This window comes from Leiobunum rupestre, chromosome 11 (genome assembly GCF_980474605.1).
Source record: "Leiobunum rupestre chromosome 11, qqLeiRupe1.1.hap1, whole genome shotgun sequence".
Taxonomy (NCBI): domain Eukaryota; kingdom Metazoa; phylum Arthropoda; class Arachnida; order Opiliones; family Sclerosomatidae; genus Leiobunum; species Leiobunum rupestre.
Genome location: NC_143394.1, coordinates 3,061,868 through 3,133,956, shown reverse-complemented (window position 1 = coordinate 3,133,956; position 72,089 = coordinate 3,061,868). Strand labels below are relative to the sequence as shown.

The window sequence follows — 72,089 nt, the reverse complement described above, 5'->3', positions numbered from 1 at the left end:
CTCCAGGAAGTATGAATTTCCATGTTTACGTTGGATCAGTTTGACATTTTAGCCACTAGGGGAGAGTAGTGCTAATTACGTTAAACACAAGTCCTAGTGCGTGTTGGCGGACGATTTTTAGATTTTTTTCTACTCTTTTTAAAGTTTTATCGTGTTCCGTTGAGGCGGAAGAGGGATCTACTTGAGTTGGCGCTTCGGGGTGTCAACACCACCAGCAACAACATCATCTAAAATAATACTATCTTCCCCCTCTCTATGTGGGGATAAAAAAAGCTGAATCTTTTTGATTTTTTGTTTTTGCATAAATCTAAAATTAAGTTACATGATTGTGTGTGGAGTTACCTGAAATTCATATCATATCAAAACGATAAGTGTTCCTTTCGTGAAAAAATATGCAACTTAAAACCAAATTATAACGCGTCTGCGGCGGCACGGCTTATGGCGCGTGTTCACGCAATAGTTTAAAGTCCACCAATAATGTTTGGTTATTATATAAATGACTCTCAGTAAAAATATAAAACGAAGAAGTAAGGGAACCGCAACCACAATGTGAAACTGTAACCCGGCCACCTGTTTTAGGCATTAAAAATCGTTAGATGACTTGGGCCTTAGTTGGTGCCTTGGGTATTAGCCTAGCTTATTATTACCTGTATTATTACTAATGAAGATTCGTTTTATAAGAAATGTCATGCAAAAACAAAATCTCAAGAAATAAGGCACAGTTTTCACGTTCTTCGTACACGTTGAATTGTGATGAGCTTAATCTCGCTTACAACATTTGTCTGAAATTACAGATATCTGCTGCCTTAATATTGCGAATATCTTCAGTCTTAAATTACTGATATATCTTAGTTTACATGTTTCTTTACTATTTTTAACTGGCTGAAACTTACGATATTCTTCTTTAAATCAGGGTCGAAGAAATTGGTCTTCAAAGAGGGATTTAGGTTTAACACATCGTGGATCAGAACTCCAGCAGTCGCACCACCGAAACGGGCCAAATTTGACACAGTGTCCGTTAAACTCCAGACATAACCGAGTACTTGTAGTTGAAGAAAGAAGAGCAAGTTGAGCAACAGCGTACAGCGAAGGAAAACCATCCTACCAGACATCATTTAACTATAACTGAGCGATAACTTGTGTAGAAGTGATAACCTTCTTCTTTCAAAAATAATGTGTAAAGGCTCGTTTTTGATGTGGGTGTCACTCTGACAAGCGCTTAGAATGTTATCAAGGAGTATAGGTATACTTCTTGATGTTATAAAGCATTTTCATTTCAAGCTCTGCCTATTTATCGGTGACCTACCAGCAACCAATTGAAATTTTTTTAAAGATCAATATTACCTAATTTCGCCTATTGTTACTAGGTTAATAACTAATAAATAATCAACTAGGCTTATATCCAAGGCACAACCTTAGGCACAAGTCAGCGAGCGACGTGTAATAGTATATTACGAAATTGGAACTCAATATAACTGAACGCTATTTATCTAAACCTGAAGACCCATACAATGAAGTACATGTAGGTGCATTTCAGTATCAACAGTTTGTTAGAGAAATAGCCGACTTAAAGAGCTGAACATAAAAGTGCGCCAAGTTAGGCGATACAATATTTGCAAATGTTTGTGTTGAAGAAAAAAAAACAATGAAGATATTTTTCGTAACAAAGTCTTAACTTTCCGTTATCTTTTAAGAGATAAGACTACCCCTATATAAAACAAGCTCACGTATAGCTGTTATCGCCATTCAACAGTACTAGTCTGCTCTTACTAGTCAGTTTTCTATTGTACTACCATCGTTTCATTAATTGTAATGTATATATATTTTAACCAAGTTGTATATAAACCGTTCATTACTTTTAACTGGGGTCACTGTATTTAATTCAGTATCTGCGCTCTGCTCAGTGTTGCTGTTAAAAACTTCAACAGGTTATGGGCCCAGCACGCTCCCACTGCGCCACTCTGATGCCGATGATCCACTGACGGTCGCTTCTCAACTGGTTCCTGCTGCCTGGTCCACCGAATCCTGACGATGGACAGTCTCCTGCGCCAAGACATAGACAGACTGTCTGGTCGCGAGAACTGGCGTAGTTGGAAAAGACAAGTCAGCGATGTCCTGATAATCCGAAATGTCTACGGTATTATCACAGGCGATTGGACAGAACCGATCAGATCCACGTCGACAGAAGTGCGTTTCCGGCTGCCTTTAAGAAAAATCAAGTAGCGGTCAGCATAACCCGTACGGTCATTTGGTCAGCGTTATCCCGAAAAGTCCAGAACATGATTGCCGATTGCGAGATGCCCTAAGAGATGTGGGATAAGCTTCTCGAGATTTTCGAACAGAAGGCATCGAACCGGCTCCGGAAGCTTCTCGCTCAGTTAATGCGAGCCACAAAGTCATCTGACGTTGATATGGCAACACACATCGCCCAATTGCGTTCACTGTGGGCTGACATTCTGACCACCGCTAAAAGAGAGGAGGATTGCTTGCATGTTCGAGTCCTTGCCACATGATGAATACCAAGAGTTCAGTATGCTGTGGGACACACTGCCGGACGAAAAGCAAACTGTCGCTGAGCTTGAGCGCCTTCTAATTGGTCGCGCAACCCGAGACGACAACGCTTATCCGGGCTAATAGCTCGTCGAGAAGGCAACGATAACTGCGGACGGGCAACGAACCGAAATCCTCGGAAGCAACGGCCGAGATGCTACAACTATAATCAGCCAGGTCATTTGTCAAAAGATTGCAAGAAGCTCAGGAAATCTGCCAGAGGCAGCTGTAACACCACAGAGGTCAATAGTAGTGACTGTTACTTCGCAGCAAATGGTTTGATGGTTGTGTCATCCATAGAAAGCCGCTGGTACTTTGACACGGGAGCAACACAGCATGTTACGAATGATGCGACCAAGTTTATCAACTTCCAACCCTTCGATAGCCCAGCTACGCTTAGAGTTCTTAAATTACGGTAATTTAATAAATAAGTGTTGCGGTAAATTACCGTAATTTTCTTTTTTTTTAAAGGTTTTTTTTACAATTAAAACAAGAAATACAAAGAAGAAACCGTTTGTTGCTCAAAATATTTCTGAATAACTAGGTCTACTTTCTTTTTTTTAACAATTTTACCAAATAAAACTTTATTTACTTATTTAAATGATATGAAATTATAGAAAGAATGCTATATTCTTTCGCTAGACTACTTCGAAGTAACGCTAAACCAACGCAGATGCTCAGAATAACCACGGCCAACTTTGATCATGCGGTGTTCCCGCTACAGCGGCCCACACATTCGTCTAAATTCCGCGAGCAAGGATTTTCCCCCTATGAACTGTACTTTAATGTGTAGGATTTCAGCGCCACGCTCGGTTTTTATATTGACTTCAATGTAAAAACTATTCTAAAAATAATAATCCGCTAGGGGCGTTCACGTCGTACACATCTTTTGCTCATAGGTTAACACAGAAACGTCAAAGAATGAGATGGCTGCTGTAGCGCGAGAGATCAAAGTTGGCCGTGAGAATAAAACTAACATTTTAGCAGACGACAGATGAATCATGAATGTGATTTTTCTTAAACAGGGCTAGACATAAGTATTCTTCCTATTAAACGTATCAAACTATTCTAACACGGCCTTCGACTTCTAGGAAATTCGCAACCAAAACGAATCTAGGTGTTTGCTGGCCGGGAGTAGTGGCTCACTCCTGTAATCCCAGGCGTCCGGGAGGCAGAGTTTGTGGAAGGCCGTGTGAGGACGACCACTAATCCCCCAACGGGTGGTTGTCATACTTCCGCCACGGGTGTCCCAACCCTATCCCCAAGTATCCCCCCGTTGGCGTGGCCGTAACTCATATCTCGCACCTGATTAATCAAATGGACGAGCGGACTGTATTGTCCCACCCGTCACAATGGGTCATAACGAGCTTCTAAAAAAAAAAGTGTTTGCTGGAGTGAAATTACATTATTAAACGATGCAAAAATACCAGGGTAATTACCATTTTCGTAATTTACCTGAGAAAATTGTAAATTACTGTTACCAGGGTAATTTGCCGCGTAAATTACCAGGGTAAATTACCGATTCGTATCTCTAGCTACGCTGCAAGTTGGAAACAAGGCAAACATGACAGCAGATGCAGACGGAGAAGGGGACATCAGAATACGTTACAAAGTTGGCCATACCGTTCACTGCGAAATTATCCATGACGTCTGGCATATTGGCGACTTTGCATGTATTGTCTTCTCACTACAGGCTGCCATGAAGCGTAATCAGAAGCTGGAGATTCTAGCATCATCAACTACCTGTGGCAAGCGTCAACTATGGCTCCCTGGGAAAGTCGAATCTCTTTACCGCTTGTAATCACGGTAGACCAGCCTCCCGTACAAAAATATGTCTATAGAAAACCCACGTTTTATCTCCGTAGCTTTTCCTTGGTTTCAATAGGAAACAAACACTTTTGCACTGGTAAATATAGTTAAATTTCTATAGAATTTACCGAATGTTTTTTGTTTGTAAATAGAAAATTTTCAATTTTAAATAGTGGCATTTCTATAGAATGGGCTGATTTGTGTTTTAGAAAACACCAATTTTTTACTGTTAATTATAGTAGAAAATCTATAGAATTTACCGAATGTCATTTCAGAAAACATTATAACCCATCGAAAGATGTTCTTAACAATATCGTAGAACACTAAAAATTTTTATTGGTTGTTTTTAAAGAAAAACTGTATAGAATATCTATAGTATAACTTTATTAGAGTTCTTATAGCTTTATTTAAATAATTAAATTGGATAATTGGAGTGTGTTAGAGAATTCTTTGAATATTTTAATATCCTTTTACGAAAACTCTTAGCAGCTTGCAGAGGAGCTCAGACTTGGGGTAGATGCCACAACAAATAACATCCAAGCGAACCTAATTAAGAGTATTTAGAACACTGATACTACACTTTGGTCTTAACCAAAAGGCCGAGAAGCTAACGTTGAGTTCGAGATATAAATATTCATAACAAATGATTCAATTTATGCAAACGGTAAAATGCAAAATAAATCAAAAATTACGACAGATGTGGCGAACCGTGGCATCCACATTTCAAGAAGATCCAAAGTCTATTAGTAATCGAAACGGTTTCAAATATTAAATTAAATTTCACTTTGAAAAACCGGAAACCAAGACTTTCAGTTAAGACGAAAGACCGGAGACTTGTTACCAAAACAAAGTGGAAATTATATATCAGAAACCGTCAGAAGATGATCTTCCTGGCGACCAGATTTTCCGGCAGAGACCTGCAGAACAGAAATTCCATGGGAGACCAGGAGACGAGACCTACCGACGTAGACCTAGTGGCCAGACCTTCCGACGGAGATCTGAATACCCGGAGATAAGATCTTTCGGCAAAGACCTGGAGAGTAGCTCTTCCGGCGGTGATTTGGAGACCCAAGTGACCCAATCTTCCGACGGAGACCTTGAGACTTAGATATTATATCTTTCGGTAGAGACCGAAAACTTGTATTCAAAGACTATTTATACGCTATAACACTGTGCATAGTCAATTAAATGCACCTTATTTCTGATACACGACAAGCTGCTTAATTACGTAAAGTTGAGGGTATTTTCTTGAAAAGCATCACACTGTCTGCAACATAATAAGTCCCAGGTCTTTGCTATTAATTATCGTTTCTTCCGTTTGTTGTGATACATGTAAATAGGCTACCCGGTTACTTATGCTGTTTTCTAAAAAAAACAATTGGTAAATCGTGTAGAAATTCCACTAAATTTACAAATGAATAATTGTTGTTTAAAAAAACGGCCAATTCTACGGAAATTCCACTATATACCAGTGAAAAACTGGTGTTTTAACAACAAAAAACACAATAAATTCTATAGAAATTGACTAAAATTACCAGTGAAGTTTTTTCAAAACATTTGGTAAATCTATATAAATAACTTTAATAAAAGGTTCAGAAATTAACTCAAGTATCGAAATAAAATCTACTAAAAAGCCAAAGATAAACCATTAAAATAACCTAGGAAAAGTATTAAAAACCAAGGAAAACTATAGAGATAAAACTCGGGTTTTCAATAGACATATTTTTGTAAGGGCTTGATGGGATAGCTCGAAAACCTATAGAGTACTTTGGGAATATCTATAGACATTTGAAGTTTTTAAAACCATAAACATTTCCCAAAAAAAAGTAAGTGGTATTTTCTTCGGAAATTGTATAGATAAAGATATTCCTATGGTGTCCCATAGCCTTTCTATAAACCTCTATTTATTTCTATAGATATTCTATACACGATTTTTGAACGGGCTACAACTCGAGTCTACCTGGCCGCCGATCCAAAGAATGACAAGAAAGCTGATCTCCAAGTATGGCATGAACGCTTGGGTCACCAAGACAAACGCCATGTTGCTGCTACGCTGAAAAAGCTCGGATACGAGGTCACCGATCTGAGAACGGACACGCTATGCGAGGGCTGCGTTTATGGGAAGATGACTCGTCACAGTTTCGGTACCCGTACTGATAGGGCCACGCGACCTGGAGAAAAAGTACATTCCGATCTCTGGGGGCCATCACCGACGCCATCGCTGGGTGGAAAGCACTATTACCTCCTCTTCAAAGACGAGTATTCCAGTTTACGAATGACGTATCTCCTGTCGAAGAAATCAGAAGTGGTCCACTATCTCAACGAGTTTCTCGCGTTCTGCAAGAATTACGACCATACCGTCCGAGAATTGATCACTGATAACGGGACCGAATATGTCAACGACGAATTCCGCCGTATTACTACTCAAGAGGCTGGTCTAACTCATCAAACGTCAATGCCGTACACTCCGGAGCAGAATGGCGTCGCTGAAAGAGAAAACCGGATGATCATGGAATCCGTAAGAGCCATGCTCCATTTCAGAATTGATCTGCCGCCGAATCTCTGGGCCGAAGCTGTCAATACGACCATCTACATTATCAACCAATCAGCACCGACCGACTCCTATTGCTGGGAAGACTCCACTTGAGCAATAGTCTGGGAAACCTGCCCAGTTAAATTAACAATATTTCATTGAATAGTAAATATTAACAATATCATGGAGTTTTCCCTATAGCGTACATATAGAACAATGTTGGTTATATTTTTCACATATACCAGCTTCCAAAGAAATTGAACGCATTTCTTGTTAAAACATGATATCAACATATGTAGAGGATCATAATCACTATCTATGAAATAATTCGTGTGAAATTCACCTAAATATTTGACATTTTTTTATTTATTTGTTGTACTCTACAGCGTATAAAAAGTCAACGTGTTGATAAAATTCTATTTCCATGATGAAATATTCCAGGAAAGGACACACGAAGAACAGAATCAATGGAAGCTGAACCACCGTTTTAATTTTGTACTAACTAAATATTTTCCTTTCGCTGCCACTGTAAACTGATGTCGTTAATAAGCCCCCCTCCCTTAAAAGGCCGTCATGAAATTATTTACGTCACAGATCATGGGAAAAGCACTATTTGATGCAAATACTCACGTGACCATTAAGTCTTTATGTCGTCGCCAACTTAAATTTGAAATGCAAAATTGCACAGCAACGCATCTATACAGTGTTACGGATAAGAGTACCGAAACTTTTCAATTATATTTTAAGGGTCCCTACGAGTTTAAAATGACAAGTGAGCCCTGGTCCTAAATAGCTTTGTTTCAGAGTTATGAGCTTTCAAAAATCAGCCTAAAAACATGGAAATCAGCGCAAATGTGAGACCTTTATGCTTCCTTGACCCTAGTTGTTTTCAAAAATTAATCGGCTTTTTATTAGCGATAAAGTGACTAACTGATTGTCTAATATCAAAAGATCATTAAGAGTTGATCAGAAGTATGCACCGCCAGATTTTGAACTTCTTATTAGTTAGAGAATGAGAGGAATAAATCCGCGCACGAGAACGGAGAATAGGCTAAAGGGATTAATTGAGGGTATTAAGAAAACAATAAAAAGAGCACGCGTGGACGGATGACACGGTAAAGGGATTGCGGAGTTGAATAATATGGTAAATGGATTAGCGTTTGAGGATAATATGGCAAAAGGGTTAATAGAGTAGATTGAGTAAAAGACATTTTTAAATAAGCACTTAGCGTCCTATATTATAACTAAACAATAGTGTAAATGGATAAAGTACAGTTTGGAACCAAAATCAGTTTTGAAGATGTCTCGTGAAAAATAAATGGTTTTATATCTTTTCGCGTTCCATTTTAAATTGTTTAATCGTGTCAATTTTAGTTATTAACGCGCTTTTCTAGTCCCATGTCCGATCAAATGTCGGTTTAAATTTTTCTAGATATCTCTTGGATTACGTAATTTTTTTTCGGATTTTCAAATGCTTCAATTCCTTAATTTTTGACTGGATATCTTGAACTCATTTCGGAATTCTTGGTATCTTGTTGAATTCCAGGATTTTGTGATTGAGGAAGAATTATTTGGAATTTAAAATAATTGAAATCCATGTCGGATTTTGAAGATTTCAGATTATAAATCTGATTTCTTGTAAAATGTACGGGATTTCTTCAAATGTGCATCCAGTTGGTCTTATTACACCGATATTTATCCCTACAGGTTTCATAACGCTTGTGGTATCCAATATTGATTTTTAACGAGATTCTCTTTCTATTTGGATTTACTACTCTTTCTATTCCGGACGTAACAGTTAAGTAATTCTAGTCGCATCTATATTAAATTAAATACCGTCTGGCCTAATATTTATAATGTAAATAATAGTATTATTATTTAAAACGTATATAATAATATTATTATTTATGGAAACAACGATGAAGTGCTTCTGATTTGCGGAAGGCGATTCAGCGGAAGATATTGCGAGTGATTCAGTTGATTATGTAGCACGGAATTTCCGGGATTGTAAACCCTGCTCTTGTCGTATACCGTGCAGGAGTAAATCGATTAATTATCGAACTTCATTCGTTCCATCTTCCTTTCCTATTTGACCTTCCCGTTTAATTCACTATCTGCGGTCCATCGTTTTCTGGGATTGCATTTTAATGGTAATTCCTAATTCTCCAAGGAAAGGAATTGCGTCTCGGTACCCTCTGTCTACAATGAAGATATCGTCCTCTTCAATCCAATCTCTTATTTCTGATAAGTCTTTATTGAACTCATTGCAAAGTAAACTTGCATCGTTATTCTTCGAATCCGAAAAATAAGGTCCTTGAACCTCAAGTATATATCCGTCTGGAGCAACGATCAAAACAGGCTTTATCAGATAGCGACCCTTGTGTACGCAATACGATTCCCGCAAATCCCTAAAGTTGCAACATTTTGGAATATTACTGACTCTACAGCCTAACACGATTGCATAACCTAACTTGACAATACTTGACCCGTACATTGGACACTCTAACCGGACACGAATTAAAGACTCTACAGCTTAACACGATTGCATAACCTTACTTGACAATACTTGACCCGTACATTGGACACTCTAACCGGACACGAATTACCGACTCTACAGCTTAACACGATTGCATAAAAAACTTTTTTGAATTTTGATTCGTCACATCCGTTTAAAGTTAAACTAGGAGTCTTAAAATCATTTAAAAACAAAATAGAATTAATATCAGATACACCCATCAAAGACCAAAATAATATTAGAGACCAATTTATAAATAGTGGGTATCCAAAATATTTGATAGACACAATTTTCGAAACGAACTTGGTTAGAAATGAGTCTCAGAAGCAAAAGATTGAAAATGTAATTGCTTTACCGTATATAGAAGGCATTAGTGAGAAAATGAGTAGACAGTTAAAAAATATAACATTAATTTGGTACATAAAACTGCAAACACATTAAAAACTCACGTAGTAAAAAATAAACCTAAAGTAGAAGAATTAAAGAAGACCGGAATAATTTACAAAATAAAATGTAGTTGTAAAAAATCATATATTGGGCAATCAAAAAGGACACTTAAAATTAGAAGGGGGGAGCACCAAATGATGGTTAAAAAGTTAGATAAAAAAAAACGGCCTAGCGGACCATATACTAAGAAATGGAAAACATGAAATTAATTGGGACTCGGCCAAAGTTTTAATTCAAGAACCAAATTGGAATAAGAGAGTTTTTAAAGAAGCTGTGTATATCAAAAAAATAGGACATTTGAATTTAGACAAGGGTGTAATAGACGTAAAAGGGTGGGGAGATTTTGAGATTAGATAATGAAAGCATTATGGTCTAAAGGGGTTCGTTGGTTGTATTCATTACTTGATATTGTTGTTTTTTCATTGTTGTTTTTTAATCGTTGTTTATTATTAATTTTAAAAAAATGTAAATATTATTGAAAATTGTAACTAATCAATTGTAAGACGCGGCTGAAGAAGGACCTCGGTCCGAAAGCTCCCGAGTGATTTTAAATGAAAATAACCATGAAACGATTGCATAACCTAACTTGACAATACTTGACCTGTACATTGGACACTCTAAACGGACACGAATTACCGACTCTACAGCTTAACACGATTGCATAACCTTACTTCACCTGACAACATTGAGAGACCATTATTTAACATAATTTGATTCTGTATCATTTAATTTTCTAAGCAATGACAAATAGAAATCGGGGCGCTTGTTTTATTTTTATTTATTTATTTTTTTAAATAATTTATTGATAAAGAGAGTTTAAATACAAGAAAATCAAGAAAAATATTGCATCGCCCCTATATGCCACATAAGCCCATTGGTATGTGCGTGGCAGGGGACTCTCACTTACTACGTTTGAGGGGAATATTAATGGGTACAATTTATGACATCACCAATAAAACAAAGAAAAAATATAACAAAAATAAGGGAGAAAATGTTACACAAATTTAGATATCCATAATCTGAAATCACGTGGAATATTTGTTTCTTATATATATATATATATTATATATATATTCATAGAGTTTTTAATGTACTTATTCAAATTATTATATAATAGAGGACCTAAGTAATTAAAGTGTCTTTGTACAATATCTTTATACATTCTAGAAACCATGACATTTTTGTTAGTCATGGCTCGAGTTGTACAAGGATTTACAATAATTAATTTATCCCTATTTATATAGGTTTACAGTAGAATACGTTTAGCATATAACTGTTTAACTGAAAATACGTTCATGTTATGATATAAAATAACCAGTGGCGTAGCCAGGGGGGGGCACAGGGGACACATGCTCCCCCGAAACGTATGGTCGTACGTACAAATATTTTTATTTTTTTCCTTTTTTTTTCAATGGTGTGCCCCCCCCCCCCCCCGAAACAAAATCCTGGCTACGCTACTGAAATTAACCCGATGTTCACAATATTTAAACTTTAAGAAAAGTCTTATTATTTTCCTCTGGATAATTTCCAATGGTTCTATATAAATCTTGTTCCTCCTCAGGCGATAATACCGTAATCAAGAATAGATTGAACTAACGCGAAATAAACAATTCTAAGCCAATGCAAAGGGAGAAAGTTGCGAATCAAAAAGAATTTATAGATACATGAACGTAATTTTTTTAACATTGTATCAATATGATACTTCCATTTTAGTTTACTATCTACAGTAATACCAAGATATTTAATTGATTCTACTCTCTCAATTTCCATACAGTAAACATTACAAATAATTTCATCCTCTAAATGATCGTGTATTTTAATTTTATAGTTATTCTGATTCTCAAAAATCCTGCTTGAGAAGCAAATAAATTTGGTTTTGTCTGCATTAAGGGTCAATAATCGATTATTGAAGGCAGTATGAATTTTGTTAATTGCCCTCTGAGACAAACTAAAGACTTCATCCCAAGTTTCCGCGCAACATAAAATAAGTGTATCATCCGCAAATGACACAAGGCGTCCTTCAATATTGAGATTGCATAATTCATTAACATAAATTAAGAATAAAATTGGACCTAATATGGTTCCCTGAGGAATACCAAAGGTCAATGTGCATGGGTCACTATAAGTCTTATTTATTTTAACTATGGTAGAACGTTTATCTAAGTAACTTTTAAACCAATTTAACACGAGACGTCTTATACCAATTTTTTATAATTTCTTTATCAAGATTATATGAGACACCGTGTCAAATGCTTTTTTGAGGTCTAAACACATACCGATTATTTTTTTATTATTATCTACTAAATTATATAAGTCTTTAACCACTTCTAATAATGCATCACATGTGCTTAAGCCTTTACGAAAACCAAACTGATTTTTAGATAAAATATTTTGAGTCTCAAGAAATGTAGTTAATTGCTTTTTTATGAACTTTTCGAAAATTTTAGCGATATTACTAATTAACGAGATTGGTCTGTAATTTTCAAGCATGTCTTTTTTACCAGTCTTATGGATGGGAATAATTATCGCTTTTTGAAGGCAATCCGGAAATATTCCAGTTGTGATTGGTAAATTAATAAGGTAAGAAATCGGATCTGCAAACACTTTTTGACATATTTTTAAGCTCTTTATACTTATATCATCTAAACCATTAGAATTTGTATTTTTTTGAGTATTTATAATAGATTTAACATCACTGTGAATACAAGGCATCTTAAAAATACTAGGTATATTTTCAATTATAGAGTTTTCGTTCATTTGCGCGTTATTATTATAACTCTTATCTAAAATTTTCTTAGCAAGAGTAGGGCCGACTGAAGAAAAATATTTATTAAATATATTTGCAACCTCTTTAGGGTTTTCTTTAGTCGAAATTAATCTATCACCATTCTTTATACTATCAATAGAATTTTTTTTCGTTTCTGCTTGTTGTGGCCATATTTATTGTCTGCCAAATGAGTTTCGGATCATTTTTACTATCTTTAATTTTATTTTTAAAATAATTATATTTCACTGTTTTAATGAGTGGAATTTATTTTATTCCGATGTACACTAAATTTATTTTTTAAATCAACATTGAATGGTTCTTTTTAAAGTTTTTCAGCCATAGTATCTCTGTTGCGTATAGCTGTGATTAGTCCCTTTGTTATCCATGGTTTCAATTTAATAGACTTATGAGATATATTCCTTTTATAAATTTTGGAAGATGATTCGATATGATTTTTAAATGTAACTATGAAATTATCTATAGCGGTGTTTAAATTATTTTCTTGAAAAACTCCTGCCCAATTTCCATTTTTTATATTTGTGAATAGTAAATTACAGTCTAGGAATGAAATTTCTTGATTCTTCGGTATCTCTATATTGTACATGCCAAAGGCAGAGATACCAGCAATAATAGGGTAATTGTCAGTCAAGTTCGAATCACATATATTAATTTTAATTTCCTTATTGTCTCTTTTTTTATAAAAAGATGGTCAATACAAGTACTTGTATTTATTGTAACTCTTATTGGGATATTTATACACCTTATAAAACCATTTTCGTTCATAAAAGTTAGATAATCTTTATTCGTAATATCTTCTGATAATAAGTCTATGTTCAAATCGCCGATCCAGATTGAATTATAATTTCTAATTATAGCTGGTAATTTTTCGCTTAGGTCATTAATAAAGTGAGTAACATTATTACTTGGGGAACGATAAATAGTAATTAATCTATACAATTGGTTATTTGGTAAGGTTAGGTCCAGGGTCAACGAGGTAGCTTCAAAGAAGATAATATTTTATTATATAATACAAGCGTTTCTATTTAAATAGGTTTGAGTTTGTAATACCTGGTATCCTTCTAATAAAAATTGATTTATGTTAACAATATTAAATGTTTCGGTTAGTATAATAATGTCTAAATCAAATTGTAAATTTTCTAAAAAAATTATTAACTCATCAAAAATTTTATTCAAGCTACGAATGTTCAAATGTAATATTAAAAAAGTTTCAGAGCTTTTTAATCTTATCTCCTCTAGGGTACTATTATTGATATTAAATGTTGATGAAAAAATATCCATATTATTAATAGTTTTTATCATAACAAAAAAATTACTATGTAGTATAACTAATAAGGTTATTTAATTAATTTTATTTCTTCTAGGGTACGAATTCTTATCGGTGGGGCGTTATCTATTTTTCTCACTGAAATTTTTCCATCATGAACCCAAATATATTTGAAATTTAATGCTTTAGCCGCCTGTTTAGTTTCATACAGTATTTTTTTATTTAAGGGGGTTAAATGTTCATTTGCCAATATTTTAACATTTTTGAAAGTTTTATTTAAATCGTTAGCCATTAGAGTTTTTGTAGTTTTAATACCTTTAAGCCATAAGTCACGTATTTTCTTCGATACATATACAATTCTGATAGTTTGGGATGGATTTACATTTCTGTTTACTCTATATACCATAATGATGTCATTTGGGTCAAATGTTAAGCCTACTTTTTTGCAATTTCACTTAAAATAAGTAGTAGATCTTCATTTTTGGTAAAATCAATGCCTACAATCTCAAGGTTATGTTGTAGGTTTTCTTGTTTAATTTCATTTATCGTAATCACTTGTTCATTAACTTTTAAGGCTAGATTTTTATTATCAATCTGTAGTTGTTCATTTTCTTTTTTAAGCTTATCTAATTTATTTGACATTGCACTTAGCTGTTTTGAAAAATCGTCTTCTTTGCTGAACAAAATGATACAGCTTGCTCTATATCGTCTATCTTTTGTATTTTCTTTTCGATTTCCGGGATTTTTGTAACGGTTTTTTCAATGTCCGTTAATTTATCAAGTTTAGCACTCATAATTTTAACATATTGTATTAGTTGAGTTAACTCACTCGTTTCACTTAATATAGATTCCGTATCCTCTTCCTGACTAAGTATTTCCTTCTCAGTTGGCTCTTTTTCTTTAGCTTTGCACTGGTCGCATTTCCAAGTGACCCCATTTTCTTGAAAGCTTCGTCTGTTTTTATTCCACCACATAATGGATGGTAATACTCAGTACAAATTGTACATTGTATTATCTCTTTGGTATAAGAGAACAGGTTACTACATTTAGTACATTTCGACATAGTTAAATTTTAAATTTAAGACCTATCCGACCACTTTATTAGGAGCCGTCAAACGTCGTGACCGTTCGCCTCGGTAAAAAAAATTAATAAAGCCAAAAAGTTTTCTACTTTCAGCAAATGACCAGAATTGATGGCGATGCTAATGCACATAAACGTGCCATCGCAAATATGGACTTAAAAACGACGCCGACACTATATGGACTCCGCGGCTCACAGCCGACTCTAAAACGCCAGAGTTTGTTTGGCCGGATTTAAAAGCATTATTATTTGTTAAAAAATACGTACTTTGCAGCCACAAATATTTAAAGGAATTTAGCTTTGAATTTTGCGAGTAACATCATATCCCTATATCCCCTGTGGCACAGCCGATCGTATTAGAGTCGGGTTGTAGTCGAAAAGTCGGTTTTAAGTCGAAGACAAAAACCGACTTAAAAAGTCATTAACGTTTTAGCGACGAAAATATGTAGCAAACGCACGTAGGACTTTTTGGAGTCGGTATGCCGACGCAAAGCTGACTTCAAATAATAGTTCATTTGCCGACTTTAAAACGACTAAATTTCTAAATCTACTATCGGAGCACCATCTTTGACCCGTTTCGTAACTATTAGAGATAAATTGTTCTCCCGCTTTCGGTTGATTTACACTTTCCGTAACGGTTTCTAAATATTTTATATGAAATATTTAACAATTTTATGTAAAACATTTAAATTATCTGCATACAGTATCAAGATAATCTTCTAAGGTAAGCTTTTTCATTGACATTTCATTTTAATTTAAGATAATCTTCTTATAAGTGGAGGATTGGAATAGAATATAAATAAGGCCTTGGTTTCCTTTTGTTTACAAAGTCATATTGACTAGCAGTGAAGCCAGTTTAAAGCAATAAAATATACCAATAAGGTCCAAGCTTTTGTTTACAATGTAGTGACTAGCTAAATTAAATTGTTAAGTGTGAATTCGGTTAAATTAACTTTTAAATTTCTATTAAATGCAGAAGCTGTTCGCCCATTGCCGTAATATCGTAAACCTATTTGACATTGAAGAAGTTATGAAATCTTAGGTAAAACACACATTTGACGAGGGGTGATAACTGCGATTTGAACTACCTGTAAAACTTTTAAGAGAACTGAGTTTTTCGACGATAGCTCTGATTTGAAAAATGGGAACTACATATTTTATTATCACATTGCATTTTTTTAACTGTCACTTAACGCTATGACTTTAAAGTTCCTTTATTAAAATTATAAATATTTGGATATACATGTTCGTGCCTCATATACACATTAAATACACGAATTTATTTAATAAATCTTATATTTTCCATTTGAATAAAAAATCTAAGTCGAAAGATATGCATTGCGTTTTGTTTACTACATTTCATTTCAACTTTAATGTGAATTTTATCACAATTTTTTTTCCATATAAATAGGACTGCATGGACTAGCAGGTATAACGGTTTTTTTTTTCTATTTTATGTTGATAGAATGCCAATTTGTTTCTAAAAATCGTTTACCTTAAGCAAAATATCATTGTTTAAATTGGTAGAGATCATAATTAGAGTTCGCAAACAGGCGGGGTAGAGGCGGCAAACAGACGAGGGAGAGGCGGCAAACAGGCGGCCAAAGCTACAGTTTTATTTACAGAGACGGACAATATTTTAGGGGCCACTTAAAAACCCTACCTTATTAAAACAATAAACTAGTGGTAAATTATGCCAAATGTTTCTAAAACACCTGGCACTTAGAAAAAAAACGAAGTCGCATATCAAGTCAGTAGACGTCGAAGACATAAATGGAGAATACATTGTTTACTCGAGTGCAAAACCTATCGTGCCTCAAAACAACGGTAACAAAGTAATGGTAATCTCTAAACAGATAATAATAGCTCTTTGTATTTGTTCCGTTCATACGAAAATTCTAACAATAGCAAGTGTCATAGTTATGATACTTATCTTTCGGCAACACGCTAAACGTATGAGACTCCATTTACTCTCTGGTAAAAACGACTCTTTTTAAAAAAATATCCCTAAAACAGCGGTCAGTAATAATAATTATGCAATAAATCCTGACGCTATTAAATACCAGCGATTCGATTGACGAACTTGTCAAAAATGATATTATTATACACATCGAACAACATTGTTTAACCATTCAAGAAAAAACGTATCTATGTTAAATATTTTTACCGATATCTATTATTGACAATAACCAAAGTCTTTTTATATAAAGGAAAGAAACTTGTGTAATGTCGTATAGGATAAAATGGAAAATAAGAATATTTATCATAGACGGATTATTTACCACTTTACATTTTGTAATGAAATTTAATGTTTGTAGATTGATTTTGTAGCCAATTTTGTTCTAATAAGCATACAATACACAATAGCCAAGAGACAATAAAACCCATTGAATAAGAGGAAAATTTATGCGTAATAACGAACCATTCAATCTAGTCAAAAAATACACCCACAGACTTTACCTTCTGGAAATAATAATAGAACGTTCTATAAAATCGGTGTGGTGTGCTTTCCCCCTTTTGAGTTCGGAGGAGGTGAAGGTTTGGCCGGTTTTTCGTGTGAGATAAAAATATTTATCTGGCAAACCCGTAAGAAATTGAAAGCAGTCGATTTTTAGGAGTAGCGTAGTTGCTAGCTAGGCTTCACTAATTTCCGGCTTTCCGCGCCGTTTTTCTTATTTTAAATTATTTTTGTAATAAATGTATGATGGCAAATAAGCTAAATACTAGTCCCAAATCCACGGGTTTAAAAAGAAACTTAGATCATGAAAATTGTCTTAACCCCAAACATACTTCAACACCTAGGGTCCCTCCTACAACTCCTAAATGGTACGTCTCTAAAATATGCATATAAAGAGAGGACATAAGCCGAATTCTCTTAAGCCAAAGAATAAAAAATATTGTTAGTCCTGCTGAATTAGCTCTATAGTCTGTATAAAAAGTTTGGCCGGTTTTGGGCCGATTTTATAGAACGCTCTATTGAGGTACATAAAAAGTAATGAGATATTATGGAACTTCTAAAATAATAAAGACGAATTTCACTTTTCTTTTTATTGTTTCACCCATATCAACTCTCCCCATACACGATTGTCTACCACAGCGGCCTCATTTCGAATTATCCAATTATCTTTTGGGAGCCCTTGAAAGGTCTTAAGGTATATAAGATTAATTTTATAATTTTCCAAAATATTTCAACCACGCAGATAGGATGTTATTATTATTTACATTAAAAGACAATCTAATCAATTACCAGTGGTGAACTAACAATTGTAAATAATTACACATTATTTATAAAGAAAAGTATGTAGATAATAATAAAAGGATGTAATTAATAAATTACATACATTACGTGTGGTGAATTAAAATTATACAATAAAACCCATTGAATAGGGGAAAATTTACGCTTCACGAACCATTCAATTTAGTCAAAAAATGCACTCATAAAAATAATAAGATATTATGGAACTTTTAAAATAATTAAACTAATTTCACTTTTCTCAGCTTATTTATTAATCCATCAATATTAATAAACGAGCACCATTTGGAATTATCCAAGTTTTCGAGCCCTAGATTTGAGATATGTAATATTACTTTTCCCAAAATTTATATAGGATGTTATACAATATACATATACTCATTAAAAATACGGGAGATAAACTAAAATTATATTGTGATTTAAGATATTTGTTAACTCTAATTATAACTTAAACAGAAAGTGTAATTGTTAAAAATGTTGTACTTTGTAATTAAAATTTACAAGGACAAAAATATTACCGAAATTAATACATTCGTTATACTAACAACTATAGGGACATTTAAAAATATTCGTACTTGTGGAAATAAATATGAAATGTTTTATAATGTGAATTTAATATTTCAACGAGGAAAATGTTGTTAATTATGTTAATGTTATTCCGATAAATGCAATAAAAAATATTCGTCACAATCAGGTACGTGTGGAAAAAAGATGGCTGCCAGTAAGTCCTAATAGCGAAAACCCTAGTGGTGGGATATGGCAATTAATGCAACCCTAAAAACTAAATACAATCAAAATGCAATAAGGCACGTGTTTAAACAATAATAATAATCAGCTAGGCACCACCTTAGGTCCAAGTCCTCGAGCGCCTTTTAAAGCCATTAATTCATGTGGCTGGATAACAATGCGTAGGAGGGTGGTGGCAAGCCCTTCATACCACGCGAGCCAACAGCTACCTACACTACCTATTACCGTTAACCTTTACAAGTTTTTATGGAAAGGGGAAACCGAAGAACTCGAGGGGAAATCCCTTAAACCAGTGGCTGCCACTAAGCCCTTACGCCTCTTGAACCACATATCATAATAATATATACGTCGTCTTTAAAACTTGTTGTAATATTTTACGCATAGATTTCTACGTCAGATTAGAACGCTTTATCTGGGAAATACTATCATAATTGGTAACGTTTATTCTATACATGATATTTCCTAAATTATCAAAGGAAAAGAAAAATTCATGACCCCAGGGCAGCTAAGGTGGTTATGAGTTAATGATTATGACAAATGTCAACAATGCTAAGATGACCGTGGCGAAAAATGTACGCTTTCAATGTCTGGTACCATATACTGGAGGACCTCGCGTTCTTTCAATGATTTCCGGTAGGGATGAGAGCGTACTGGTGCGGCATCGCCTGTGTTGATTTGATGTTTTATGAGTGACGTTTGGCCCAGATCACCTTCGTAACGTGAAAATACCTCCAAGTGCTGGGTAAAAAGATCGTGTAGGCTATCCCACTGGGCAGACGTAAGTTGTGTGCCTATGTCCAAATTGGCTGGGATACTGGATTCCTAAAGCGGAGCATCCGTGTTCAGGTAATACGTCTCAATGATCTCGTGCGCTCGAGCCAGTTTGGCTCCCCGGGGTATGATGATTGGTCTCTGGTGTGGGTTGGCGACTCGAACGTGAGTGTGACCGTTGCGAAATGTGGCAAGTGTTTTGCAGATGAGTAGTCCAAATCTCGGATAAGCTGACTGGAGAGGTTCAACCATGAGTGGTCCAGATGTTTGGTATGCCGCTGGTATGGTGGTATCGGCGCTGTTCCGCACAAGATGGGAGTGGTCGAAGAGAGTGTCGGGAAGAGAGAAGAAATCCTCACGGAACGAGATTTAAAACTGATTTCAACTTGTCGTTGCAGAATTCAAGTCCCAGTAAAAGCGCGTATTCAAAGTTATTGATGACGAGAGCTTCGACTTGATAGGTAGTGCGCCCAAGTTGAACGCTCATAGTGGTGAGTCCCAGCGGAGGGATAAGCGAACCATCCGCCACTCGTAAGCGGATAGAATCGGCTGACTGGATTGGTAGCTTGAGTGTCGTGGCGATAGTGCTGTCAATGATATTTTTGGAACTCCCCAAGTCGATAATGACTTCTAGTTTGGTGTTGTCTATGTTGGCGGGTAAAGTGACTAGTTTGTGGGATGGACTGAGGAGGAGAGGATACGCAGAATCTGACGGCAAGGTACCTCCTTTTACCACCGTTGTTCCTCGTTTCCCTGGTTTTGTTGACTCCGGTCAGTAGAGGGAGGTGACGGACTGCGCCCACGGCGCCAATCAGAGGTGTTCGAAGAATACGGCGAGGGACTGCGATTTCTGAAGCCAGAAGTTCCGGATGACTGGAACGTCGGACGGCTTCGATTTTTGTCGCGGTAGAAGCCGGTACGATGCGGGGATACCCCCCGGTTACGTGATTCGTAGCGATCATTACGTTGACGAAACGATTCCTGGCAATAGGAGGCGTAGTGGACAAGTATAGCAAGACATGGTAGACGGGCTTGGCTCCCGGTGGCGAGAAGATGACCGAAGATAGTTTACTTCCTGGCGCATTTCGTTAAGTTCACGGCGAAGAGAATCATATTCTCCGCCTGTGGTGGTATGATAGATAGCCGGTGCGACCGTTGTCGTAGTCGGGCTGGTAGATTTTGCAGCGTGTAGTAATTCCAGAATTTTTCCATTGTTGACTCCGGATGCTGTCGGCATTGACGAGGGGACAGAGTTGATCAGACGCAGTTTGTCAAGGAAATCCTGGGGTGTAGTTGGGCACATAAGGACCAATTTGTCCCGGAACTCAGGGAGGAGACCTCTGATGAGAAAATTAATTTTTTCCGGGTCGGCCATAGTGGGATTCGCCAAAGAGCAAAGCGTCATGGTGTCGCGGTAATACTTGACTGGGTCGGTTCCAGGAAGTTGACGATGGGCGAGTAGGTCGTTGAAGATGGCCTGAGAAGAGCGGCCAAATTCACTTAGGAGTGCGGCCTTCCATTCTTGCCAGGTAGTCCGCGGAGTGATTGCCGTAATACGGAGTTGCGTTGAATACCATTGCAGGGATTTTCCTTGGAACACTGAAGGTAGTAAGGTGACGTGATCAGCGTCAGATTTGCCGGTGGTCTTTTGCTCAAAAAGAGCGACGAAATCGTTTACGTCTTGAATATCGGGGTCGAACTTCGGTATGTTACGTTGCAGAGTCAAAGCGTTGAGAGCGGGCGTAACGGCCGCGGTAATCTCGGCGGTGGTAGCCATGCTGTGGTGAGCCGTGTCAGTGTTTGGCGGCGGCTTATGGCGGGTCCTAGAGTCCCAACCGTCGAATTCCGGCGAAAGTTGGAGGCGGTGGCGTGAGACACGGGGTTGACACGCAGGGAAAACGGGTAGAAGATCCGAGTTGACGGAAGACGTCGGCGATCCGGCAACGGAATTGATGATGGTCTCGGCCGGCGAGGTGGGTAAGCTTGGGGCGATATTGGGGTCGTTGCCAGGCGCCTACGTATATGGGCCCAAAATAAATATTTGCCACGGGCAAATCTAATCAGTGCTACGCCACTGAAATAGAACCTCTTTTTGAGCCCTTCCTTCAAAAATTTTATTTGTTTTAAACGCCACAAAAGGAAACGTGCCTAGTTTCACTTTCGCTATTTTTTATCTTCACCGCCAGAACTTGCATTTTAACAATCAGCCGACGAAAGTGTTTGGAAACGGTGTCACTGTTCCTGTGCGAAATAATATATTTTTAAACGCTGACGTTTTGTACTCACAACATATACGCTCGGGTCCCCCCTCGCTAGTTATTCATGGTTTCCCGAAATGAGTTTCGGAATATTAGTTAGTGCGGGTTGATAGTACGTGCGCAGGTATCGGCTTAGGTCTTCAATTTTTACCAAAACAGTGGGTGCGGACAGGTTCCTTACAAACATAAATGGACAGGTTCCGGTGTACGGTACTAGGCCCACGGGCTGTTTTCAATGCGGGCCGGAACCCTACAAACTCAGACTGGCATGCCAAGGGAATGGATGGGATCCCGACTACGGCTTGGGCTCTATTTCGGGCCACTTATATCGGGCGCAAAGCTGTAAAATGACCTTAGACATTACGGTGGGGAAATATTGTATTAACCTTGCTTAAAATATTTTTAGTTATTAAATAGAAGCTGATGCCTCAATCCAGTGGCGTAGCGAATGTTTCTGTCGTCCGGGAAAAATAGCTTGAATGGCGCCATTTTTGCGTTAAAAATTCCTAAAATGCAACTTTGTTCGTTGAGAAAAAGGTCAAACAGTTTTTGGTGCCATAACTTGGGCACTGGCTGTCTCGCGTACCTTTTGAATTAAAGGAAAATTGGGCATCAACCGACATAAATTCCTTGCTAAACAGACCAAACACTTCACAAATAGAGCATAGCTCTACTTCAAGTAAGACTTGCGAACTTAAAATGCATTTCTTCTCTGGTTTTAAAATTTCTGCTTATGCTCAGTCTTATTGGCTTGATATTTTCTAAAGCAACACTCGTAAAGTCAATTTTCAAAGTTTAGCTGAGGTAGCCCACGTTAAGATTGTGTTTCGAAATATAGCCAGTTCTAACTGATCTTTTCATATAATCAAAGATATATAGTTCATTCACTATTGACAATGGTTTGTAAAAAACCGTGAAATGAGTGGGATTTGAATCTAAAATTAACCAATTATAGCTAAAGAACTAGGTTAGATTTGCCAGATAAACCTTTTTGAGCCTCCCTGACTCGTGTAAAATCCGTCCAAACCTTTTGCTTCTATATACACAAAAGTAAATAATCACATAATTAGTATTTTATAGCAGTGTCTATAGTAGCAGCTACGCAGTAACTTTATTATTCTTATTATACTTAAAATGGCATTCTCGCTCAAAGCCCACGGCTCACGAATAAACCCCAAAGAATACAGGCAAAACGTTTTAAACTGTGAAGTGTCACGGTGTATGTTTCCAAAGTGTTGGTGGTCACGTGTGGGCTTAGGCCCATTGAAAACTGCCTCGAGACGAGAGTCGAGCGGTGTAAATTAATTTCTTCAATAAGAAGAGTGATAAATATAATTAACTTTTGATAAGACTTTCCTAAGTGGTAATATATTGAGAAAAACTAAAAACCTTTTTTAACTAAGCAAAGCACGTCATATCATATAGCGAGGGAGCAAAATCGGGCTTTAGCACTGGGAATTTCAAATATCACATTCGAAAGAAGCATCTGGAACACTTCAATGATCCTAAATCAACAGAAGTAAGTATTTACTTGATAGTGGTCAACGACAAGTGGCGAGGGAAAGAATTGTACAATGATTTAATCACTTAAAAAACCTGACTTCACGATTGCCTACATGTAGTGGCGTAGCTACGGTATAGAGACAAGTCGGGCCCCCAATTGAATCGGTTTTTTTATACCCGACCCGGCCCTCCCCGAGCCCGCTTCGGAATCCTACCCTTAAGAAGTCATTTTTAAGACTCATTTCCCCTCCGTCAAAACGTGTTCCGTTCCGTCCTCAACCATTAGCATAAGTTAATGATACCTCTAAGTAGACAAATAAGCCTTTTCAAGGTGGAATCTTTGTCCAGAAAATGTGATGTCAAATGTTGTCTCTCCGATTCCCGCGAAAATGAAAGATTTGAAAAATATCTCGGACCCAGCGCCGCTGTGCGGTCGAGAATGAAACTATATTGGGCTGAGATAAATAAACCAATTGCAAAAAAAAACGTTCTTTTGCCTCTGTGGGGGGAACGAATTTTCTAAGGGAATACCGAAATTTATCTCTTTTGGGGAAGTTCAAGCTAGCCTTGCACCAAACGGGATTAAAGAAACGTCAGTTTCGGAAGTTCCAAGTGCATGTTAAGGCTACTTTGATACGCAGTACGGAGAGACATAGGTCGATTTGGACAAGCATATCCGCCATAGGCAGCATAGCCATTTGTCTACTTAGAGGTATCATTAACTTATGCCATTAACCATAGACGAGTGCGGGTGAGACGACGGGTCACGGACCAGACTACGTGTTTACGTCGGGGTAGTAAATCTTCGCTTCACATGAGAAACGAAACTCACCCAATGACTCTCGAAATTAACTTATTGAAAAAGTTTAAGAGCAATTAAATTTCAAAAGTTACAATTCCCCATACCCCAAAATTCTGTCTCTTATCCAAGGACCTACATTTTATTTTTCGCGTCATACTTTTAAATTAGCCAAATCTGGCGGGAACATTTTGCAACTGGCAACTTGAATCGAAAAATGTAAGAATGGGAGACCTTTGTTCTTTATCCGTGGACAATCTTGCAATATCCATAAATAACAATGAAGTAAACATAATTTAATAGATAGTAACTTAAAAAAGGTACAAAACTGTATGTTCAATAGATAAAAAATATGAATAAATTATAAAATAGACTTATCTGATAGATAAGTTATTTTGCAGTTTGGAATTGTTTTTGGTTAAAAAAATTATTTATACGCCACGTTCTTTATACGTAAATACGTATCTGTGGATAACCCCCCCGTCGTCATTTTATCCATTCCTAAAATGTTATGAGCTCTCATCTAAACGGATAAATTGGATACTATCTGTTTCGACAATGGATAAAGCGTTTATCCGTTATTCATTTGTTTGATAATCCAAAGTTAAAGGTAGGTGCACTTTATTCATGGATTCTTATCCAATAAACAAATTATCGAAATTTATACGGTTTATCTATATTCATCTTGTTCGTAATTCCGAGCACTAACCTTCAGTATTGCGTTACCGAAGCTCAAAGGATCGCTGCACATATAACCGTAAACAAACGTGTATCATATCGAAACTCAAGAAAAAATTGCAAAAATGAAAGAGAAAATATTAACGTTAACTTCAAAACTTAAAAAACACAAGGCCACTAAGAAGAAATTTTTCAATAAGCAAGTTGCTGAAATAACAACTGTCAGAGGAAATGGAAATATTAAAGCCAAGTTTATTTTTTAACAAATTATGTCATTCGGAAAAAAGAAAGTAAAGTTTCAAAAGTCTACAATTAAAATATGCTGCATATGGAATAAAAAATCTCCATCTTCGTATCGATATGCAAGAGATTTGGCTTTCTTACATTCACCTCACCCAAAAACCTTGGAAGCGATACTTAGGGGCTAGTACTGGCGAGACAGGAATTACTACCCTAGTAAAGGAAAGATTGAATGCAGACTTCAGGAGATTGGAAAATGACCATAAAATGTCAATTCATTCAAAATATACCTACAATCGACGACTTGACTAATTTTTGGAGATAACGATACCACTGCTATGGAACTTGGGGTAACCGATTGCGTCGCAACACATTTATTGTGTTTTCTTTTCCATGGCTTGTCATCAGATTATAGAATTCCAGTTGCATACATCTTTACGGGTAAGTTAACCGGAGAATTACTCCATAAGCTTACTTTAGATGTAATCAAAGAAGTTGAAACGACTGGATTTAAGGTTGTACGACTAGTCACTGACAATGCAAAAACTAATGTAGCGTGTTTCAAAATGTTTGGGCAAGGGCAACTAAAACCAGAAGTACCTCACCCTGAAGATAACAACACAACGCTGCTTTTGTCGTTTGACCCAATACATATAATGAAAAATTTAAGAAATCAGTGTTTGGATCGTGATTTTTCTTTCATTGGGCTGACCATCTTGTCAAAGTTTTTGAAACGACTTTATGAGCTTCAGAAGGGAAATGTAGTGAAAATAGTCCGATTCCTAAGCCGAAAATATTTGTACCCAAATAATGTAGAAAAAATGAATGTTGGCAGAGCTGCGAGACTGTTTTCTCCGGAAGTTACCAAGGCATTGAAAACAATCACACGGCTTAGAATTTGTGATGCTGATGAAAGTGGTACGAAATGAATGATATATGTAGCCCGAAGCAAGGAATTTTTACAAGAAACGAAAATACGTTATCGCTTTCTGAAATCAATGATGAGCGGTTAGATTGGCTTGGGCTAGAATTTATCCATTTTAAAAAAATGATCCAAGAAAATGGCACCCACAAAACATTCATATTCAGTGAAGAAACATACGAAGCTGTTTGCCTAACTACACAATCAACCGTGTTGTTTGTCAAATTTCTTCTAAATTCTGTTTTTTTTTATGTTTTAACAAGAATAGCATCTAGTGATGTCATTAAGATTTTATTTAGCCATGTGAGACAAATGGAAGGCTATATTAATACCATAGATGTAAGGAGTTGTGTAAATGCCATCTGAAAATTGGATTGATCAAGCCGTCTAAATATGGCAATGCAGATAAAAATTATCAGCTCATAATCCATTCAAGTATAATTTTAAAAGAAATTCAGGATCTCCTGAAAATTGAAAAATGGAAATGCTCAAAGGAAGAATGTATCCGAAAAATTCCTGACAATGTAATGATGATACTCAATCGAATTGAAAAAGTTGATGTAATAGGTCAATTTTATCACTATAGTTTGTTGTTGCTGAGCTTTTGTTATAACTAAATAATAATTACCCTTTTTTAGATTCATGCCCAATTACAGTGAGAAAAACTGCAGTTCGCTATGATTGCTGGATTTATTGGCAGAGTTGCCGAAGAGAACTTCACTTGTTTTTTTGCCTCGACTTGTTTTACCAACCAAAAAAATTATCCGATAACTTTTTGGACCGAGTAGTATTGAAATATAAATGTGTTAGTAATGGACGCTTCAATAAAAGATACTCGGTTTCTACTCCCCTCTCCAAATTCATCTGGGAAGGAGCTATTTCCGGTCGGTCGGTTAAACGGTTAGAATGGCTAGCCAAAAAGTCATATTTAAGCCAAATGGATTTGGAGCCGCGTTTTTGCCCTCATGAGAATTTTGCATCAGATAAGAAACGCGTCGGCTCACGTGTATAAGGAACATACTAATGTTCATTTTCGATAATATATTCAAAGGTAAAATATATAATGTTACTAAAACTAAGTATAAGAATATGATATTGTTATTATTATCATCCTCTTATGGTATAAATAATTAAAATTATATGTAATATTTTTATAATACCGGGCAATTTTAAAGCTGCTCATGAAAGCAGAGTTAATTCATTTCGTATAAAATTATCTTTTGGAAAAAGATGAAAACTCATTCATTTAGAACTAAACATATTACTTTTGCAGTACGGTATGCAACAAGTGTTTCCTTTTAACCAGGTAACGTTTTTGGCATGTTAAGGCTTAGCAAAAAACCGATGTTACGTTCGAGAAAGTTTCCAGCTTTCTAATATTTCAATAAGCACTATATAAATAATAACTTACGAGTCCTGGCTGTCGGAAATATTACTTCTTGCCAATTTCTGGGAAGATGTTTTATTTAAGCGCCTATTGTAACAGATTTTGTAATGGCAGTTTTAAAATGTCTACCATGACAAAACACCCTAAATATTTTGGAATCCTTTTTATTGCCCTATATAACGATAGCTTTCAAATGTCAGAGTATGAAAACCTGTATAAGATAATGATAACAAACTATGTAAGAACCATCCTTGATAATTACGCAAATGATATAAATGAACAAGAAACCATTGTCAAGAAAGTACCTGAGTCTTTAAACAAAATAAAGTTATATTAAATAAAATTTCCAAATAACATATTCTTACTAATTTTTAAACATGCTTTTTGACACGATAATAATAATAGTAAATAATATCAGGAAACTATAAAGGTACACACTTGGAATGTCTAAGGAAGATTTTTACGGCCGTGATGAAGCTCGTAGAAATGGGCGTGTCTTAAAGCGGGAAAACTCACGAGAAAAACTCTCGCGCCTCGCTACCCTCATTCGACGAAAACTCGTCATTAAGCCTGGTCATGGTTATTATATTATTAGCTTACCTGATTATCTCTTTTATAACCATACAAATACCTCAAATTTATTATCACCGCACTTCTTTCGCAAAGAAAATTATAATTACTTCAAAATATTAAGTACGATAACAAATCGAGGTTTTTAAATCCATTGTTTTATAAACCTTTTTTGCGCGGGAAGATCCCCTATTTGTTACCATGACGACGCATTCTTTTAGCGTCAAACCTCGAGCCAATGAATTTGAAATGTCGTGTTACACTTGACGTAGTTAAGCCCCGCCTTTTTCTCGACGCGCTTTCGTATCACCGTCCCAATGGAACCTTAGACATTCCAAGTGTATACCTCTATAGTTTCCTGATAATATTAAATTAATAATAATGTTAAAAAATGTTAAAAAAATAGAAATATAATAATATAGACATTGAAACTACCATACTTTTAAAATTCAAATTCAAACCCCATATGGTCGCCATTTATGGGTGTTCGTAAAAACGCTAAGTTGCCCTCTTAAATTTTTTCATATCGTGAACTGTTTATCTTTAGTTGGCTATGGTACAATGAAAACCTCTTAATTGGAAAGGGCCCAAAAAGCTTATTTTTTAAATAATTTAATTGGGGTGCGAAATTCCAAATTAAAACTGTACCCTTCTTAGTTAAAAACGTTCCTACGCGCATGACCAAGGTCCATGATCATTAAACTTTTTCTAAAAGTAAGTATATTAATCAAAACCCGCCTCGAGTTTCGCCCAGTAAGTTGCGCAAGTATCAGAGCGTGTTTCACAAGTGCTTGATCCACCTAAACCATTTCTGAAGCCACTCGTAAAATTTCCCAAAAGACCCTCTTGCTTCCCTATTAAGAGAAAATGGTTGATTCCAAAAAGCAAAATGACACTATTCCACTATTTTATATCCCGGCAGCACAACACTGACTGAGTTCAGTTAACTTATTATCATATTTTACTTTTCCCTTTATGAACACCTAAATTGGCAAACTTTAAATTTATCCGTAAATATGCGAAATAAGTGTTTGTTTTATAGTGTTTGATGTACTAAAGCTTTTTAAAAATGTATTTGCATATTTTATTTAAAATTTCAAAAACTTATTTTTGAGGTGGGGTTCGAAAGAAAAGTTACTTTCATTTTAATATAGTAATCAGCTAAGCCAATACCCAAGGCACCACCCTAGGCCCAAGTCATCTAGCGACTTTTAAATAGCGAAAGAGGGTAGTTGCAAGCCCTTCATGCCACGCAAGCCAACAGCTCCCTACACTAATATCGTCTATGTAACTTCCTATTACTATTTCGTAAACGATAATTATAGCTGGGGTCAAAATCTCTCAGTTGGCGATTTTTAATTTGTATCGTACTAGTTTAAGTCATTATTTAATTGTTTAGGTCAATATTAAATTATTTAAGTCAATATTAAATTGTTTAAGTCAATATTAAATTGTTTAAGTCAATATTAAATTGTTTAAGTCAATATCAAATTGTTTAAGTCAATATCAAATTGTTTAAGTCAATATCAAATTGTTTAAGTCAATATCAAATTGTTTAAGTCAATATCAAATTGTTTAAGTCAATATCAAATTGTTTAAGTCAATATCCAATTGTTTAAGTCAATATCAAATTGTTTAAGTCAATATTAAATTGTTTAAGTCCATATTAAATTGTTTAATTCAATATTTAATTGTTTAATTCAATATTTAATTGTTTAAGTCAATATTTAATTGTTTAAGTCAATATTTAATTGTTTAAGTCAATATTTAATTGTTTAAGTCAATATTTAATTGTTTAAGTCAATATTTAATTGTTTAAGTCAATATTTAATTGTTTAAGTCAATATTTAATTGTTTAAGTCAATATTTAATTGTTTAAGTCAATATTTAATTGTTTAAGTCAATATTTAATTGTTTAAGTCAATATTTAATTGTTTAAGTCAATATTTAATTGTTTAAGTCAATATTTAATTGTTTAAGTCAATATTTATTCGTTTAAGTCATTATTTAAGCATTTGAATCACTATTTAATTGTTTAAATCTTTATTTAATTGTTTAAATCCTTATTTAATTGTTTAAATCCTTATTTAATTGTGTAAATCATTATGTGATTGTTTAAGTCATTATTTAATTGTGTAAATCATTATGTAATTGTTTAAATGCTTATTTAATTGTTTAAATCATTATTTAATTGTTTAAATCATTATTTAATTGTTTTTAATATGATTAATTTAATTAAATCGTGGATAAATATAGTAATTACTAGAAGAAAAAAGAACCGGCTAAGATGTGATGCGAACACGTGGCCTAGGGATCTGGAGTCAGACGCGCTACCGTAAGGGCTGTCAAAAAGGAAGATGTTCACAATAAGTTTGATGAAAAAAGGGAACGGGGAAAACCGAAGGGGGACGGCAAATAACAAAAAAATGGGAGACAAAAAACATCAAATACTTTCTAAAAAAACTCCAAACCAGCGACCAAAAAACCACTGCCGACCGAAAGAGACGAAAACGTAACAATGTCGAACGCTAGTGGGAAAAACATGCCACTGGGATGAACGTAAGCGAAACCCCTAACAGGGAAAATGAACTACCTAAAAATCAACTTATCATTTAAACCGGAGGGAAACTCAGTACCTAATTTAAAATTTAGACGATTTACATCAGTACGCCACTGCTTGGTGGTAAAATTATTTGCACGCAAGACGCGGATGGAGACGTCATTGATGGTATGCGTGTTGTTGTTCATGACTTCTATTACAATGATTTACCTCTTAACTTCCCTGATTTTTTTTCTGTTAACTCCTCCCATACATAATTTAAATTAAACAAATCGCGTGTTCTCATCTCCCACCGTCTCAACTATTTTGCATTTGATGTTATCCACGACTGGAATTCGTTGCCCCCGGATCTCGTCACAATTTCTAATCAAAATACTTTACCTTAATTTAATCGAGCCGGGTGATGAAATAATGGTGGATAAAGGTTTTCCCCAAATAACCACACAAGTTACGGAAGGAGGGGGTACCTTAGTATTGCCTCCGTTCTCTAAATCAAAAGAATCTCAGTTTACGCGTTCCGAAGTACGAACAACTTACGAAATAGTCTCAGTGAGGATACACGTAGAAAGAAGCATGATTATTTTTTTATTTATTAGTAAAAGTTGGGTGGTTGGGTTATACCAAACCTAGCACTTCGACCAGAGGTCCATTGTGCAGCCCCAGCCAATTAAACATGGAAAAGCCCAGTCTCAGAAACGAAGCGCAGGATTTGCTTCGCCGGGATGTTGGAAAGATCGCTCGTTTCCAACCGAAGCATACCAAAGTACTCAAACCTTTGAGCCGCATAAGAATCACAGACACAAAGGACATGAGAGGAAGTTTCCTCCTCTGCAAGGCATGCCCTGCACAAAGGACTCTCACTGATACCAATCAGATTCAGATGTCTATTAAACTGGCAGTGACCTAAAAGTAGGCCCGTAACCATCCTTATACTACTCTTAGAGAACGAAAGCAACTCAGTTGCTCTATTCATAGAAGGCCCAGGAATAAACTCCTTGGCCTGCTTCTGACCTTCAGTCTCAACACAAAGCCTGACCTGCCTTTCAGTCATAGCGCCATGCACATGGCTGTGAACCAGGCCATTTGGTATTGGAATAGCACGTTCAGCACTAAAGAACCTAGCCTCCGCACACTCCTTGGCCAGAATGTCGGCCATCTCATTGCCATGATGGCCCTTATGACCAGGCACCCAATATAGTTGAACCCTATTATGGGTGTCCAGTTCCAAAAGGAGATCCAAACAGCTAAGAACGAGCTTAGAAGTAATACTAAACTGATTAAGAGCCTAAAGGCAGCCTGACTGTCCGATAAAATCTTAATAGTCTTGCCCCGATACTTCTTCTTAAGACAGAAGTCTACACAGAAGTAGAATGGCTGAAATCTCAGCCTGAAAAACCGTAGCAAAAACACCAAGGCTCTCAGAGAAGCCAAACTTCTAAGTCTGACAATAAACTCCAGCACCCGCCCCTGAGTGAGTCTTGGAGCCATCCGTGAACCAAACAATTTCGCCCTTGGTTCCAAACACCGTGTCACCAGACCAGTCTAAACGACTTGGAAAGTAAACACTAAACTGCTTTTCAAAGTGTAACTTTGCAGCCATGTTGTCAGATCCCATCAATAAGGTCGGTAAGTGCCCAGAATATGGCCGAAACAATTTGGTGTGGCTGTACTCCCAATTAGTAGGCCTCCACCAACCATAATGCAGTAACCGATATTCACTCATGATTGCAACTTCCTCTATATAAAGATGAAGCGGTAGAATATTCAGGAGCACCTCCAGAGAAACGCTTGGGGCCGTTCTCATAGCTCCTGTAATGCTGACACAGGCCAGCCTTTGCACAGTGCGTAGTTCAGCCTGAACTGACTTAAGCACTACCCTCGACCACCAAACCACGGCTGCATACGTCGACCTGATTATCATGGTATAGATCCAATACACAACCTTTGGGCTAAGACCCCAAGACTTGCTACAGAATAACATTTTTGCCTTCCTGATACCGAGATCAAGATGTGGCTTCCATGTTAGTTTACTGTCGAGAATAACACCGAGGTATTTTAACTCAATTAATTTGACCAACATGGTCCCAAAGAAAGAAATAACATTGAACAAGTCCTGTACCTTCCTCCGAGTGAAAGGAATCAGGCTCGTCTTGTCAGGATTGACGGTGAGGTCAACATCCCTGCACCACCATTCAACAGAGATGAGAGCTTTCCTCATCTAACCGAAATGGTTCCTGGGACCTTCCCAGTAATTATCACTGCGACATCGTCAGCGTAACCAAAGCCGCGACAGCCATCCCTGTTTAGCCTCACCAAGAATTCGTCCACAACCAGGCACCACAGCAGGGGTGAAAGAACACCCCCCCTGGGGGCAGCCCCGGCTGGTGGTGAACCTCAGCGATTCGCCAACCAGGGAAGCCGTCGGGACCCGATCAGTCAACACAGAGTCGATTCAAAGACACAACGTGTCATTGTTACCAAAACGTTTAGCAGCCTCGATGTCCAGAAAAACAGCTAAGGCAATTTCTTTGAACTCAATTGCACTTTCAAGGCAATTAATTATGCCATGAAGGGTAGTTTAAGTAGATTTGCCCTTTTGATAGGCATACTGAGCATTTGAGAGGGGTGAAACACTAAGAACCTCCTCTCTAATATATCTATCAACTAATTTATCCAAAACATTTAGGAGAAATGAAGGTAGACTGATTGGTCTAAATGCCTTAGCCTCGAGATAACTGGGTTTAGGAAAAACCTTTGAATGCTTCCAGGAGCTCGGTGGTCGGTACATGCCCAAGAGCAAAACAGGCCCTGTTGATTCTGCACAACACAGGAGAGATAATATATATTCCCTGCTGCAACAAGATGGGTGAGATCCCATCCAGACCAGAAGCCTTCTAGGGCTTAAATGACTTCATAGCCCACATAAGCTTGGAGTGAGTGACAACTTGTTTTGCCACATCCAAATCTACCTTTTGAACCGAAGAGGAAGATGATAAGAGTCATCTGTGTCAGGAACTTTAGAATCTGGAAAGTGAACCTCCAGCATATGTGTCATCCTTCAACTTAATAGTATCCAGATGTTTTGTATTGTCATGAGCCATAATTTTCATTAGTTTGGCTGTAGTGGGGATATCAGAGATACTCTCACAAAAATCCCTCTAGGGAGCCTGTTTGGGTTCTCGGATGGCCTTATGATAGGAAGTGAGGGCCAGCTTATAGGCTGACCAATCACCAGTCCTCTTAGCTCTATTAAAAAGCTTACGAGTAGTTTTGCGAAGTCAACCAATCTCATTGTTCCACCAAGGAACTAACCTTGGCTGGTTGGTAGATTTTGCAGGAAAGTTTTGTTGGTAGGAGTCGATTATGGACTGTTGCATGTGATCAACAGCCATTTCGAGCTCCAGCACCAAGGATAGCCTAGAGCCACATCCCCGAAAATGAAGATCAATATCTTCCCTATACCTAGGCCAATTGGTTGATCTAGGATTGCGTATTTCGGTAACTACCTGGGGATGTTTGACCAAAACAGAAAAACATACATGCCATTGTGTCACAGAGTGTAATACATTTTCTGTGCACAGAGTTAAGTCAATAACCTCACTCCTGTTACTTGTAACAAAAGTTGGTATATTGCGTTTATTAAGAATTTGAAGATTAGTACTAACCAGATATTCCATTAAGTCATCACCGCGTTGGTTGCAGTCACTGCTGCCCCATGAAACGTGGTGAGCATTGGCATCGCACCCAATGACAAACTTCTTGCCCAGTCTCTCACAGTGGTTCACCAGATTGGCAACCTCCTGTGATGGAGGGGACAAGGCATCATAGGGAAAATAGCCAGAAGCCATCATTAATTCGTCTTCTCCATCAGCTAATGAAGATAAGATTTTTATGGTGGCAGTGTCCCTAGATTGGCATAATGAAAGAGGAAGAGCATGAATACCCCTTCGTATCTTCTTCCATTATGAATCCAAGGCTTCTGTATGAGGGCCACGTCTAAGCCCTCCACAACAAACCTACGACAGAGAACTCCCGAATCTGCCTTACAGTGATCCAGATAAATCTGTATCACCTTCCTGTCCAACCACAGTTACCGGTGTTGGTGCTGGACTGACCCTACCTCCATCACCAGCAGAACTACTCGCATCTTCACCTTATGCCCCTGTGGATTGGACAGACCCTTCTTCACCGGTGGAGGTGTCCTCTACCACCGTGATGTCGGAAATGTCCGACACGGAGCCCAGGGTGATATCAACCAGTTCTCCTGCCAGATCAAAATCCGACATCTCAGTTACAGAGTCATCTGCCACCTTTTCAGGCTGTGCTGGGGTGTTAGGATTTTTAAGGACTTGAAAAGTCCCCCTATCCACCCCTGTATAGGCAGAAAATCCTGCCTCCTTTAAAACTGCAACAGAACATTCATCCATCTGGAAAATCCACCGAATGAAGTTCTTGTCACAAACAGAGGTGACCACTTTCCAACGGCTCGTTATGAGCCTGTTGTTATAGAGTTGCAGCCTCATTAGAAGGACTTCTGGATTCTTCGTCCAGACACCCTTAGTCCTGAAGGCAACCTTGACCGGTTTCGGTAGTTCACTAGCCTTTATTACTAAGAGTTTCGTCCCCTCCAAAACACTGTCATTCTGGTCAAAGGCCTTCCTTAACCAGTCCCCGGTTGGGGCTGCCCCACAGAGATATGTGATGGCACCTCCCACCACGTGGAAATTCCTGATGAGAGGTAGAGGCTCACCCGAAGGTGTCCCATCAACTTTCTCCAGAATCCCACACTGGATGGCGCCCGTCTCCTCCTCTGTGATAAGGTTGTTTGGAAACCATCTTTTACAATGGCCACCTTAAGCAACCCTATTGCATCACTATAGGACATAGGAGTTGGACACTCCTTAGCCTTTTTGGTCGCAGATTGAGAAGACCCAGGCGAAGGATTCGAATCCTCCGACCTGAGCCTCTTAAATGAAGGGGTTACTTTTTCACCCGAGGATGACTGAACCTCCTTCTTAGCGATCGTTGCGGCCTCGCGGCGTGCATGGCGTATCGACGTTTTTGAGGGTCAGGTAACATCCGAAGATGACCGAGACCCTCCATCAAGCCGGGTACTGCTGGAAGTAGACCCTTGGTTACTTTTTTTGGTTTTGTTTTGTTTTGAGTTCATAAATGATCCCACGAATATGGAGGAAAGTGAGAGGTCACCACCCGGTAGTCCTCCTCCCGGGTTGAAGGCTAGTTACAACGGGGTTTCGCCTGTTTCCGGTTCCCCGGTACCATTCAGCCCTCAGCACGATACCTTACACCTTAGCTTAAGGCAGAAGCAGAGCCTTAGTTTACCAGCATGATGGGTTACCCCTCCACCTGTTACTCCCTTCCAGCACGAAGAGGTACAAGGTTGCAGTTTATGGATGAGAGAAGAAAGAAGCATACAAAGAATGAAGATTTACAAGGTTCTTCATTTTGTTCCTAGGACACTGTTGCCATGTATTGATTAAATAGTGCACGCAGCAGCTGTATTAGCCAATCTTCAAGCACGGTAACCATGCACCAATAATAAACCAATCGAAATAACTTACTTACTTCTTAAAGCAGCAAAATAAAATTTGTCAAAAATTCAAATTTACATACTTAATTTATCAAATTAGACTATTTACATATTTAATTTATAAATAACTTTACTTACTTCTTAAATCGGCAAAATAAAATTTGTCAAAAATTCAAATTTACATACTTAATTTATAAAATTAGAATATTTACATATTTAATTTATACAATTAGAATATTTACATATTTAATTTATAAAATTACAACATTTACATATTTCATTTATAAAATTATAAAATAAAAATAAGGATATTTAGCTATTTCCAAGTAGGTATTTAAAATAAAAGTCTTCAAGCTTTGGGGTTATATTACTCGTCTCTCTCAACTACAATTCTTAAATTTTCAACAGGGGTGTTAATAAAGAAATGGCATACGCTCAGTCCGGTGACATATACGGAAACTTGAACTTGTGTAAAATATTCGTGACTAGCTTTTAAACTTGGAAGAGATGATGAGTTAAATACAACGTAGGCCAAATTTGACGTACCATCAGGATTGAAAAATTGGCTTATCTTTCAGGCTACTTGGGCATTTTATTTCTATTAAAACCAATACTCCATCCAGACTGCAACTTAGCCAATTTTGGGAGGGACTTATGAATGTTCCTGGCACTATCAGAACAGAATCCGGTGCTTCCTTATAAACTAAACGGGCAGTAGGCTCGGTGTCAATACCGTATTTCATTCCGGAAATTTGCACAGATTTTGCATTTGCAAGAGAGTTCGTTAATTTATCAAAATCAGCTCGTTCTAATTCGGTGTGCTTTACTGCCTGAGATTAAAAAATTTCTTTCTTTTAACCACGTTCCGGAGGAATCTTTAGATTGGTTCTTTGTTAAATAGCAAATATTTTCAATTTCATTCGGTGAATTTTTTTGGACATTTTCTTGATAAAATTTAGCTTCTTTGTCATTTAAATTTTGAATATCAAATTCTTTTACGAGACAAATTTTGTTTCTAGGGTTTAAAACTGATTTATAGCTTTGGTAAATTCTTCTTTCTTTTAATGATTCTTCAAATGCTAGACAAACTGTTCTGATTTCGTTCCTTTCTTCATTTGTGAGGACCAAATTCACCATATCATTCAATGCAGATTTACAATTTATTTCAATTTCATCACGAACTTCAAATTTTAATACTTCTGTAAGTGGGCAGTTAACGTCTTTCCATATCTCGTACAACTCTTCGAGTGAATCGTTATAGGTTTCTTTTTCTTGCGACAAGGGAAATGGGAAAATGTTTTTGCTGAATCGCTCTCAGTTTCTAGATAGAGAGCCACTCCTGCAATGTGTTGACAGTTTTCATGTCGACCATTCTTACAGGTACATCTCGCATTTGAAATACTTCTATCTTATACAACCTAAAGTAATAGTTTATAGAAATTATATGACAATTAAAATTAAATTACTCACATTAATTGTTATATCGTAGACCTTTTTAGTCACCGACGTCTCTCGTACGCATTGCCCTTGAACTACAGAGTGGTCTTCTTTAACCGTTTCCCGAATGTTAAATATATGATTGGCTTATAAAAGAGCTTAACCTTTTATATACGTAGACTCTAAAAAGGTTCTTAGTCCATTTAACGCCAATAATCCAACGTATTTCGTTATTTGTTTCTTATTACAAGGAGCGTTCGCCATCATTTAACGATAGTACTCGGGTTTTTCCGTTTAAAAATACGTGGCAGATTAAACCGAGGGTTGAATTTTCGAGACTTTCACGACGAATTTAATTTTCGTCGTAGCTTTAAGCTTCACTAAATTTCACTCGCATGAGTCAATTCGCTTCGCGAAAACTGCATTTTTCGCTAAGTGGGAATTAGCCTTTAGACTGGGCAAGATTTAGCGCCTTTCATTTGAATTCTAATACGCGCGTTGACAACATAAACTTTACCTAGACGAACAGATGTTCAATTATCTACCTGGCGCCGGGAAAATAATATTTTGGAATGTAATAAAGCGATACACGATTTTTCAAGACGATTTTATATTACATTTAAGTTCATATTAACGGGAAAAATTGTCAGTGGAATATTTCTTATATCATTTGGTAGGTTAATTAACATTTAATTATCGCCAACTTTACATTAATTTCTATGGAGACGGGGAAAAACTTTTAACCAAGTTACGCGCGAGCTGGCCCCTAGAGGCGCTGCACGTCAATCGCTCGCACTCTATTGTTAAATCGACGTTTTTAAATCATCGTGTACCCTGGGTTAGCAACAGGTGTGCAATTTGTTAAAAATCGTTTGAAAACGTACTTGATTTCGTTAGCAGGCTAACTGAAAGTGCGCTTATCCAATTAAAAAAAATGTTTATGGTACTCCCAACGTTGTTGTTAAAACGTCTGCATCGCTTTGCTTAACCCCTCTAATGGGTAATGTTAATTTGGGGGTGATATCCAATGTCAGATAAACGCAAAATAAGTTAAATTGGAACATGAAATTAGCAAATAAATGGTTCGTGAGTGCAAGAATAAGTTTCTGTCAAAGTGTAATTATTTTTAACAATAGAGAGACAGTGGGACGTCTTTAAAAATGAATGCAACCGACCAACATCTCGAAAATAAACTATAACTTTGGATATAAATGTTCAATTAAAAACTAAAAATATTTTATCGCCTACGGTTCCACGTTTTTATGTTCACCACTTTTAGTCGGCTATTCCTCTAACAAACTGTTTAGGTCTTCAGGTTTAGATAGATAGTTGATATAATACAGAAGTACACAAATATCGTTCAGTTATTCAGAGTTCTAATTTCGTAATATACTACTACACGTCGCTCGCCAATTTGGGCCTAAGGTTTTGCATTAGATATTACCTTATTGTTTATTTATTATTTATTTAAATGGAATAAGGAAGGCAAAATTAGGTATTATTGATCTTAATGGCCTATGATGGTGCCTTGGGTATTAGCTTAGCTGATTATTACTATAATTAAACAAAAATTGTAATCGTCAACCAGTTGTTGGTAGGTGACCGACAAATAGGCAGCGCTTGAAATGAAAATGCTATATACCTATACTCCTTCATAACATTTTACGCGCTTGTCAGTTGCGGGAGTGACACCCACATATAAAAAGAGCCTGTACACATTATTTTCGAAAGAAGTAGGTTATCGCTTCTACACAAATGCAGTCGTTATCACTCAGTTCTAGTTAAATAATGTCTGGTAGGATGGTTTTCCATCGCTGTACACTGTTGCTCTTCTTTCTTCAACTACAAGTACTCGGTTATGTCTGGAGTTTAACGGAAACTGTGGCAAATTTGGCCCGCTTCGGTGGTGGAACTACTGGAGTTCTGATCAACGATGTGTTAAACCTAGATCCCTCTTTGAAGACCAATTTCTTCGACCCTGATTTAAAGAAGAATATCGTAAGTTTCGGCCTGTTAATAATAATTTAAAAAACATTTAAACCAAGAGATATAAGTAATTTATTATATTGGCAATATTAAGTCAAGAAATCCCTGTATTTTCAGACAAACGCTGTAAGCGAGATTAAGCTCATCAGAATACAACGTGTACGGAGAACGTGAAAACGGTTCCTTATTTCTTGGTATTTTGTTTTTTATATGACATTTTTTATAAAACGAAACTTCATTAGTAATACAGTCAATAATCAGCTAATACCCGAGGCACCACCTTAAGCCCAAGTCATCTAGCGACTTTCAATGCCTTAAACAGGTGGCCGGTTTACAATGAATAGGGAGTGGGGGCAAGCCTTTCATGCCACGCGAGCCAACAGCTCCCTTACCGTTAACCTCTACAAGTTTTTGTCCTTGACGAGTGTCAACATAAGTTTATTATGCAGTTTCACATAAGGGTTTTGGTTCCCTTACTTCCTCGTTTTATATTTTTACTGAGAGTCATTAACAGAATGACCAGACATTATTGGTGGACTTCAGTCTATTGCGTGACCAAAAGCCGCGAGCCGTGTCGCCACAGACGCGTTATAATTTGTATTTAAGTCGCCCATTTATTACGATTGGAACGCTTATCGTTTTGATAGGACAAGTAATTAACTTTACACAAAGTTATTTATTTCGTCTAACTGGCCCACAAAGGCGGACTTTATCTGTGGGCAGGTGAGCAAAATAACAAGGGGCCGCGAACAAAATTAGCTTTGGCTTTTCAAAGGGTGATTTGGATCCCATGGGCGGTCCCATAAATTGATTAATGCGCCGCCAGCACGTCACCTTCTCGAGTTGAGATGGTGCTACAACCATCTGGCTTAAACGTCACCAAATACCCACTTAAGTAACTTAATCATAGACTTATGCAAAAACAAAGAATCAAAAAGAAAAAGCTTCATATTTATCCTCACCCCTTCTGCATATAGAGATGAAATAGACTATTATTTTCGATGCTTTCGTTGCCGGTGATGTTGACGCACAGCGGCGCCAACTCGAGTAGGTACCTCGCTCTCCTCAACGGAACACGATAATCCTTTAAAAAGAGTAGCAACTAAATCGTAAAATTATTTGCCAACGCGCACAAGAAATTTAACGTAATTATCGCCACTCACCCCTGGCGGCAGAAGTGTCAAATTCGTTGATCCATCGTAAACATTAAAATTAATACTTTCTTTAATTGAAACGTCTTTCGACTGGAGCATGTTCCAAGGAAATAATATTCGCTGCCATCGGATGATGGATACTTCTCACTTACAAGATATAATATATACTTTTAATAATAACAATAAAATTGCCCTTGTTACTTTAGAGTGAACTAATTCGGGATCTTGGCTACCCGGCGCAAGAATATAATGTGACAACGAGCGACGGATACATTCTGGGAGTGTATCGAATTCCTCATGGTATTAACAATACTGATGACGGTAATAAACCCGCAGTACTCTTAATGCACGGACAAGCGTCAGCATCTTGGGATTACGTCATGAACTACTTCGCCTATCAGAATTTAGGTATATTTACGCTAACGGAATTTTTGGAATAAGTATTTTATCCTCCTGCTGACCCTGTTATGAACCTGTCAATTTCAAAAGTGAGTGGGTTAAAATTCCTTCCCTCAATCTTGAGAAGACTCACGCCGCCTGTTCCGTTGTCCTGTTTCCCGTTTTCCCAAGACTAAGGCAGGGTTGTTTATCTTTAGGAGGAAGCTTTTGGCTGGCTCCCATAAGTCAGACATGTTTACCCAAATTCCCGCCTAATTTTGGTTATAGTACGGAAAAGCTATCTAGGTTAATTGAGTAAACATATCCATTATTTTCAATAAACTAATATTGAAAATGTTTTTTCGAAGTTGTAAAAATAATTAAATTTGATTTATTTCATAATTAATTGACCCCACTATTATTTTATCCGATGGCGTAGTTTCATTGCGTCGAGATCCAACTTCTTAAAAGTTGAATAGCGCTGGTTGAGTAAAACCGACGGAACAGACAACGGGACGACGTGAAAAAAGTGCTTCTACACCCACTGACTTTCGGAATCGAACTATAACACACCTCAAGCTGCATCAGAAATACATGAACCGAAATTATCAGCTTCCTATTCCTCTAACACTGGAGGCAAGTTCCCCGTTTTCCCTCACCTTAGTGGCCGGATGTCATCTTCCCCTTCTGGAAAAGAGAACCTCCTCACTCCCGCGGCGAAGGTTTGAATACGCTACCTGGCGACGGCCGAGCGAAACTTTCTCGAAAAACAAATAAATAAAATATGATGCTGGGGAAAAATTACAATGTGTCAGTGAAAGAAAAGCTGTGACTATTAGAAGAAACGTTCAAGGAGATAATAGCTCAAACAAATGTCGTCGTGATCAGTTGCTATTAATTAATGAAGCCCAGTTAACGACTAATAAAAACTAGACTAACTTGACTACATTAAGAATTATACACAAATAATATTTGTATTATTTTGTTAAAATAATTGTACTTGTTTTATTTGAAATATAAAACTAAATAGCAACGTAAAGGTAGCCTTACTCGTAAACGAAATCATCATTTTTATTTCTTATTTCTACTAGTTACTTTCTCGTGGTTTATTTCAGTTTCTTCTTCTTCCGAAGCCTTCTGTTTCTTTGGTCTTCCCATATTCTTTGCTACTGAAAGCCTAAATATTTTTATCTGGGTTTCATATATCTTAAGTAGCTCCATTAAGTAATTTGTATATTTTCTTATTCTAATAAAACTAAGTATTTCTCTGTTCTTTCATACATAAATGGTATGGTAAGATTAGCTAAAAAGGTTTAAAATTCATCTACTTTTTCCATTTTGGACAGCTGCTCCAACTACCGCCTTCCACAGTTCCACTGACCTCTATCAAAAACATAACACGGCTAAGCCTAGGTTTGCAGACCACGTTTCTCACGATTTTCTTCGATGAAATAATTTATCTGAGCCTCACTAGATGGCGGTCTATTTACCCGTGGTGCATTCGAAATTTTCCCTGGAGTCGCGGGAGGCAGAAAATTAACAAGGTCTCGCTATTCGCCGGGAGTAGTGGCGTACTCCTATAATCCCAGGCGTCTGGGAGGCAGAGTTTGTGGATGGCCATGTGAGGACGCCTACCAATCCCCCAACGGGTGGTCGGAATACTTCCGCCACGGGTGTCCCCACCCCTGTCCCCACGTATCCCCCCGTTGGCGTGACCGTTACACTTATCTCACCCTGATTAATCAGTTATTGTGTGCTGGTGTTTAAGGCATTGGGTCGACACCGATTTGTGTCTATCAAAAAAAAAGGCCTCGCTATTTAACCCTCCCATGTCGCAATAAAAAGGAGGTCGTTGATAAATTCGGTTAATGTATTTCTGGCTGAATAGATTCCTGCTATTAGTCAAAGAATGAAATTATTTCAAAACTCATAAAATATTTCTGAGGTACACCAGCGCTCTCTACTGGTAACTAGTAAGAGCATGGAATACAACCTGTAAACGTTTTCTTCCCGGAAGACAGCAAAAATTTCAGGTTTTACCTTCGAAAGAAAACACTAAGCAGCTTTCGACTGGGGCATATTTTAGACACTAGGGGGCTCTGATATATTTTGTTATTTGTAAAAAGATATTTTAGTATGTTAATTAATTTATGTGAGTTATTTTTTGCGCGTCTTAGGTCAAGTGGCTCCGCGTGTAGGTGCCTAAAGTCAAATAAAATGGCGCTGATTTCAAAGTGATTGAGATTGACCGCAGATAACCCAATTAATTGAAAAGCTTATGCATTAAATTATTTAAAAACTCATAAAATATTTCTGGTAACTCGTAAAAGCAGGGAATACAACCTCTAATTTACATTTTCTTCACGGAAGCCAATTACTTGCAAAGCTTATTCCAGTGCTTCCACTTCCAAAAGATAATTTTACCCAGACATAAGCTGAAAAATACCCACTTTTACCCTTTCCAAATTTCAAAAATACACTTAAAATTCCCACAAGAATCAAACAATAAAATACCCACTTTTACCCATTTTTAATTTAAAAATTCCCTTAAAATTCCCATAAAAACACCGATTTAAAAAATTTAGTTTAATTATAACAGTTTTTTCTTTAATTTTAACAAATAAAAAGACACTAATATTAATGCATGGACACTATACAGTGTCCATGATTAATGGTAGGTATGCAATTCCCTTACTAAGGGACGAAAAACAATATTTTTGTCTGCTCCAATCGACTAAGCTGACAACACAGAAAGAACCTAAAAATGTCTCGACATAAGCAAAACCAGTTTTCCACTTAGGGCCAACTTAGTTACTCTTTGTCAAAAAGGGAAATTATATTTCATGGTAGATTATTTTCAAAATATTTAAACATCCTTAAATTTCCCATGAAATAATTCAAAATACTCTAATTTTATTCATTACCCTCAATCTCGAAAAAATATCCCTCTCGAGGTCAATTTTACGCGAAAAAGGGTAAAATACCCTCAAAGTGGAAGCACTGGCTTATTCATACCTTGGTATAATGAAAAGGTTGTGACAATCCGCAGACATCATGATAGAGTTTAACCCTTCATGAGTAAAGATGGGAGGGGGGTTTACAGCGTGCGCTTCAACTACGTCGGAAGACGTCCGTTCTTAAGGCTGGTTCATACGGGTAGTGTTGTCCTGGTTTTCTCTATTTTCTAGCTTTACCGAATTTTGCCGTTGTTCTGATGTACGGAAAAATGACTGTTCACAAGGACCAAATTTTCCTAATTTTACCACCGCGAGCGCTGCCAGCAAAAGAGAAAACGGACGACTTTTATTTTAGGCACGTTGGGCTCGACAAATCAACGAGTTTTATGCCGTCACGCGAGAGACGCAAAAATTCGTAAGCCAACTCTTTAAAACTTTCATTTTCGCTCTTTATACCACGTGATAGCTCGAAGTGCTTAAAAAACCGGGAAAATCAAAGTAGCGATATTTCAACATTTTTTATCCGTTTTCTCGTTTACCGGCAGGGCTCGCGATGGTTAAATCCAGCAAATTTTGTCCGTGTGCACAGTCGTTTTCCTGGGCGCCATAACAACGAAAAAAGGCGATAAAACAAGGAAATGGAGAAAACTAGGAGTAATTGGAAGAAACACCAAAATTACAAATACATACATAATTGTTTTCTTTTTAAATAATTTCTCCCGGCAGCCACTATCCTAGCTGATGAAGGCTACGACGTCTTCTTGGGAAATTATAGAGGAAATGTTTTCTCAAAAGAACACGTAACGCTGAAAGCAGATGACCCAAAATTTTGGAAATTTAGGTATACAAAAAACTTAGGTTGTTAGTGAAAAAATATTAGTTTGTGTCTCTTTTTAGCTGGGACCAAATGGCTTTGATTGATTTACCCGCTATGATTGATTTTGTCTTGGTCACTACTGGTCAAGAGCAACTGTACTACGCCGCACATTCTATGGGAACAACGACTCTGTTTGCCCTCCTTTCAACAACAACGCCAATCAATTACAATGACAAAGTACGTTTATGTCCGTTGCCAACTTGCCACAACTAAGAGGTCGTTCACAAACTATGTAACTAGATAGGAGAAGGTGATTGCTAATTAGAACTGACAGTTTCTGCATTGTATTGGGAACTGCCCTCTTGAATCGGCGCTAGGGAAACTGCATATAAAGGGTACAACCCATTTGGGAACTGCCCACTTGTGTCGGCGTTTGGGAAACTGTGCTTTAAGGGAATAACCTATTTGGGAACTGCCCTCTTGGATCGGCGCTTGGGAAACTGCGCTTTAGGGTATTACCCCATTTGGGAACTGCTGACTTGGTTCGGCGCTTGGGAAACTGCGCTTTAGGGTATTACCCCATTTGGAAACTGCTGTCTTGGTTCGGCGCTAGGGCAACTGGGCGTTAAGTGAATAACTGATTTGCTGAATGTAAATATTAAGGGAAAGTGTTGCCTTGTTGCCTATTTTTGAAAAACCTTTTGAACAGGTCACAATTAATTTTGATTTCTTCTGATAGTTTTAAATTTAATTAAGTTATTTTTTTATTGTTCATACAGATTAAATTTGCCGCCTGTATGTCTCCTGTGGCTAAACTAAATTATGCCACTGCTGCCAGTATTAATCTGTACCAATTTAGGAACCTAATCACGGTAAATTTGGAGTTATATCATAAGTTACATAATATTTAAAGTATGTCAATAGCTTTCTCCCTACGTTAATTTTTTTGATTGTCTGTTTCACAGATGACAGAATAAAACCTAACATTTCTAAGGACTGACAGCTCTCCATTAATCGTTTCCACTTTTGTAACTTTCAGGCCGAAAATATTAAATTGGCTATAAAAAACACTCGTTAAGTTTTGAAGGTGTTTTCGAATGTGAGATCGCAGCGCCATCAGTAACAGAAATTTTTATGAAGAATAAGAATATGATGAAACGTGTTTAGCTCAAGGACTAAGCTCCTCCTCCTTAAACAAATCAAAGCCACCCTGTTTCTTCTTAGTTCAATAAAAATGAAGTCTTCTGACGCGATTTAAAGACCCGTCGTGGACTTTTCTTTGCTCCTCTCCTGCCGCGGATAAACTAGACCATGGACATAGTCATTTTCATTAAGTTTAAATAAATTGATTATCACTCATACTTATTGATGTTAAGTTACATATGATCTTATCATACAAGTTAGTCACAAGTTATTTTGAATTTTGGGCAGGTTCTGACCGACTTAACTGGCACCAAAGGCTACTGCCCACCCAATGGGGTATTGGCCAACTTACTGAGCAACGTAGTCTGTGGAAACGGGCTCACCGCTGCGTTTTGTCGAACCTTGGGAGAAATCCAGTTAGGCGTAGCCTCAAATCACTTCAATCGGGTAAGACAATATGGTTCCATTTACAAGCAGGCTGGAGGATATTAAGCGAAGGTGACAAGAACGACTAAATCGTTTCAATCATGGGGTTAAATGCTAGCCTTTTAAAACGGTCTTGATGCTAGTAGTAGTTAAGTGCCTTTATCTTGCACAAGTGGGATGACACTCACGTCCCCCCCCCCGCGCTTGTAGGGAGGGGGTAATGAAGTGGGTAAACGCATTTCCTCCCCCACCACACACGTGCCACGAGTCCAACGAGGCGTAACAAGCCCATGTGAATAGTTAATGAGGTCAATGACCAGTCAATCATTGACAGGTTTGAAAAGGGTGAATAATTAATGATGGTTAATTACGGTACGTAAACATGTGTGGCGGCCATCTTTTGGCGGGAAAATTCTTTAGGATGTACTTATTAGTTGAATTACCTGTTAAGCGCTGGTCTCTTCCTTTCAATGTATCGGTTTAAAGTTGGCCCTTTTGAAACAAGTGGTCGCTTTATGAACTCGGAACAAGAAAATATATTTTAATTCTATTTTATATGCTTTGTGTACGTGTTTTCTACCAGTGGCCACCATCTTTAATAACCGTTAGGAAGCGCGGGAAAAATTGTTTCAGCATGTGGATCATATTTACGGTAAATACGTTAATAGATCAATGACCTGACCTACATGTTTAGGGTTTTTTTTTAAACCGTACATAATGTTCGGGGTAAAGTTTAAATTGGTTGATTTAACTAGGGAGTCTGTACTTCAACTTTTCATTTGGTGCATTTTAATTGCAATTTCAGTTGCCATCATTGTAACGGACATTTTTGGCAAATTTCAATAAGCGTTAGGAAACTGAAATAGTTTCGGGGTGTATTGTAAAATAGATGGATGACCTGCGGAATGAAGGTAACGGGCTTAAGTGGGACCTTTTGACAAACCGTCCCTATAAAAAGTGAATATGGTTCGTTAATTTATGATTATTTAAAGGTTCTGTTCGAATCTGCGTCACGTGACTTGCGCCATCTGATTAACCTAGCTATATACGTTCCCGGTAATTGTTTTAACTTTGAGGTATTAACGAGCGGTTTTGAACGAGCTGTACCTTTTTTGTACATTTCTTGGTCCCTTAGTTAATTAAGTTAATTATAATAGTCTATTTATGGAAAACAATTGTGTGTACTTTAACATAAAAATAGTAACTTTCATAAAAGTTTATGAAATGTTTTAAAAACGAACATTATATATAAAAACCGTTACTTAATTTCCGTGTATATTAATATGAAAATATTATCCTTCATAAAAATTTATTAAACATATCGAAAACTAACATATACCTGATATAAAAACAGTTACATCGAACATATAATATATGACCTTTGGTCTGATATAAAAAACCAATCGAACATGTTTGGTCACGAAGGACCACGTCTCTCTATTGAGAATGATTGATAAGAAAATGCAAAATTATTCTACGTATTTAATAACATTTCTACGCTAGAATATTGCCACTTCTATAATGAACTCTTAGGATTATTATTTATCTTAGCTAATACTTTTTCCAATTAAATACTTTAAAAACATTCATAGGCTAAAGAATATGTTACGAGACTTTATAAGCGAACATTTTTCGCCGCAGTCGTCTTGGCATTGTTGAAATTTGTCATAATCATATCCACGTTTGTGAGTGAGCCGCCCTGTTCCAAAAGGGTTGTCAGTAAATAAATCTTAAATCTTAAATTAACTCTTAACCACCTTAGTTGCCCTTGGGTCATGAATTTTCCTTTTCCTTTGATAATATAAGTAATAACATGTAAAGAATAAACTTAACAAATTGTACAATTTTTAAAAGTTTTTAATCTTATGTATAAATCTAAACATAAATTCTTTCTAACATGTCAGAAATATTATTCCCTGGGAGCGCGTTGACAAAGCGGCGCGGGTAAAGCCAGATAAATACTATTGTTTTCGTACATTTCTAACGCATCGGTTCACTCGTTGTCAATAGGCTATTATATAATAATAACTACTAATAATAAGTTTTAAAGACTACGTATATATTATTATGATTCGTGGTACAAGAGGCGTAAGGACTAAGTGGCAGCCATATTTGAATACGCACCTTATTGTATTTTTTATTGTATATAGTTTTTAACGTTGCATTAATAGCCATATGTCACCACTAGGGGTTTTATGCGTTAAGGAATTAGTGGCAGCCATTTTTTTCCACGCGTACCTGATTGTATCTGTCTTTTTTATTGCATTAATCAGAATGAAGTTAAAATAATTAATAACATTTTTCACGTTGAAATACTTAACTGACATGATGAAACATTTCAGACAAATTGCTTCCACACGTACCTGATTGTTACAGATATTTTAAGCTTCTCATAATTAGTTTTTAGGGTACATAATTAATGATTATTGTTTTATAAAATGTTGTATTTAATATTTTTGTCCTTGCGTGGTAATACTTTATTCTAAAACATTTGCTTCCATTTTTTTCTACAGTTACACTTTCTGTTTCAGTTACGCCAGTTTTAGTTAGAGTTAATTGGGAAAAAATATTTTATTTATAAATCATAGTATAATTGTTAGTTTACCACTCGTCTTTTTAATGTATTCTATTACTTTTATAAAAACTATTCCTAATTCAATGGTTATTGATTATTATATTACTTAGGGTTGATACATTGCCACGTTACCACGCTGAATCTTAAAAAGTTATTGAGGTTAAAAAAATAAAAATAAATTCAATAGAAAGAACGTTTATTTACATATTTGACAAGTTCTTTACAATACTACGGTTTCCCCGATATTTTCAGTGTTAGGAATTTGATTAGTTTTACAATATTCTGGAAAATAAACAAGAGCTTCCATTGCTCGTCAGTCGGCATTTTGAAATCGGCCGAAAAAGAACATTAGATGTCATTGGAGTTTTTTCGGCCACTGCTGGCTCGGATGTTATATTTTCATCACGCTTTTTACATCTCGCATTAAGCTCGTTAAGATAATCAACAAAGTCTTTCAGTTGCCGCACAATCGCATACATCATCCGATGATTAATTTTTATTGCAAGATAAATGAGTCAATAAATGATTTTAAAATCCTCTCACGGTTAGGAATGATTTTTCACATATTCAGCATTTTACGTTAAAAAGTTTTCGCAGTTTAAGATTTCATTAAAATAATGATGGCTGCTCAGCGGGTCCAAATCACATGGGTTAGTAGTTGTACCTCAGGTTTTTCTATTAAACTTCTTACATTCTTAGTTTTCTTTGGTACCGTAGGCTTAGACATCTTTCTTTTACCCATAGCGTCTGGCTTTTGAATACAATTAGTACTTCTAGTACCCATCATTTCTCTGTTATCACGTGACAACTTGAAAAAACAAGTTTACAGCCAGGTGTTTTATATCACGTGATTGGGTCCAAAATTGTTTTTCATTAAAAAAATAATTTAAAAAGTTCCGAGTCGACGCCATTACCAAAGATGGCCACTGAAATGTTACTTTAATCTAATTAAAATGCACCAAATGAAAAGTTGAAGTACAGACTCCCTAGTTAAATCAACCAATTTAAACTTTACCCGGAACAAATATGTACGGTTTAAAAAAAATTAACCCTAAACATGTAGGTCATTGATCTATAAACGTATTAACCGATAATATGAACCACATGCTGAAACAAATTTTCGCGCACTTCCTTGTGGTTATTAAAGATGGCTGCCATTGGTACAAATCACGTACATCAAATGGAAATTCGATCAAATGGGACCCGTTCGATCATTTGGGAATCGATCAAATAGACTCAAACCGTACACACAGCTTATTAAATATAATTAAATATATTTTCTTCTTAAGAGTTCACATAGCGACAACTTGTTTCAAAAGGGCCAACTTAAAACCGTTACTTTGAAAGCAAGAGACCACCGCTACCTTGTAAACAGGTCATTCAACCAATAAGCATATGCTTAAGAATTTCCCCGACAAAATGTGGCGGCCACACATGTTTACCTACCCTAATTAACCCTCATTACTTTTTCACCCTTTTCAAACCTGTGAATGATTGACAGGTCAGTAATTAGTTACCATTCTTCAAAACACATGCTACTCACACCTCGTTGAACCCAGGGCACGTGCGTGGGGGGGGAAACGCGTTTCCCCGCTTCATTGCCCCTCCTGGCGTGCGCGGGGCAGGACGCAAGGGCCACTAAACTACTGCTAGTGAATACAAAGTAGTTCACACGAGCCTTAGAAACCAACTAGTTTTTTAGTATTTATACTACAATCGGGTACACGACGTGCGCAATGTCCTATGTGATTTTGGCCTTAGCATTAGTCTAAGATGACTTAGGCATAGGGTGGTGCCTTGGGTATTAGTCTAGCTGATTATTATTGTTACATAGAGAAATAAGGTGTGTATGTGAGTTGATATCACCACTACTCAAGGTTAGCTTTTTAAATTTAGCACCGATAGACGCGACACATTTTGATGACCACTCCACGATTTTTGCTAAAATTCAAACCCATTGGCAACTGCCTTGAGCCAAGAAGGGTCCTTTATCGTTTTATGAATACGTTTCTTGTAAGAGGTAGGTTATACATTTCTGGTAGTACTTATTAATATAATCTGAAAGTTTTTTTAGGTTTAAATATGACAAAATAATTTACTAAGCCGTATTTATCCGAACCATGTTTATTTTAGACAAGGCTTCCTGTTTATCAATATCATAGAAACGCTGGGTCGTCTTCTTACTGTCTTGTGCAATTCGGTCAGGTATTCTGAATTATTTATTTTGCAATTACCATAAGTCTATTCTGGTTTATAAGTATAAATAATTAATGAGACTGAATCATCTTTCTGATATTGGCCAAATATTGTATAAAATTTATGATATGGCGTAACATGAATAATAATCGATAATAATAATAATAATAGGTGTTTGTTGTTTTGCAAATACAACGTGCATACGCTTATTGGACCATGTCTTGTGCAATAAAAAAATAAAAAACATCAAAGTTAAGAATAGTATGTTAATTCTTAAAAGAACTCCTTATAAATATTAAAGCCGTGTTCACACTTGGCGTTGATATCGATTCAAATAGATTGAAAACGTTGTCTGAACCCCGTTACATCGTTTTAAACCGATTAAAACCGTTTTCTACCGCATGCGTGTGAACACAGCTTAAGATAATCAATCAAATATGAAAATACTGCATTTAAATTTTAGACAAACCAAAAATTAAAGGAATTACAATTAAATTTCACAATAATTACATTTAATTTTCAACATGTGAGAAACCTAGAGCAATTTAATTTGGCTGCCTAAACCAGTGTTCACCAGTGTTGGGCATTTTCGTCAAAGAGCCGCTCACGCACACGTCTTATTGAGCGGTAAAATTTTCGCTCCTCTCTTTCCGCTCTTTTTTGAGCGGTAAAATTTTCGCTCTCATTTTTCCGCTCTTTTTTGAGCGGTTAAATCGGCGCTCCTCTCTTTCCGCTCTTTTTTTGAGCAGTAAAATTTTCGCTCCTCTCATTTTTGTTTTGCGCTCTTTTAAAAAGATATTTTACCGCTCATTTTCGCTCATAATAACAAATCCGCTCACAATGAGATGAGCGGTGCCCAACACTGGTGTTCACCAGTTCTTATATTTGTCCAGACGCTCTTTAAAGCTACAGATTTCCAACATTCCATTAATTTTAGAGAGTAAAGAGCTTCAGTAATTAACCATCCTATTGGGGAAAAACTGTTGTCGATCTGGATTGAAAAAAACGGACCTTGTGATTGCAGATCGGGGTCCCTTTAACCTTTGAAAATTTAGAAATGGATTAGCAACTCATTGTTTTTTATCCACTTGGGATAAATTTGGCCTTAGCAATGTTATTGAAATATATATAAACCAAAGTACCTCGATAAATACTTTAACTTTAGAACCCCGAAATACTTTTTAAACACCTGTGAATACCATAGTAGCCTTTCCAAGTGTATAATTTTTATTATTTAACGTCTCTAATATCATATGTTACTCTTACGTTTTTCTTTCTAGATTAAGGAGGCAGATCGATTTCAAATGTACGATTTCAGTCCAGAAAAGAATCTGGAGAAATACGGATCGGTACGTCAAACAAACTTAGTACCACATTGCTTACGTGGAAACAATCATTTTGAGTGCAGTCTTTATAGAATCTCTTTTAATGAGTTTATTCACTCTAGAGGGCGCTAATTTATATTTTTTGGCGGGAAAGGAATGAATACGTACTGATTATATAGAAAAAAAATTATAACACTATTTTAAGCGATTTTTAATGTGAAAACTATAGACAAAAGTTCAAACCAGGAAAAATTCAGCTTTTAGATATCAATTAAAATTTCACCGATACAGACTATTGGCGGGATCTATTAAGGCAGGGTATCCCTGTGAAAGGACCTTCTCCCTTGAGAAAGGATATTCTTCCTTGTGAAAAGACCTTATCCCTTGCGAAAGGACCTTATCCCTTGCGAAAGGACCTTATCCCTTGTGAAATAAATTATCCCTTATTAAATAACCTTCTCCCTTGTGACGGGATCTTTTCTTTGTGAAAGGAACTTTTCAATTTTGAAAGGAACTTTTCCTTTGTTAGAGGACCTTCTCCCTTGTGAAATGCTTGTCGGTTTATTCCATCTCCATAACTCAAAGTTGAAAGTTTGTGTTCTGATTTCAGGAATTACCACCGGAGTACGATGTAAGCAAAATAACGGCTCCTTTGGCCTTCTACAGCAGTTACGGAGATTCCTTGGCTGCGGAAAAAGACATTGACTTCTTGCGAGGAAACTTGAAACCTGGCGTTCTGGTGGAAGATTTCATCGTTGAAATCGACAATTATCAACACCTTGATTTCTTATACGCTGAAGACGCCCACGAATACGTTTACAAATTCGTCGTGAAACATTTCCAAGAGAATAAATGACAAATAACACAAACTTAAAATGATTGGTTTGAAATTCCACATAATAGAAAAGTTAAGTGCCAGCGGAAATTTGCTATATATAAAAGTAAGTATTAATCAAGTTGATAAAACTTAAACATGTTTAATCAAATAAAAACTATTAGACTACGTTGTTAAATCACTCTTACCCGCGACTACCGCCGCTTGATGAAGGGATCACTCTGAAGTAGTGCTTCAACGGTGACGGTTCAGGTTAATCAGGTTGTATTTTCTAATACTAGAAGATAATCAGTAAGTCAGATAAGGTTCATCTTTTATATCCCCCACCCTGCAATCTGTTCTCAAAATGTACGATTCATTATCCCAAGTAAACGATTTAAAGTTATCTGTTATTTTTCTGCTAACCAGATTCCGTTACCTAACTTATAAGATTAGTATACATATTTAATCTTGTAGAAAGCAAATAAATATGAACAATAGTAAGAAATTCAAAAATAATTTAATCGGGATGATTGTAAAATTAATAACTGTAATTTTAAGTAGTTGTAGAGGGTGACTTGAGAAGTATGCTTGTTTTTTTTTTTTCACTTTCCTTGGTTTTGTGCTTGTTGCAGCCTTCTTCCAGGGGCTAGTAGGCCACACTTTGAAGCTCTCTGGCGCTCATCGTAGGGAAATGGGGAAATAACAGGCATACTTCTCAACTCACCTCCTACAATTCCTTAACAAATTTTCAAACTCTTTTGACACAATCTGTATAATACGCCATTGAAACTATTGAAAATTAGCTCGAAATTATCGACATATTCTATAATTATCGTACGTCTGGCAACGCTGCTGTTGGATTACAGAAATCTCTCATCTGGCTAACACCTAAAATTCAATAGTAATTTGAAATGAGCAAATAAAGAATGACTCTCGCTTTAAGGTTTTGAGTCGCTCGTGGCTTCGCCTTCGTTTTATTTCGGTAATTCCTCCCTTTCTCCTTGTGGCTTAGTGGTTTTCGTAGTTTTTTTAGCCAATGAAAGGCGTAAGAAAATAAACGTATGATCCAACGTCCGAAAGACGAAAAAAACAGTCCGCGAGAGGAAGACAGAAATCAGCCGTGATAATCATTCCTAGGTCAGGTTATGGATTCCTCAAATGAACAAGTTGGAAAGCTTGCCAAAATATACCTCTCCTTGGAAGAATTGGCCTTGGGTGTATGAACTACTGCACACGGTACTCAATGATATTTCGCCATCAAAAGCATCCTCCAAAAATATTTTTTCCCGGTGCTATCCCAACCAGTAGATTATATTTTATTTAATTAAAAATATTACAAATGTTATTGCAGTAAACAAATTTCCAATATCAATAGAGCAAAAAACCAACTTTAGACCCAAAATGTTAGTGCTTTCACTTATAGTTTTGGTTTTCGCTTTTACTTTTGTGCTTCCATATAAATTTGATTGTTTAAGACCTATAATACAATGGGTTGCTTTTTCTCTATAAAATAGTTTCTTGCACGTTTATTTTACGTTTCGTGAGCGTTCTTATAATCTTAAATTTTGTATTTGCTATTTATCATTTTGTTGCTTTGGTAATTTACTAATAAAAAACTGCGTGGGCTCAAGACGACAACCCAACGAAGCCGATTAAAATCAATGTAAATAACAAATCGTAGACATGGATTATCCCCCACATTATCAACAAACAAGAAAAATAACCAATAGAAAAATACATAATTATAACCCAACTAAGTAACAAGTTAATTAAAATACTAAGGAATCAAGAAAAATTCAAACTAAATACCCACAGTAATAAACATTGTATTAACAGAAATATGCAATAAAAATTTATAATAATAACCCAATCAAACAACAAGTTAATTCAAATACTTCAAAATCCAGACAATGTCAATCCATATACCCACGGTAATGAAAATTGTGATAGAAAAAACGAAAAACACCTTACCGTTAACAATTACCGGCTTATAACGAACACAAAAAACCATAACTGAATAGTAAAGGCTAAACAACAGCGCATATCTCAAAATTTAAAACCTACGTAACCACATTAATGAAAATGTATCACACATTTAAAGCCGATAAGAAAAAAAAACACGTAAAGTAAGTTACGGAGTTACGAGTAAAGTAAGCAAAACGAAAAAAGCGCGTTGTATACCACTTGAAATTGTATTCATAAATGACATTTAACGGCTCAAAAGTACCGATAGACAAAAAACTAACAAAGTGGACGGGTTCTACCCTTTAACCCTCTTATCTCTGCTAACTGCGCTAAAACCAGATTTGACCTTTAATGTTTAATACGTAAAAAAATGTAGATTTAAAAACTATAAATATACCCTTCCGCTTAAGCTGAGCTTATAATTTTCCATGAATCGTAACATGTATCGGTGGTTCTGTGGTACAACACTCGCTTGTCATGCAGGAGGGCTCGGGTTCGAAACCCACCCGATGCGATCGCAAAATGATACTTTGACGTATACCTTGAACATTTGGTGGAAACCCTACCACTTGGACGTTGAGACGTTTACCGTAACTCTCAGCACTCGAAACGTCATATATTCGTCACGTACAATCACAATTCGCAAAAGAAAATTATACTACACCCAATGCAAAAAAGAGGACTATTTTGGAAACCCCTTATTCCAAGAAACTGCGCGCGCAGTGATTTCACGAAACTGCGTACGCAATGATTACACTTTGCCCCGAAAATGCGTACGCGTTCGCAGACGGACCCACAGACAGACAGACACGATGATTGTAAAACCCCTCCTAAGGGACATAGTCCCCTCAGATAGGTAAAAATGCACATTGAGACAGAATTAGATTAGGAGAAGATACTACAGAGCCTGAAATTCTGGAAGCTCAAATGCCTTACAAAAGCGAAGGGGGTAAGTCTCTTTCTCCACCCCCCTCAAAAGGAGAGAAGATTCTCGAGGGACGCTGGGTAACGCCATCTAGTCATTTAAACCCTATAAGTCCCCGGGACCGGATGGGATTTTTCCTATCCTCTTACAGGAGGGCAGTGATAATCTATGCCCTCTACTGCTGAGAATCTACAGGGCTTGTATTGCTCTAGGGCATTTACCTAGCACCTGGAAGCTGTCTCAAGCAATCTTCATACCCAAGCCTGGTAAATCTGATTACCTGGAAGCTAAGGCATTTAGGCCAATTAGTCTTACCTCTTTTTTCCTAAAAAATCTGGAGAAAATGATGGACAACTATATTAGAGAGGAGGTTCTTTGCAACTCTACTCTGTCGGCTGCGCAGCATGCCTACCAGAAGGGCAGGTCTACTGAGACCGCCCTGCATGGTATTAGCAGCTGCCTGGCAAAAGCAATTGAGCACAAGGAAATTGCGTTAGCAGTTTTTCTTGATATTGAGGGAGCCTTTGATAAGGTCTCCAGGGCAGTTATACTTAAGGCTGCGAAAAGGTTTGGCATCAATGACACATTGTGCCTTTGGATCAAATCTATGTTAACTGACCGGAAAGTGACATCCTCCTTGCTGGGTGACTCCCTTATGGTCTCCACCAGTCGTGGTTGCCCACAGGGGGGCGTTCTTTCTCCCCTTCTGTGGTGCCTGGTGGTGGATGAACTCGTTCGGAGGTTGAACAGGGGAGGATGCCGCTGTTTCGGTTACGCCGATGATATTGCTATCATCATTACTGGGAAATTCCCGGTAACCGTGAAGGACGTAATGAGGAGGGCCCTAGCATCAGTTGAGAGCTGGTGCAGGGAGGTCAACCTCATGGTTAATCCTAATAAAACTGTCTTGGTTCCTTTTACTCGTAGAAGGATAAAAGGTATGTTTGAGGGTATTTCCTTATTTGGAAAGGACCTAGTGGAGAGCACCGAGGTGAAGTACCTCGGGGTCATCCTGGATAGCAAACTAACATGGAAACCACACCTTGACTACATAGTCAAGAGGGACAAAATGTTATTTTGGAGAACTAGAAGTGCAGTTAGCAAGACCTTGGGCTTAAGCCCCAGGGCTGTGTACTGGCTGTACACCATGATCATCAGACCTGTCCTGTCTTATGCAGCTGTGGTCTGGTGGCCAAGGGTTACTTTAAGGACTGTGCAGTTTGATCTGCGCACTCTGCAAAGGCTGGCTTGTGTCGGCATTACAGGAGCCATGAGAACAGCCCCAAGCGCTTCTCTGGAAATACTCCTGAATATGCTTCCTCTTCACCTTTTTATTGAGGAAGCTGCCCTTTTAGGTGCCTATAGGCATTAACCAAAATGGCTGGTGGAAGGCTAATAATTGGGAGCATAGCCACACCAAGCTCTTCCGAGATATTTCCAATCAGATGCCGATTTTAACAATGGGTTCTGATCGGATGGTTACTAAACTCCACTTTAGTAAACCTTTTGAGGTCAACTTCCCTAGCCGTGCGGAGTGCAGTCACTTGACCCTCGGTACCAGAGGAGAGATGGTCTGGTTCACTGATGGGTCTAAGACCCACTATGGCACTGGTGCGGGGATGTATTGCCTTACTAATAATTTTGGCTTTTATGAAAGCCTAGGGATACACACTAGTGTAATCCAGGCTGAAATTTTTGCCATTTGCTCCTGTGTTGCTTACTGTTTACATCAAGGGTATCATGGGAAGGTTATCCAGATTTATTCAGATAGCCAGGCTGCTCTTAGAGCTCTCAGCCAGTATAGTATTCTTTCTAAACTGGTTTTTAGCTGCTTAGATCTCCTCTGCACTCTCTAATACCACGGCCGGGCAGATTTTAAGCTTTATGTCGGCAATAGGACTTATTTAAGTCACCCAGTTTGGGGATGCACAATGGACCTTAGGTCGAAGTGTTTGGCTTGCCACCCCACTCAATAATAATAATAATAATAATAACGCCATCTAACATGAGCTAACGAAATTAAAATAACGTACGTTTTTCAAGGCTTAGTTATTAAATATTCTTAGATATGGAAGGGTGGGACTGTGATGACACCTATTTACCTAAGTTACTAATATATTTAAAAAAAGATGCAAGTTTATTTGTTCAGTCAAGAACTGAGTTATATAAAACATATCCTTCAATATTCTGTACATTTTTATTTATCTTTAATGCCAAAATTCGTAATTACAAATTTACTTACTTCATAATTTAATTCTACATGATAATTAAAATTGATCATCTTTGAAATATCACAAACTAATATCCCAACAACCACTGATTCTGTAATGGTGGATTAACTCTTCGTTTTGAAGTCAACATTTGAAATTTGTTGGCTTTTGAATCGTTTTTCTCTTTAATTTCCGGCTTAAGAAACTGATTTAAAATTGGCGAAGGCTTAGTATTCTTTGCCGTGTTTTGGTAAATTTTTCCAATTTTTTATCGAAATTACATGTTACAGACTTTTTTATCGTTTTATATTTTCCAATTAAATAATAACTATATTGAGTTGATGCATCCTAAAATCGAGGATGGAAATTCATATTCCTAGATGCACTTTCTAAGCTTTAAATATCCATAATAGATCGCATAGACGTTTCAGTGGTTTTATCTTGGAGGAGAGAAGGGGTTCCTGGAGGGGAAAATATAATACCAAGAGCATAGGCGATGGGTACCTGAGCGCGGGGCAGGGGGCGTTAATTTTTGGTTGGACTTTAGTAGCATCTAGCGGTGGATAAATTTAATAAAAAATTCGAATTAGTCGTCTGCACATTTGGAAGACGTTTTTAGATCACACAAGGCTTAGGAATGCCCAACGGTCTTTTACGCGTTAGTTTAAATATTAATAGTTTTACAATTAATTCATTATTATGGGAAAATACTGTTGTTATATAAATTGTAGAAGTGATTCAAAATTTCACAAGAATATAACTTTTTATCCAGTACCTAAACCCGGAAAGAGACATGTTAATTTAGAACTCACCCAAAAATGGATTTCTAGTACTAACCGAAACTCCATTACTGCATCAACTTTAAAAAAAAACATCATTATGTTTGCAATTTGCAAAAAAAAATAATATAGTTCCAAATTCCCCTCAATGGTGGCACCATTTAACGAGAGTCTGACCAAAAAAAAAGTCCCGAGCTATGGTTTTCATATTTTCCCCTCCAGGAACCCTTTCTCTCCTCCAAGGTTTTATCGGCTGCCATTTTCCCGTGTTTCTATAAATTTCCACCAGGTACCGATCTCGGTTTTACTCCCGTGATAGGGGGGGCCAAAACTGTCATCCCGCCTAGTCTTCCCCTCTCTCTCTCTGGTAAGTCAAATGCGCCCACAGTGGGCTCTATAGCTCTATGATAACTTCCTCTAATCTAATTCTGACTAAACTCAAGGCACCATCAAGTCCTTCTTAATACGAACTCCAAAGCTTCTATTTAGTGTTGTAAGTCGGAAAAAATTATGCGCGGAAAATGATCGACGCGTTTTTTCCGGAAAATTTTCCATATTTTTCCGCAAAAAAGAAAAAAGTTTTAATTCCATGATTTTTCTAATATATTGTTTGCAAATTGAAATAAAGTGGCGTTTTCGCCACACTTTTTCGCATCTTAAAGTAAAACTAAACCTCTAGATTAGTTTAAACTGATTAACAATGTAACACTATTAATGTTAACGGTAATAGTTAGTGTAGAGATCTGTTGGCTCGCGTGGCATGCAGGGCTTGCCACCACCCTCCTACGCATTGTAACCCGGCCACCTGAATTAGAGGCTTCAAAAGTCGCTTGATGACTTAGGCTTAGCTGATTATGATGATTTTTAGTAGTATGTTTACTGATATTAGACATTTTATATCGATAAAAAGTTAAAAACATATAAAACCCTTAAAAAGTAAATTATGTTTAAATTTTTTTATTTTTCCAGAAAATTAACAACACTACTTCTATTTAAGGTAAATTCCACCACTATTAGGGTCAGCTTTAAACGCAGATAATTTTCTTCTGGTATTAGAATTACGATGATATAGCCGTTTTAACGCACAATCCCGAAGATATTTGTGTGTACTAAGATCGCGTAGAGTGTAGCAGCCTCCACCACCGAATCTTGCATTACTCTTCAACAATTAAGACAATCGACAGCATTTATCATGCCCTCGCTTTTAAATCGGAGCCGAAGAAGTTAGTCATTTTCCCGTTTTAGTGGTAGTTGGTAATTTTAACCTTAAAATCTACATACTTTCTTTAAATTAGCATTGGCTGAATATTATATATTTAGAACTGATCATTTCTGAACTACGTTTTCGGTTGCATTAGGAAATTTTAATTTTAAGTGAGATTTCTGGCCAATTTGCGGAACCCCACAGCCCGCCTACGTACTGTTGTCATATTTGAATTTCGTACAATTGTTCGCGTTTCGTTACCTTATTTCCAAAACCAGGTATTTTGAAAAATTCGGTTTGACTAAAAATGTATTTAAAATAACGCGTTTGCGTTTCGCTACCTTATTTCAAAAACCAAATTACTCGAAAAACTATTTTAAGATAAAATACCTTTCATATTTAAAATATAGTTAACACATCGGTGGATTGCGTGTACTTAAATGTCCTTGACATTATTTTTATGTATTGGTAAATCGTTAACTATAATACACCTGCCAAGCACTTCCAACATTCCACCAACGTTCACCTACAATCCTACTTTTATAACGATTTCACAACTTGCTGTTTTTTCATAACCGAAGTTACCTATTAAACCAGACTCTAGCTTATAGCCAGGTTATATTATTTTAATAGTTAACGTTCCTAAGAGTTTTTCAATGTTTATAATGGCCAATAGAAGAATGGTCCATATTTGTGTGCCACTACTTCTTCTGCAACTACAAGTACTCGGGAAGGACTCTAATTTATTCGTCACTGTTCCGAATCTGTTAGAATTCTTGGGTGGGAGCACCAAAGTGGTTCTAAAGAATGTGTTAACGCTCGATCCCAATTTGGAGACCAATTTCTTCGACCCGGATTTGACCAAGAACACAGTAAGATTGTACCGTTTTTTATAAATAAAATAACGAAATAGCTATAAACATTTAAATTTTTACTTATTTTTAAATTACCATTTTTGGATGATGACGTCAGTGGGTCTAGCGTAGGTTTCGTAAAATTGAGAAGCAATTAACCTCAAATGGAATATTTGTACGGAGTTATTCAAGCGAAGCTTCGATATAAGCTACTTAAATGGCGATATGTTTGTTATCGGTCGTAAGCATAGTAAAAGTTTACAAATTTAAATGAAATTTTCAACGTAACATTTATCTACCTGAAGTACATGACTTAAAACTTCTGAAAACACGTGATTCTGTAGTTCCGCCCTCAAAAATCAAACGATTCTGTGGCCCTTAAGAAGTTTATAACAAGCGAATCTATAGAAAACGCGTCTGCAGAAATGAAGTACGTCAACCATCGCCCTTGCATATTCCACGCTGATTGACATCCTTATTTTAAATATAAGTCGCATCACGTGAGAAGTAGATCTCTTGAATCATGCTACAGATTAATATTCAATCGCTATTAGGTCAGGTAACTAGAGACAACGTAGAAAATTATGTTCTTATACATTCGGTTACCCTTTAAACGTTTCTAAGCAACGGTCTTTTTTAATTACCTTAAAGGGGTGACTTGAAATAATTTATTTATTTCAATGATCTGCTATAAAAAATAAATATACCTTTGTGGACCAAATGTGACCAAAAATATTGTGTTAAAAATGGAGGAGAAATGAACCGTAATTTGAAAGGCTGAATGACGTCATTGTTGTTCACAGAAATATACTTATAAATACATATAAATTAAATATATAATAAATGTATCTTTAAGGCTGCACCTACAACGACCTCTAAACTGTTTTTTCAGTTCGAAGAACTGTTTTTGTTATAATATATGCCCATTTATAAGAAGGCTTGCTTTGGGAAATTTGGGTTGAGTCACTCTTGTAAATTGATTTTACATCTCCGAGGGTACTATGTAACCTAGGAGGGGTTATACAATCACCGTGTCTGTCTGTGTCTGTGTGTCTGTCTGACCTGCGAACGCGTTCGCATTTTCCGTGCAAAGCTTAATCATTGCGTACGCAGTTTCTCGAAATCTCTGCGTTCGCAGTTGCTAGGAATTAGGGAACGAAGTCGAAGGGTTGGCAAAACCACCGTGTGACGGTGAGCGTTAACGGATTAATTTGCGGTTGGGTTTGGTGTGGATGTTTTTTTTAAAAATAATTAGATATTTATAAATTATATTAATCTTATATTTAATTAAATATTTATAAATTATATTAATCTTATATTTAATTAAATATTTATAAATTATATTAATCTTATATTTAATTAAATATTTATAAATTATATTAATCTTATATTTAATTAAATATTTATAAATTATATTAATCTTATATTTAATTAAATATTTATAAATTATATTAATCTTATATTTAATTAAATATTTATAAATTATATTAATCTTATATTTAATTAAATATTTATAAATTATATTAATCTTATATTTAATTAAATATTTATAAATTATATTAATCTTATATTTAATTAAATATTTATAAATAATATTAATCTTATATTCAATTAAATATTTATAAATTATATTAATCTTATATTCAATTAAATATTTATAAATTATATTAATCTTATATTTAATTAAATATTTATAAATTATATTAATCTTATATTTAATTAAATATTTATAAATTATATTAATCTTATATTCAATTAAATATTTATAAATTATATTAATCTTATATTTAATTTAATATTTATAAATTATATTAATCTTATATTTAATTAAATATTTATAAATTATATTATTCTTATATTTAATTAAAAATTTATAAATTTGGATACGCTTTTTTTAATATAATATGTATCTGGGTTTTAGGCAAAGGAAAGGTCGTATGTTATTTTTGCTAATCGAGGTAATGTTGTTTTTTGTCTATTCTTTGATCTTATATTTTTATCTTTTGTTTTTGAGCTTATTTTTTCCACGAAAAGGTCCAGTTTTGGAGGAAACTTTATAGTGTGTACGTCGTGTTCTTTAGCTTGTCTGGTTTCATTATAATAACGTCGTAAAATTCCTGTTTGTTAATGGTAAGGTGTCGCACTTCTTGCTATAATTACATTTTCTATTGTTTGGTTTCTAAATTTTTTAAGGAATTTGTTGCTTGATTGCGTTATATTTTTCTTCCGGTTATTTTTTCTTTGAAGCCTGATCGATGGAGTTAAAATTATATATTTTATATTAAGTATTTTTGCTCTGAAGCCTGATCGATTGAGTTATTTTATATTTTTCTATTCGTTATTTTTGCTCTGAAGTCTGATAGGGTTATTATTTTTTTTTTGTAATTTATTTCGTTTTTTCAGTCGTCTATTTTTATCTATTGTGTGTTTAGCATATTTAGTTTTCAAACGTTCATTTATGAAGAAAATATCGAGTTGTATACATCGTGCTCTTACACTTATGTTGGTCTGGTTTTTAACTGGGTCGTCATTACTTCGTACTTTATTTTAAACGTTTTCTCGACGGATTAAGATGATTAATGCAGTTCATCAATTGGGTTTGTTGGTTTTTATTTATAAAGAGCCCTAACTATTTAGTCAAGTGGCTTTTTGTGCTTTGTGAATTTAAGTTTTTCGCTTCTTGTTAAAACATTTTTTAATGGTGTGGATATTCGGACATCTACGATTTCTAATGCAGTCATTGATTTCCTGAGTGTGCGAGTCATTATATGATATTGGAAATTGGACGGCATTGGTCTTTTTCATGCGGTATGTGTCCCAACGTCAACAGGAAGTCTACGAGTCGTGCACTACGAATATAGCTATTCTACGGTATTTTCATCAAGGGCGAGTGTTGAAATAAAATGAGCGTTAAAGATGCAGCAAGTATTTCGTAAGCGAGAAAAATACAAATACCCTCTGTAGATATTTCTTTCATTAAAGTTTGCTTCGTATTATATTTAACTGATAAATATTATATTAAATTCAATTGTGCATTGTTTAAGTACGTCTAACTCACTGTTGTAACTACTTAATTTAGATTATTCTGAATAAATTAAACTCGGTTGTTTCGTCTCTATTTTTTTAATTGTAATAAAAAATTTATAACGGGCGGGATTGAACCGCGATTACGTTTTTAGTAAATAACTCTGAATTGCGGGGATATCTTTAAGGGTCGTCTCGAGAAATTAATACCACTAGGGACAATTCTTCCGAGGAGAGGTATATTTTGGCTTGCCAACTTGTTAGAATTAGTGGTTTCTTGAAAAGTAACTGTTTGCAGTGTTTGTAATAATGTTTTACTTTGTTTTACTTTCAATTATTAATTTAACTTAAATTTGTCCAGAAGAGGGAATTCGAACCTATAAGTGTATTATTACGACAAACTTTATTATCTTAACCGTAAAGCCATAGCGGCACGACCCAAGTTAGACTTCGACTCATCTCAAAATGTTTGACAGGGTTTGAAACGGCTCGTTTCGGACTCGTGTTAAGTTGTGTTTTTCATATGGACCCACCTCAGCTAGGCAAATACCCAAGGCACCACCTTAGGCCTAAGTCATAATGCGACTTTTGAAGCCATTTATTCAGGTGGCCGGGTTACAATGCTTAGGAGGGTGGTGGCATGCCACGCGTTCGAGCCAACAGCTCCCTACACTAAATATTACCGCGGTCTCATTTGTTTTTTCATTTTTTTCCTCGTCTCGTCGCGAGCTCAATATTCTTATGTTAACAAATTTTGGCTCGTCCGGGGCTCTTCTTGCCTAAACAATTCGTTTGGGATTCGTCTCAGACTAGGGCTCGGAATAAATATTAAGGGGCTCACTCGTATTGAGTCATCGTCTCAACACAAATAAATGGCTACATGTTTTTGTAGTAGATTTAATGTACCTATAGACTTTTAAACGCGCGCTTCCAATCGACCGCCATTACCTTACAGTCTACGGGGAGGGCGATGAAAAAACCGGATTTGGGGGGATGAAATTTCTGCGGTAGAGGGCTTGCTCGTTGGTTTTCTGTACGATAATGGCGGCGCCCAGTAAATGTTTCTTAAAAGAGTGTATACATAAGCATTAATGCTTTTTAACACGCATCTTACTGTAAAATGGACAGCTTATCATAATTAGCTGAAAATTTTGGAAGCCGCCAACTATAATTTTTTATTTAAACGCTAAGCATTATTTGCTTAACCCCGAATACCTCATTCAAAAATATCAATATAAAACGGTATGAATGCTGGTTTATTTAAGTCAGTTCACACGATTTTTAGAAAAGGCAGGATACGTGACAATGAAGCTGCAAGCTCTAAGCCATTAACTTGTGTCCGACGGCATTTTAACCATTGCTTTAGTTTCGTCCATTCGCTTTTTGTTTCCCCTTGGTGTACCCTTGTTTATCTCGTATATACCAATATATAATCCTCTTCCTCCAAATTAAGAGACTAACTAAATTTACTTTTTGACGTAAAATAACATCTGCCGCTAACATTATAAGGTTAAATTTTCGTAACTACTGTTGTAGTTTAGAAAAATAAATTAACTTACCAAATACAGGCCTAAGCTGCCGCTTACATGTAGGTGTTAAAAAAGGGAGCAGCGTTTTGAACTTTGAAAAATCGGGGATTTGGAGGTTAAAATCGACCTTTTCCAAAAATAAACGTGGGTTACTTGGGTGCAAAGGTCGCATCATTCAATTTAACAGTCAATAGAATTTGGTTCAGTCAATTATTTTTATTGTGACACTTACTTATCGAAGATGTGTATGGTCAAAAGAAATAAATAAGTGTGGCACTTTCTTATCGAAACCGTGTATGTACAGAAGTAATAAATAAGTATGGCACTTTCTTATCGAAGCCGTGCATGTCTAGAAGTTATAAATAAGTGTGGCACTTTTTTTATCGAAGCCGTGCATGTCCAGAAGTAATAAATAAGTGTGGCACTTTCTTATCGAAGCCGTGTATTTCCAGAAGTAATAAATAAGTGTGGCACTTTCTTATCGAAGCCGTGCATATCTAGAAGTTATAAATAAGTGTGGCACTTTCTTATCGAAGCCGTGCATGTCCAGAAGTAATAAATAAGTGTGGCACTTTCTTATCGAAGCCGTGCATGTCCAGAAGTAATAAATAAGTGTGGCACTTTCTTATCGAAGTCGTGTATGGCCAGAAGTAATATTTCACTCAAATTTAAGGTTTATTACCAATTAATGATTTTCTGCTACCTGCTTAAATGTAATACAGGCACGAAATAATATTATCGCCTTCTTGGCAAACTTGTTTTTAAACTATTTTTGGGACTCAGCTCGTAATTTAGACAATATATTTCTTGATCTCGACTCATGCTTAAAATGATCTCCGTTTTTTCGAATCGTCTCAGCCGAGGCTCGTGATTTCATGAAATCCAGAAGTAACTCGTTTCTGGCTCAAAAAAATGTACTCGGATATTTAAGGACTCGGTCATAAACTCACAAATTGGCACAAAATTAAGACGTCGCCAAATGGCGGAAAGAGAGGGAATGAGAGAGAGAGAAACGCGCCCGCTGCCCGCCTACAGAACGCATTCCGTTCTCTTCTCATTTCGATGTTAACTTAATTTTTTATCGGTGTTAACTAATTTATTACTAAGTCATACATCGTGGCCCATGCTCCAAAATGCAAGGAATCAGAATCGGTTTTCAAAATTAAAATACGGTTGACGATAGAGTTTCAATGATACGTCCCGACAGTTCCCACGTTAAGTTGACGTGTCGTGAAATTCCCCGTTCAACGCAGCATTAAAAAGCATCCTATACAATTCAGCAGGTTTTTAGGGTGGAGGAAAATACGACCTCTAAATATAATAACCCAATATTTAGTTTTAAGTTCTACTTAGATGTGGGTAAATTTTAACCCAAAACATAGTTAAATGACAATAAACGTGTGGTCACTCCTTTACTTTAACCCAATATTTAGTCTAAAGAAGAAACTCATCTTGGTTTTATTTTTGTTTAGTTCGACTATTCCGTCTACCAATTTAATAATTAAAAAAGTACTGCATTTGGGTTAATTTGTAAGAAACCACCCAAGCAAATAAAACTAATAATAAAGTTTCCTTCATTACACATTGTTTAAGACAATCTTCTCAAACCCATTGACTAGTTGTGAAGCCTCACACCACTCTCTTATTTGTCGAAGAGCTAGTGTCTATATGAGCTCAAATATTATAATATTAATTGAAAAGGTAAAATGTTTATCAAAATTGTTTTGTAACATCAATGCCTCTTTACGAGGAATAAGAGGGAAGATTTTTATTTTAACAAAATATTTGCATTTGTAGTTACTTTGTTCTTCGAATTCAACGAGTTATATTTTAAGACACTGACTCCTTGTCTTTAAGTTACTTTTTAAACAGTAAGAGACATTAAAACCAAAACAAATATGTTTAAAACACTTTTAAAACCATTTAACAAATTTTAACACTTTCAAAGAAATTAACACCTTTCTGTGGAAAATTTGCCTTAAGGCTCTAACAGAGTTGAAAACTATTTTCCTTACCGAAATAAAAAAATAAAGAGTCTTAGATAACCTCCAAAATCCAGCGACATTTTACTGGATTGCATACATGTAGATCCAAAACATAGAAAAGCTTAAAACAAGTGTCCACTGCAGGGGGGGGGGGCACGCCCCTCCCTAGAATTTTGCTGGGAGGGAAAACTAGTGTTATTGCCCCCTCCAACTTTTTGGTCAGTTGAAATCTTGAAAAGGCACAAATTATCATTTTAAAAGCTTATTAAGCTTATAGAACCTCAACTGTATTTAAATTTTACTCTTTTCCCGTCAATTTAAATATTAGTAAAAGTAACACAGGCATTCGGAAAAGCTACTTTTCATTAAAAATTCAAACCCATTCTGCGTATCCATTTTCGTTTCCCTTTGCCCCCTCCAACTTCTAGAACGTTCCTACGCCCACTGGTTTAAACAGCGAGCTCCAAAGGAAAAACCCATCCACCATAAAATAACACGTGGCACGTGCCAATTGTTACCACATGTGGGCAGCTTTTCTTGCAACTATTTATGCATGCTGAAACATCACTGTTTTCCTGTAAATAGTTTTAGACATATATACATAAAAATACATAAATATTAATACATTTACATACTGGTTATGTATGAAAGTTTTGACCACCTCCATCATTGAGGGTTTTATAATTTGTTTACCTTTTACAGTTTAAAACAGGAATTATGTATTGCAAAGCCTTTAAACAGGCGTTTCCCATAATCTCTAAGAGTAACACAAAAATTGTGTTAGCAATGCATTTTTATTCATGCCATATCCGTGTGAAATTTTATTAAAAACTAACCAAGGAAACCTGAAAAATATATTTCCAACTATTTAACCATATTTTCTTTAAAATCTAAGAAAACCGGTAATGCATACAAAAATCAACTACATTTTTTTAACCTAACCATTTTAAGAGTGTAGTGGCAGAGACCGTTAATAAACGTTCAAATAGTTAACCGGAGTTCATTTTCACATGGGAAATGTGAATATTTCTCATCAACGGTGCACTCGAAAACTTTATTTGAAGAGTACTATTTATATTATTAACTTTTAATAATTACAATTTAATTGCTTTTTTTCATTTTAGAGTCAGCTTATTCGGGATCAGGGCTACCCTGTGGAGGAATACAAAGTGACCACGAGCGACGGATACATTCTGGGAGTGTTTCGAATTCCTCATGGATTGGACAATCGGAATCAAACTAATAAACCTGCAGTTCTATTACTTCATGGATTATTGCAATCCTCCGCGGCTTTCGTTTTGAACTTTTTCGCGTATCAGAATTTAGGTACATTTATAATAAATATGCAATGCGATATCTATAGCACGACATCCAACCAAAACCGTTCACATGACAGATAAAACACCATAGCTAGACAGTTACTTACTGACTTCAGTCATGGTTTGATCACAACGAGTTGTGTAGATACGACTCTGGTTTAGGAAGCAACACGGAGAGGATTCAGCGGATAGTTCTGACAGTTTACTCTGATTATTTTCTTGTTATTTTTAGAGTAAACCAGGGTACATGAATAAGCCCAAAGTCCACAACAAAGCCTGACCATAAGCCTATCATAAGGTCCCCATAAGCAAAGGTCTACCATAGGGGCCCATGTTAACGGCGTTGTCCTGGATAGAAGAAAATTAACGTACGACGATAGGGCAGTAGCGCCATCTTCGTTTTCACAATTTATACCTCTTACTTGGTAGAGCAGCCATGCTCGGTTTGATAAATGCCACACAAAACGTGTCTAAATCTCAAATTTGGAAAATAAATACGTTCAGAAACAAGTTCTCTTATTTCTAAAAGCCAGTTTTAGGTTCTGATGAATCATTTTGCAACGATAAGTGTTAATTTTAAATTTGGAAGTGATAAAATTGTGATTAAGCCTTGGCTGCGGTGCTAAGGGTTGGTGGCGGATATTTCTCCCGCGTGGTTCTATGTTTAAAAACGTTCGCGCATGGCTTGCGCACATTCATCATGCAACGCGCGAAATTAATTTGGGGAAATGCCTAGTTGAGGACGTAGCCACTAGGAGGTGCAGATTTTTAATACCCACCTTTTAATAACGAGTATATTCTCGTCAAAAATTTGGCCTAGACCTTTACTTATGGGGACCTTATGATAGGCTTATGTCCTGACTAATAGCAAAGACCCAACTTTAGGCCCAAATCATCTAGAGACTTTTAATGTTCTTAATTCAGGTGACCGGCCTATACTACGGCTCGTGTTAACTACTTTGTGTAAGCTAGAATTAAAAGCGATTTTAATAGCTAGTTTAAGTTTTAAACGCCATATTGAAGTAATTGCACTAGCCCTCATGTTACCATTGTCTAAGCCACGCACTCAAACCAATAACTAACTAATTACCGATCATTGGGTGATCAAAACGATTTGCGAAGATCCAAGCAACACGAAGAATAATAATATGTCGATTAAAACCTTTTAACTATTTTTCCACTTTTGCGATAAAGCAGGGAACACGGAAATGAAAAAGGTGATTGGACAATACTAAATGACCTGTAAAAAGCCTGTGTGAATGCACTCTATGCTTACTAGTTCGTTGTCGCGTACGCCTTGCTGCCCCAAGCACTTCAAACATTTTGATGGTAAAACACTCTCATTATAATACAGCCATCTAAGCCGCCATAAATAGAAGAAAAATGAGAAAAGATACACGCTTGCGCCTGCTCTATGTAGACAATGGTTGCAAACGTGAACCTGGGGCACCCAGCGAAAACGAGTGACGGGAAGACCATATTGTCCATGTTTGAGAGTATAAATTCCCCCTATTTTCTTAAATTTTGACTATTTAAGTTTGGAGATTGTGTTTAATAGAAACTTTTATGCTGCCCCCTTTCTCTTGCTGCCCTAAGCAATTGCTTATCTCGTTTAATGGTTAATCCAGCCCTGCTTGCTTTACTAAAACAAGCACCAGGCCATCTTTACGAATTCAAGTTGCTTGAAGGAACAAGTATAGAAATCATTTTCAAAGATTTTTTATGATAAATCGGTTCAATACAGAGATTCAAACTAGCTATTGAAAACGATTTCGTGATTAATAAAATAGTTCACTCGGCCATTAATACAACTAGTATTTTTTAGGATGGCATGCCACTATTTTAGTCACAGCAGGGTTCACGACAACGAAAAAGTAAGTATCGAATGTAGTCTGAGTCTATTTGTCATTACTGTAGAATCATCAAATCCCGGTCTTCTTCACGTATCCTGGTTTTTCATAAAAGCGAGGGCAAATTGAGGATTTCACTTTGGGGGGGGGGGTATTTTAACTGGATACCCTTTTAGACTTAAAAGAAATGATCCGTTTTGAACCTCCCTCGATCTATTTCGGGTCTTGAGGTTGAACCCCCAAAAAGCTCCCTTAACTACACCCTCGCACAAAAGCTATAAAGCGTCCGTTTTATCCCTTTCGCAATTTAACTTGGAACTTGGCAATCTGTTTTGGTCTCACGATGACATAATGGGGGGTACAACTAGTTATTTAATGGTAATGGGCTGTCGTCTCGAAAGTAAAATAAAAAATATTGATATATTATTTACTATTTTCGGCAGCCACTATCCTTGCAGATGCTGGATACGACGTCTTTTTGGGGAACTTTCGAGGGAATATTTACTCTCAAGAACACGTCACACTAGAAACGAATGACCCCAAATTTTGGAAATTCAGGTATGGCGCAGAAAAGGTCTTTATCATCAGTACAGTAACTTAGGTCTCTGGAGCCGACCCGCAAAACTCGTATTGGAGACCTTCTTATCACTAGGACGTAATATTTACTCTTTATTGTGTCACCGGCGTCGGTGAGAGGGGGCGATGTAGCGTGACTCACGGCGTCCGAGACAACGATGAGATTCCGGTCAAGATTAAGCTTACGAAAAACCCCGTCCTGAGGGCTTTCCCAGTCGGAAGCATTCCACTGCCCAAAATGGGTTAGAGTGTGCAATAACTGGTGGCTTTACCGGGGAGTCGGGGTTCGGCTCTTGTAACCCATAAGGGCGGTGGCGCACTGGGAGATGTTAGCTCTGATCAAATGATCCTATATCCACCTCCGACTTCGGTCAGGTTTGGGCTAACGGAGAGGGTCCGTGCAAACTGGCCGCCTCGGCGGATTGGGTAGCC

The 72,089-nt window shown here is 36.5% G+C and overlaps 2 protein-coding genes across 2 annotated transcripts; one reads left to right on the top strand and one right to left on the bottom strand.

Moving 5' to 3' along the window:
• Positions 1-32,110: 32,110 nt before the first annotated feature.
• LOC149921124 (uncharacterized) lies at positions 32,111-32,893 on the bottom strand. Its single transcript, XM_090163932.1, has one exon. It carries the CDS (start codon positions 32,891-32,893, stop codon positions 32,111-32,113), a length of 783 nt encoding a protein of 260 aa, XP_090020058.1.
• Positions 32,894-39,360: 6,467 nt separating this feature from the next.
• LOC149921123 (gastric triacylglycerol lipase-like) lies at positions 39,361-53,533 on the top strand. The gene is made up of 9 exons (XM_090163563.1): positions 39,361-39,661; positions 41,010-41,211; positions 44,865-44,979; positions 45,036-45,192; positions 45,735-45,827; positions 46,387-46,545; positions 51,233-51,304; positions 52,576-52,644; positions 53,231-53,533. Exons 1-9 carry the CDS (start codon positions 39,452-39,454, stop codon positions 53,474-53,476), a joined length of 1,323 nt encoding a protein of 440 aa, XP_090019689.1. The 5' UTR covers positions 39,361-39,451; the 3' UTR covers positions 53,477-53,533.
• Positions 53,534-72,089: the final 18,556 nt, after the last annotated feature.

What these genes read in the sequence shown, in the direction of transcription:
- LOC149921124 (XM_090163932.1), bottom strand. Translation starts at nt 32,893, where the DNA reads ATGAGGAAAGCTCTCATCTCTGTTGAATGGTGGTGCAGGGATGTTGAC.
- LOC149921123 (XM_090163563.1), top strand. Translation starts at nt 39,452, where the DNA reads ATGTCTGGTAGGATGGTTTTCCATCGCTGTACACTGTTGCTCTTCTTT. An exon ending in CAATCAATTACAATGACAAA is followed by an intron (nt 45,193 to 45,734) that starts GTACGTTTATGT and finishes TTGTTCATACAG; the next exon opens with ATTAAATTTGCCGCCTGTAT. An exon ending in ATCTGGAGAAATACGGATCG is followed by an intron (nt 52,645 to 53,230) that starts GTACGTCAAACA and finishes TTCTGATTTCAG; the next exon opens with GAATTACCACCGGAGTACGA.